Source organism: Marmota flaviventris, chromosome Y (genome assembly GCF_047511675.1).
Source record: "Marmota flaviventris isolate mMarFla1 chromosome Y, mMarFla1.hap1, whole genome shotgun sequence".
Lineage (NCBI taxonomy): Eukaryota > Metazoa > Chordata > Mammalia > Rodentia > Sciuridae > Marmota > Marmota flaviventris.
In genome coordinates, this window is record NC_092519.1 from 17,440,295 (window position 1) to 17,511,813 (window position 71,519).

General features: G+C 48.1%; 1 protein-coding gene, 1 long non-coding RNA gene and 1 pseudogene across 2 annotated transcripts; 2 read left to right on the forward strand and 1 right to left on the reverse strand.

Annotated features, from left to right (window-relative positions):
• Positions 1 to 13,264: 13,264 nt before the first annotated feature.
• On the forward strand, positions 13,265 to 45,781 carry LOC139703490 (arylsulfatase L-like). Its single transcript, XM_071606973.1, has 11 exons — positions 13,265 to 13,327; positions 21,120 to 21,164; positions 27,952 to 28,113; positions 29,106 to 29,227; positions 32,390 to 32,512; positions 35,489 to 35,909; positions 38,151 to 38,287; positions 38,583 to 38,717; positions 39,730 to 39,892; positions 41,633 to 41,760; positions 43,100 to 45,781. The coding sequence occupies exons 2-11, from the start codon at positions 21,142 to 21,144 to the stop codon at positions 43,456 to 43,458; spliced, it is 1,773 nt and encodes a 590-aa protein (XP_071463074.1). The 5' UTR covers positions 13,265 to 13,327; positions 21,120 to 21,141; the 3' UTR covers positions 43,459 to 45,781.
• A 5,573-nt stretch (positions 45,782 to 51,354) lies between these two features.
• On the forward strand, positions 51,355 to 55,058 carry LOC139703504 (uncharacterized). Its single transcript, XR_011705782.1, has 4 exons — positions 51,355 to 51,453; positions 53,395 to 53,542; positions 53,801 to 53,949; positions 54,798 to 55,058. It is a non-coding gene; the product is annotated as an uncharacterized lncRNA (long non-coding RNA).
• Positions 55,059 to 67,933: 12,875 nt separating this feature from the next.
• LOC139703498 (zinc finger protein 14-like) lies at positions 67,934 to 69,373 on the reverse strand (annotated as a pseudogene).
• Positions 69,374 to 71,519: the final 2,146 nt, after the last annotated feature.

A 71,519-nucleotide genomic window follows, 5' to 3' on the forward strand; every position in this document is an offset into this window, starting at 1 on the left:
TCAGAGAGAACAAAGTGTTGCCAATTTTTGACCCAAAGGCTGGGTCCTCTTTTCCTCTCCGCAACAGCGCAACAGAGGGCCACTGTGCCTTTAGGAAGAGCTCTGAGGCTTATTTTGAAAGGGTGCATTGTTTGTTTTTCCTCTTCTCCCTCTCCCCCCCCAAACCTAAGGGAGCAGGGTGACTTTGAGTTATCTGTGCCTAACCAAAGGAAGAAGTCTGCCGCAGCATCTAGGAAGTAAATAGCCCCCAAATTAACAAGTGAATTCTAACACAGCAAGGGGGCGCCCTGGGACCCCCAGTCAGGGCTCTCCTGCAATGCAGCCTTTGAATAGCTCCTTTAAAACCTCCCTGTTCCTCCTCCTGATGGGCAGAATCACAGCCTCTGGGACAGGAATTCCCTGTGTTTCTCCTTTGCTAGCAAAGCAAGAAAACATTTTTCCCCCCTTTCTCATAACTGTGTCCTCATTATGGAGTTGGCTCTGGGGACAAGAGCTGAGAGTTCAGTTGCAACAGAATCAAATGCCAATTGAGAAGCCAAGGAGAATTTGATTCTTGGCCAAGAACAGGAGAAGTAAAAGCTAGACTCCTAAGTGAACTTCCCACCCTTCAAATGGGGCAGCAATTAATGAAGGGGAAAAGGAATGAGGGAGAAGACTGGCTGCTGAGGGCAGGAATATTCAAGTGTGTCATTGGAGTGGAGTCAGAGGTGGTCTGGCGGGCACTCTGCCAGCATGTGAACTCCAGGTTCACCAGCCCCTGGACTTTAGGCAGCCTAGGGTGGGGTGCAAGTTCAGTGGGACCACCCAGGCTGGCCAGGACCAGGCAGGTAACAAATGTGATTTGCTTTACTCTAAGTATTCCAGCGCTGGGACCATCAGGGAAATTGGGACTTTGGGAAACCCCCTTCAAACTCTGATTTTTGTCATCAAGTGTGAAGGACTTCAGACAGGGCGCTCAGAGTAGGAGGCATGATTTTTTAATTTTTTTTTTTTATAAAGTAATGTGACCTTTTTATTATTTTATTTATTTATATGTGGTACTGAGAATCGAACTCAGTGATTCACACATGCTAGGCAAGTGCTCTGCCACTGAGCCACAGCCCTGGCCCGAGGCATGATTTTTATTAGAAGAGATGGGAAAGGAAAAAGGGACAGTCTTAAGGGAGAGAGAGGGTCCTCCCAGAAAGGACAGGCAAGCCCCTCCTGGTCTCCAGTTTTATTGGGGTCCCAGGGAAGTTTTCAGAGAGTACCACCCAGGTCCCCCCTCTGACTTAGGTCTGACAGCATAGGAAGTGCATGGACCTCCTCCAAGACATGGGTGGTGCTTTCTCAGGACATAGAGTCCCTGAATTTGCCCCAAATTCATACCTCCTTAATTGATTTTTTGCAATTTGAAATGCCCTCAGTGAGCTCCCTTTTTGTCCTGCGGACATTGAGGAGAACATAATTACAGACAACTCTTGGACACTAGCAATTAGCATCAGGTCTGTCATTTTAATTGGACATGCATTTTTATCTAGGGATTCCCAGATTTCCAATTAAGAGTCATTTAATCTGCAGACCCTGAGGCTATGCTGCTAAGCCTCCCTTAAGAACTTGTGCCTCCCCAGCCCATGACATAACCCCTCAGCATGCTGGTGACATTCCTCTTGCAGGCTATAAAGCTGCCCTGTGAGTGCCCACAGGCTGCTGCTCTCCTTGGAAGGACCGCCGTGTCACGTTGCTTCATGGTCTGGCAATAAATCTCTCCAGTGGGATTCAGGTGCATTGTGTGGTCCTTGGACTTTGTGAGAATGTCCTTTCACTAGTAGGGACAGAGGCTGTCCCCTGAGGGATGGAAATGCCTTCAGAGCCCTTCCCCCACCCTATCAAGATAACACAGGAAGGAGAGATGAGGGCGAGAGAGCAGGAGCACAAAGCAAGCCTAAGCCCTAAGAAACAGCAGGACACCCTCCTTCTTGGGACACCAGGATTCCAGCCCTGGCCCCTTCGCCCTCCTCGTGATACCGCTGTTTCCTGAGATGAGTTCTGCTTCCTCCTGTGTCCAAGTATAACATTAGCGAAGCTCGCCAAGGCAAGCAGGTAAAGCAGGGTTTATTTTAAAAGGGGAACATTTAGGCTTCTCCCGGGAGGGAGAAGGGGCCCTAACTGCTGGGGAGACCACCTCACTGATGTCAGCTCCACAAACCATTGTCCTCAGGGCCACTGAGGCCCTCTAGAGTCAAGTACGGAAAGGAAAACTCAAGGGTCCCCTTTCTCTTTCTCTCCCAGTGTCTCTGCTGCTGCATGGCACAGGAGAGACACTCACACTCACCAGCCTCAGGCTGGGCCTATTCTGGAGACAAGAGTGAGAGACAAATGGCCATCAGAAATTCCAGAGCAGAGTTCTTTGCTGGAGGTAGGCCACCCATCTTCCTGCTTCTACAACCAGCAAACTACAGCTTCCTTGGCAACATGACCTGCCACCAAGAATGGTGAGCAAGGTGTGTACTTGACCTTTCTTTTGATACATCACTTATTATTCTGAGGATTAGCATGGCAACAAACAGCCTTCCTTGAATGATCCACAGTGCGTGGTGATGCAAAAGAAAGATAAGCTTTGTTTATTGATTTTTATTTGCTCTTATATTTTTCTTTTTTTTTTTTAAGAGAGAGTGAGATGAGAGAGGGAGAGAATTTTTTAATACTTATTTTTTAGATTTTGAAGAGATCGTGACAAGTCCATCCAAGTGTGAGATCTCAGCTGCTTGGCACACAAGAGCTGAAAACAGTCACCCAGGAGTGTGTTCCCTATGTGATCTTCTAATGCCAGATTCCTGGGACCCCAATAGGCCTCCAGGAGCCGAATCTGATGCAATCACAAAAGAGTCTTTATTGCAAGCTCGAGCCTGGACTCACAACCATTTCCAAGGCAGCAGTCCTAGGGAAAGAGTCCCGGTCCTTTGTGGAGTGAGATTTTATAGGTTTTGGGGGGATACTGTATGCCTCACAACATCACACAGCAAATCATTCCACACCACAGGAAAATCAAACAACAACTCTTAACACTGATTAGCGCATTCACTGGCAGGGGTGAATTGCGTAGGGGTGATTGGTTAGTAAAAGAGGGGGATTCTTTTGAACTGATTGGATTAAGCCACGAGGGGTGTGCATGCTAAATTACATGGTTTCCCAACATGTTATCAACCACCATAAACTACTTGGGGGTCATCTGGCATCCTGGGTATTTTCCCTGTCTCATGCTGATTGGGGGTTACTAGGGGGTTGCTATGGGTCCCGCCTAGCCTGACTGAGTCAGGGACACCTGGCTCTGCAGATCTCTCCTGTTATTTGCAGACAAACAACTCAGCAGGGTGGGGTATGTGCCTAGGAGTGCTCTGTGGGTCTTTCCAAGGACAAGGGTCACGCTCCCTTCCTTAGGACAGGCTTTGCTCTGAGGTAGAGGCTGGTTTCTCAAAAGTGGAGTCACATCAGTTTCTCAGTGTCTTTCTGTCACCTACCAGTAACGGGGTGTTCTGCAGTCTTGGAGAGTAGAACAGAATGAAAGCAGTGTTCAGGAGGAAGATAGGCTTGTAGGCAGCCCTTATTATGATCAGCTTCCAGACAGCATTCAGTGCATGCACCCCATTGATGCCATTGACTCTGACCACCAGGAGAGCACTGTATATCTTCTGAGATCCCTAGCAAATTTCAGGTGGTTTTCCAAGAGCACCCTAGAGTGGCCTTTACTGTCCCCACCATTTCAGAAACCAAATAAGCATCTAACTGCCAGTGGTACAATCATAAACACGCTGAAAGTGTTGAGTGACTTCTGCCTTACAGAGTAAGGCTGCCTTCCCCATGATGTCTATTTCAGGAAGAGGTCCTCAGGAAATGGATGTTTGAAAGTGGGAATTGATTTCCTTATCCATTCAGACGAATGCACAGTGACTAGGTAGTTGCATGTGGAAAGCAAGCAGTCTTATTCCACAATCAGAAAAGATGAATGTCGGGGCTGGGGCTGGGGCTCAGTGGCAGAGTGCTTGCCTAGCATGTGTGAGGCACTGGGTTCGATCCTCAGCATTACACAAAAATTAATAAATAAAATAAACGTATTGTGTCCACCTACAACTAAAAAAATACTAAAAAAAAGATGAATGTCCCTGGTAATTTGGTGAAGGGGTTGGAGGAGATATTTACTCCACATGGGGAAGGTGGACAAGACAAGGCTCAGGTGCCACCTGCCCCTGCATGGGATCCCAGCAGGAGTCCCACTTCCCAGCAGGGTGACTGACGGAGAATATTTCCTGGAATTCAGCATTGGAAAGTAAAATAATCACAGACATGTATGAGATTAGAACATAGAACAGAATTTAACACATGAAGGATGAGCCAGTTTTTCTGGAGGTGAAGTGTGCTCCCACAGTTCCCTGCAGGCAGCAAGAGAGGACAACCCCGTCAATGAACTTGGCACCTGCAAACTTGTGGAAAAGGGGGAGGTGGATCCCAACCTACTTGAGACTGGTGGCAAGCTGGTGATGGAAACACTGAGCCTCGGGCTGAGGATTCCCAGGACTGAGGACACCCTTGGTTGGTGGCAGCCATGCAGGCGTGTGGGAAGAGAACAGAAAGTAGTCAGACCCCTGCGTCCGGACGCCAGGCCTGACCGTGAATAATGCACATCGAGGTGGAATTGAAGCCTGCACAGAGGTTGGGGTGGTCTCTATAACGTCTTTGCTTAGCATCTGGAGGACCATCTTAAGTGACAGCCTCCATTTTAAGGAAAGAGTTTCTCTTTCCCATCCAAGGGCCTTTCTGAGAAAGGCTCACCAGTCCCTCATACCAACCCTCAGTGGGACTGCCCAGCTCTGATTTCTCAGCCTCCCCCATAAAAGTCTCAGGACTCAAGCCTGCTTGGCCTCCCTCTCCTACAGAGAGATGGCCCTTTAAATGGATCAGCTCTGACAAACACAGTCTCGTGTGAGTCTCTGCCTGGGCTCCGTCTTCCATTTCTCGCTTACTCCTTTCCTGGTTCTTGGCTTTCCCTTCATTTTCATGCCAAAACCTGGGATCGGGTTCCCCGGGTGTACCCACTTGAGCCTTCGAGGGTCACTGAGCATCCCTGGGCCCCGGCCTGGATTCCGTCATGGGACCAGGTCCTCCATTCTGCCAAGCGCCCTCCTCACACCCACCATTGGACATTCCAGGTAAGACCCCTGTCTCCAGTGGAACTCAATGACTTGGGGTCATGGGAAGGGAACATCCGGCACTCCCAGGGTTCCTATGTGGTCGTGGTACCCCAGACTCAGCTTTCACAGTGCCGGCTGGTCCCTACTGCCGACCTATAGGTGGTTCTTTATTTGGGTCCAGGGTTTTGAGAAAAATCACCAAGGGTGATTGGGAGTTGTTCTTGGCGAGACCTCTTGACCTTGGGTTCATCTTTACAGGCTTCTGTCCCTTCTAATCCAGGCTGGGTGCCCAAGTGCCTCTATGGGCTGCGGCCCTGCTCCTCATCCATTCCCTCCCATAGCCCCCCAGGCCGCCCCCTGGCTAACCTAGGGTCTCTCTCTCACCCTGGACCTCAACACCCAAAACCTTCTCCACTTGTGCAATCACATCTGGCTCTAAATGGCGGCTTAATGGCACTCAAGATCCCTATATTATCATGGATCTTTTCAACTATTTCGATCATTTGAAAAATGAAAAGATAGGGCTGGGGATGTGGCTCAAGTGGTAGCGTGCTCGCCAGGCATGCGTGTGGCCCGGGTTCGATCCTCAGCACCACATACAAACAAAGATGCTGTGTCCGCCGAGAACTAAAAAATAAATATTAAAAATTCTCTCTCTCTCCCTCTCTCTCTCTCTCTCTCTTAAAAAAAAAAGAAAAATGAAAAGATATATTATACGTTCAGGCCTTCTCCTCTCTATTCTAAGCCCTCTCTGTGCAACTCCTGCTCTCCCGCACAAGTCCTCTTAGCTCGCACCTCCCCTGCGCCTGCTTCGAAGGGGCAGAAGACCCTACCCAGGACTCCTTCTCTTTCAACCCAGTGGATGAGCCATGCCACAACTCTCTTTCTAATGAAGCTGCCACAGCAACTGGCCCTGCTGTCCTTCTCTCCTACTGCCACGTGCTCACAGGGCTGCCACTGCCCAACCCACAACTCTGCATCCTCTACGCGAGGTGGCTGGGGTAGACAGTATCATTGGGGCTCATGCACCATTCTCTTTGTGAGACCTGGCACAGATAGAAAAGCAGCTTGGGTCCTATATTTCAAGCAGCTTGGGTCGGACATATCAAAGAGTTTCGATATCTGACTCAGTCATATAATTTGCCCTTCCACGATGTCCATATGACCTTGTCGACACCCTCCTGTCTGAGGAGCATGGGGGAGTTTGAGAGCAAGTGAGGAATTATGCTGATCAGGTACATCAGACCTCCCCTGCCCACCTGATTGGCACTGAAGCAGTCCCTGATTGGGACACCAGTTGGGATTACAATTTGTCTGGAAGAGTGACTAACAGAAACCAATTCATTACCTGCCTCATGGCAGGACTTAGAAAGGCAGCCCATAGGCTATCAATTATGAAAGGCTCCAGGAAGTCCTCCAAGACAGGAATGAAACCCCTTCAGCCTTTTCAGACGCCCTGGCCCAGGGCTTATTACAATACACTAATCTAGACCTTGAGGCTCCTACTAATGACCTACTTTTCCTCCCAGAGTTTCCCTGATATAGGCCAAACTAAGGTGCCGCAAGAGGGGGCCCCTAACTTCCCAAGCTGAGGTTCTGAGAGTGGCCTTTAAGGTGTGTAATGGGAGAGGGGAGAAGGTCCGAAAGCCAAAATATCAGATACTCACTCAAGCCATCCATCCTGCCACAGCCCCTGTCCCTGGTTCCACTGGCCCTGGGAAGGGTCCCTCAGGGCAGACTGAACCCTGCTTCAAATGTGGTCAGATGGGTCACTGGGCCTTGCAAGCCGCCAGACCCTTGTTCTAAATGCCATTGACTGTCCCCGAGCTCACAGCAGCTCACAGCCATCTGGCCCTTCTCGTTCCCCTTTCCAAGTCTTAGGACTGGCTGCAGGTGACTGACGAGGCCCAGCTCCCCGTCCCCCAACCACTACCATCGCTCCTCGGGAACCCAGGGTAACTCTGCATATTTCAGGTGGCCTGTCTCCTTCCCCCTAGACACAGGGGCCACATATTCAGTCCTCAAGGAGTTCTGGGGGTGCGCTACTCATTCTATGACCTCTATTGTGAGCTAGAGGTAAACCTACCAACCCTTACAGACACCCAGCCTTGTTTGCGCTTTTGACTCTCTAATTCTTACCTACTCCTTTTGGCCACGGTGCCCTGTTCCCCTTATGGGAAGGGACATCCTCCCAAAGTTGGGGGCCTGGCTTTCCTTCTCCCCTCATGTATGTGGCCATCTGACTGGCCTGCCTTTTCCCTGATCCTCACCCTGACCTTAGGGCCATCCCCCTTCCGCCTGCCAGTGCCTTCCCATTAGCCCTTCCCAGGTGGACCCTGCTGTCTGGGATGTTTCAAGTCCTGCCATGGCCTCACTCCACCAGTGCCCATTCACATCCATCTCAAAGACCCCCCCCCCCCCGCTATCTTCTGGCCCAATCACAATACTCGCTCTCCCTACAAAAACTCCTCCTGGGCTACAGCCTGTCATTCAGGACCTTTTGTGAAAGGGACTCCCTAGACCTGCTCATGCCCCTTGCTGTCCTTTCTCTGTGTAGAGCAGCCTGCCTGACTTCTGCTTTCCCAGGATGCGTGTGATTCGTCCTGCGCCACCTTTATTTCATTGGTATCCGTGGCCAGGTGCTCCCGTGGATCTTGCTGTCCCCTCTGGTTTTGAGCTGCTTCAGAGCCGGGGCCTGAGGGCCCAGGATAATCACCACACACCATCCTGCATTCGCCAAGCGCTCTTCTCCAACGCACCGGCCTCACTGGGGTAGGTGACTCCTCCCTTCCCCTCCCCTCCTTCCCACAAGTCCGCTCCCTGGAGATGGCAGTGACAAATCTCTAGTTCACTAGAGTTAACTTAGATCTTGGCCCAGCACCAGACTCCGACCTTCCCATCCCTACCCCTTGGCCACTCCCCACCCCCCCTCCTTGGTTCTCAGCTCCTCAGCAGAGCACGTGAAAGCCCTGGCCAGCCACCACGACTCTGGATGGCAAAGCCCGGGGACTATGCAAGTAGAGGGTAACGACCCCCTTCTTCAGTCCCCAAAAGGCTTCAGCCCCAGGGCCAGTGAATCAGGTGGTGTTGACCCCCTTTGGCTCCTGTGTCCTCTACTCTGGCTTGGCCTAGTCCTGGGGACACCTGCCTCTAGCCACTCCAGCACTCCAACTCACCATGGGGAAACTAAAGCCCACCTCCCGTCTCCGCCCACCTGTCCTCCTTCTGTGTAACACAAAGCTGGCCAGCATCTCTTTGAACACTTTCTTCCGGATTCGGCCTCGGCTGTTGCCTCCAGTGTGATGATGGTCCTGAATCTCCTTCCCAGGCTCGGCCTGTAGCTGAGGCCCTCCACAGCGCGGGCCTTCTCACATCCCTGGTGGGGCTCAGCCCTCTGCCACGGTGGAACCCACCAACCGGGCCCCGAGGGACACTCTCACTAAACTATCCCTTGAATTACATTTAGAGTGGACAAACTCCTTCCCTTGGCTCTTCATAGTTACGGCCCCCCCAAAAAAGCCTTCACCATCTCCCCTGCTGACCTCCTATTGGAGGCCCACCTCCCTGCCCAGCTCACCTCCCCTGAGTCTCCACTGCCCCTTGCTCCTCCTCTTTTCTGGAACCTTCTCTGGCAATACAGCAATGCTGTTCTGGCAAAGCCTAGCCCTGCCTCTTCCCCTTCTCCTCCTGTGTCTCCTGGGGACACCTTTATTCCCTCCAACAGCCCCCCCCCAATCCTATGCAAAATGGACTGGACCCTATCCCCCTATTCCACTCCTTCCGGCCCGCCTTGGTGGCATGCCATATTGGGTTCATAAGTCCCATTGAAAACCTTTTTCTCCACCCCTTTATACAGTGACCCCCACAGGCCCCCTCCAGCTGCGTTTCTCCCAAGCCGGGACCCCAGATCTTCCTTCAATCTCTGAGCACCCCCAGCACACTGCGGGACCCTGAGTGCCTCCTTCCTTTTATCGCTTTTCCTCCTCCCACCTCCTGCGGGGCAAACCATGCTAACCAGGCCATCCCCGTCCAAGGTCCAAGGGGCCTTGATCTTCTTAAGGCCCAAAAGGTGAACTTTGTCAGTATCTACAGGAGGAACGCTCGGGTTTTTTGAGTATTTATTGTTTTAGTTGCATTTGGACACAATGCCTTTATTTTATTTATTTTTATGTGGTGCTGAGGATCGAAACCAGGTCCTGGAACGCGCTAGGTGAGCGCTCTCTCCGCCTCAGCCCCAGCCCCAGCCCCAGCCCCCACCCACCAGGAATGCTGTTTTATGTCAATCAGTCCTCAATCCGGCATAGTAAAGGACAAGACAAAACAACTCCAACAGGACCTTGAACATCCCTCTGCTGAGGGATGGCAGCTAAGTCACCCCTTCTCCAGTGGGACACTTCCCTTCCTGACCCCTCCCCTGGTCATAGGCCTTCTGTAAATGCTTGTTCCCTGGGTCATTACATTGGCTCAAGACCAGATCCAAAAAATCTCGAACCAAACTCTAAAACAGCTTTTGTTACAGAAATACCAATCCGTCACCAGAATTTGGGGCACTGGGGACAGCATTCCACTATCACTCAACCTCTGTCATGGTTCCAATGACATCCTGGGCTCCTAAAGAAGGATTCAAAGGCTGCTCCTTCCCAGCAGGGTGCAGTTACACAAGATTGACCTATGACCCTCATCCCTACGGGGCCCAATAAAAAAAAAGGGGGAAGGGAGGATGTGAGGTCCTTGCTTAGCTTCTGGATGGCCATGTTAAGTGACAGTTTCTGAAAGTTTTGCGTTCCCACCCCAGGGTGTTTCTGAGAAAGGCTGGCCACTCCCTTGTACCAACCCAACCCTTCACCACCTGCATTAGGACCTGCCAGCTTTAATCCCTAAGCCTCCCCAGAAAAAAATCCCCAACACAAAGCCTGTACTGCCTGTCTGCCTCTGTGGACAGATGGCCTTTATTTATAAACTGTCATGTGTACCTCTGCCTAGTCTCTGTCTTTCACTTCTCACTCCCATTTCCTGCTTTCTCACTTTCCTTTCACTCGGCCCTTTTAATTAATTAATTAATTAATTTTGAGACAAGTCCTCATTAAGTTGCTTAGGGCCTCACTAAATTGCAGAGGCTGGCCTCGAACTCGTGGTCCTCCTGCCTCAACCTCCTGAGTTGCTGGGATGACAGGTGTGAGCCATCACCCCTGGGTTCTGTTTCCCTTTTCAATTTTTTGGACACAATACCTTTGTTCCATTTATTTAATCTTATGTGGTGCCGAGGATCAAACCCAGTGCCTGCCACTTGCTAGGCAAGCGCTCTGCCACTGAGCCCCAGCCCCAGCCCCAGCCCCAGACAGGTGTGTGTGTCAGGAAGCTGGGCTCCTCTCCACTGGCTTCCTGGACCTTCTAAAGCTGCCATTGACAGAGCTGAGGTGCTTCTCTCCTCTTAATGTCTAGGACACTCCAAACAGGGCAAGAAATTCACAGCGCTGAACCTGGAAGCACTGGGATTTGTGTAGCGCCGCTGAGATCCCACAGGATCCGATCAGGACAAGATAGAGCAGTCGGTGGGGTTTGCTGAGACATGCCCGGCCCTGCAGCAAGGAGGGAAGGGAAGGGGCCCCCACCCCTGATAGGTTATCTTGTTGATATGTGGCCCAGTAGGAGAGATTTTCTCATGAGAACAGGGCACCCGCCCCTGCGAGCCGGGTTGACACGGAGATGACAGATGTGAGTGGTATTAAGGTGAAACTTACTGGTTGTATCTTAATACCATCAGAGCTGCAGCAATCACCTAAGGAATGTGCATGTTGAGATTGCTGAGCTCGGGGTAACTGGTGGCTCCACCGTAGCCCTGGGGGGTTCCCAGGTTCATGGAGAAAAGGACAGGGACCACAGGGGCAGCGGGTGGGAAGGGGACTCTGTCCAGGAGGGGCTGCTACTTCTGTGCTCCAAGCTCCACTGGAGAGCAGTGTAATGAGATGGGAGGAGGAGGGGAGGAAGGGGGAGGAGGGAGAGGAGAGGGAGGGGGAGGGGAAGAGAGAGGGGGAGGGGAGGGGGGAAAGGGAAGAGGGGGAGAAGGCAGAGGGGAGGAGGGGAGGAGGAGGAGGGGAGGAGGGGGAGGGGAGGAGAGGGGAGGGAGAAAAAGAAAAGGATTTTTTTTTCATATATTTGTTATTCGATTGTATTTTTTCTTCTGAGAAGTGTCTTCAGCTCCTTGGCCCATTTATTGATGGGGTTATTTGTTTTCTTGGTGTTAAGTTTTTTGAGTTCTTTGTATATGCTGGAGCTCAGTGCGCTGTCTGTCTGATGTGCTGGTGGTGAAGATCCAGATCCCATTCCGAGGGCTCTCTTTTCAGCTCATTGATTCATTCTTTGCTGAGAAGAAGTTTTTCAGTTTGAACCCATCCCATTGATTGAGTCTTCATTTTATTTCTTGTGCTTTAGGAGTCTTGTTAAGGGAGTTGGAGCCTGATCTGATATCATGAAAATGTGGGCCCACTTTCTCCTTTCTTAGGTGTAGCATCTCTGAATCAATCAACAAATATATGAAAAAAATGTTCAACCTTCCTAGAAATTAGAGAAATGCAAATGAAAACTACACTGAGATTTCATCTCCCTCAGACAGAATGGAAATCATCAAGAACAGAAAGAATAATAAATCTTGGCATGGATGTGGGGAAAAGGTTCACTCACACATTGCTGGTGAGACTGAAAATTGGTGCAACCACTCTGGAAAGCAGTATGGAGATTCCTCAGAACACTTGGAATAGAAAAACCATTTGACCCAGTTATCCCACTCCTCAGTTTATACAGTACTACTACTGTTGTGTGCTGATTTTAAGTTTTGGGGGTATAAACTATAAATAATTCACAATAGGCAAGTTATGGACTTAACCTAGGTAGCCTCCAGCAGATGAATGGATAAAGAAAACATGGCACAAATATACAATGGAACGTTACTCTGCCATGAAGGAAAATGAAATTATGGCATTTGCAGGTAAATGGATGGAGTTGGAGAATATCTGCTAAGTGAAGTTAGCCAATTCCCCCCAATCCAAAGGCCAAATGTTTTCTCTGATGAGTGGATGCTGATCCAAAATGCGGGGGGTTGGGGTGATGGGCAGGATGGAGAAACTTGGGATGGGGCAAATGGTGGGTCTGGAGCATGGAGGTAGGAAAGATGGTGGAATGAGACCCTAGGTATATGTGTGAGGACACCAATGGTGTGACTCTTCTTTGTGTACAATCAGAAAAATGAAAAACTGTGCTCCATACGTGTGCTGTGAATGGAAAGACATTCTGCTGTCGTGTATAACTAATTAGAACAAATAAATCAATTATTATTATTATTTTTTTTTTTTAAGAAGGAGGAGGAGAGGAACAGGGAGAGGAGGAGAATGAGGAGAAGAGGAGGAGGAGGGGGGAAGAAGAGGGGGCAGGACATGAAGGAAGAGATTGGGCAGGAAGAAGATGAGCGTGAAGTAGGAAAGAGGAGGGGACCCAGGTTCTGTCTCAGGGCATTGAAGATACACCAATACGAATATTAAATATACAAATATGAATAGATAAATATATCTAATAGACCGTGTACATTACATAAGATATATAAAATCCATTTTACTATAACTACATATATGTTTATATAAAAATATGTGCCTATTTTAATTGCACTGCTGCGATGTGGGTGTCTGGCAAGCGTTTGACCGCTGAGCCTCATCCCCGACTGCTCCTGACTTTTTCTTATGTTTGAAGCAACATCTAGGGAGGAAATCATTAAATAATGACCAAAAGGAAGAAGTGAGGTGTGCAGCCATGCACGCAAGGAGGATCTTGGAGACCAGCCACCCACTGGCCTCTTCGGGAACAGCCAGCCAACGCCCCCCCCCCCCCCCCCCCCGGGGGTTGAACCGGAGGCCGGGGCTGGAGACCTGTGTATTCTGGAGGCTCCTCTTGCAAGAAAGAACCGGAAACCTGCTGCGCACGCGGGAGGGCGGGCAGCGCGCGGGGCCTGGCCGGGTCCGCGGGCTGCGCTGGGTGCGCGGCGCAGGGACAGCGTCCCCGGGGCGCGCGCAGCAGAGAGGACCTCGCAGCCGAGGCGACCCGGCAGCCGAGGTGCCGCAGGATCTGACGTCCCCGGAGCTGAGCTGGGCTCCCCCGAGACCCCTCTGCAGGTAAAGCCGTGTCCGCCGGGTCCCCGCCGCCGCAGGCCGCCCTGCCCCGCAGCCTGTCCCTCTCCCGGCGACTCTGGCAACTCTTCGAAGTTTTTCTGCCCGACTGAAAAGAATCCGCGGGGCCGTTGGGGGCTATTTATTTGGTGGGTTTGAAACTTCGTGCCCGTGGGGGCGGGGCAGGGGTGGCCAGGGGCAGCAGGGGCCAGCCGTCTCTGAGGTCCCGTCTCAGGGATGTCCACAGGCTGCCAGGACGTGGCCACCGAGCCCAGGCCTGGCGGGGACCCAGCACTGGGGGAAGAGCAAGGGCGCAGTTGCATTGTCGCGCAGGACACTCAGTGAGCTGAGTGACAGGGAGGGCGCGGGCTGCTTCCCTGCGTCCCCCTTGGGCAGCGGTGAACGTGGTGGCCACCGGCCAGCGTGGAGGGGAGGGCTGCCTCCCAGGGGCTGAGATGCAAACGTGTCCCGGGCAGAAACAGGCCTTTGAGCTGACAGTCAAGTCGCGTTATCTTGACTCACTCTCCAGCCAAGGCTTGAGCTTTGTCTCTGGTCTCCAATGCAAGGAGCCGAGTAAAACGAACACAGCCAGACTGTCCTCCAGAGGCGTGGGCAGAGGGCCTTGGTATATCTTCCTGCAAGAAAAAGGGGAAAAAAAGCACAAGTGTCTATTTGATAAAGAATAAAACCCGACTTTGTAATGCCTGTCATAGCCACTTGATATAAGAGAAGCTGCATGCAAAACGTGTAGGAGTATAGACTCATAGCTGTGCACTGGAAAGTGACAGTATCCAATAGGTGTCCGTCAAGGTCATAATAACATTAAAAAGTTCCATTTTTTAACCACACCGTTTGTATTCTAACCAAGCATCCTTACACAAGAATCCAAAGTTTAAAAAAAAAAAATGCAAGTTTATGAAGTGAAAAAATTACAGTGAACTCGGTTTAATGTATTATTGAAGAAAAAAATTATAAGTGTAGTGTAGTCTAAGGACATAGTGTTTTGTGTTTTTTTGGTAGCAGTGATTGAACCCAGGGGGTGCTTAACCACTGAGTCACATCCCCCAGCCCTTTTTATTTATTTATTTATTTTAATATTTTTTTTTAAAGGGCTGGGGATGTGGCTCAAGCGGTAGCATGCTTGCCTGGCATGCCTGCGGCCTGGGTTCGATCCTCAGCACCACATACAAACAAAGATGTTGTGTCCACCGAAAACTAAAAATAAATATCAAAAAAACTCTCTCTCTCTCTCTCACTCTCTCTCATATATATATATATATATATATATATATATATATATATATATATATATATATATTTTTTTTTTTTTTTGTTTGTTTGTTTGTTTGTTTTTTTAATTTGTTCTGATTAGTTCTCCATGACAGTAGAATGCACTTGGACACATCCTACATAAATAGAGTACAACTTCTCATTTTTCTGGTTGTACATGGTGTAGAATCACCCTGGTCCTGTGGTCATATAAGCACAGGGTCATAATGTCCCATTCATTCTTCCCACCCCATACCCCTCCCCTCCCTTCACTCCCCTCTGCCTAATCCAAAGTACCTCTATTCTTCCCCAGCCTCCCCTTATTATGAATTAGCATCGACATATCAGAGAAAACATTCAGCCTTTGGTGTTTGGGAAATTGGCCTATTTTACTTAGCATGATAGTCTCCAGCTCCATCCACTAACCAGCAGATGCCATCATTGCATTCTTCTTTAAGACTGAGTAATATTCCTCTGTGTATATAGAGTTACATTTTCTTTACTATCTCATCAGCTTTTTTTTTTTTTTTAAATGTAGAGACAGGATCTCACTAAGTAACTGAGGGCCTTGATAAGTTGCTGAGGGTGGCCTCCAATTTGCCATCCTCCTGCCTCAGCCTCTCAAGCCTCTGGATTAGAGGCCAGTGCCACTGTACCCGGCATGCCCACAGGATTTGTAAATACTAGAGCTGCCGGCATTTGTTGAACTTTTACATTCATTCAGCACTCATGGACTCAATAGGGGGACTTATCCTGCAAGCTTTGTGCATGGGAACAGCCCCAAACAGCAGCACCTTTCATAAACCTTTTAGTCGATGTTTCACAGAATCTTTTCTTTGCCTAGGCCATGTTTAGATATTATCAGGACATGTCACAGTGTTGCAGTTGCCTACAATACAGTAGCAGGCTAGGCAAATTTGCAGCCTAGACACTATAGGCTCTGCCACCCAGCCCCGGTGGGGACCGGGTGGTCCAGCCAACAGGTATCTAGCACAGGCTCCCATAGTTTGGCACAGCAATGAAAAGGCCTTAAGCCACTTCCTGTAAAGGCATCCCCTGGTTTGGTGATGTATGAGTGCCTTGAAATTCATATAAAAAATATTTCTATGCCCCCCCACTGCCCCACCTCATGGTAATGATTTCAGTTTGTAACCAAAAATCACAAAGTGTAGCAAACACTGGGTAGGCACCACACCTGTGCTAAAAAAAAAAAAAAAAAAAACCACATTTTGCTGCCAATATCCATTGCACCAGCAAAATCATCGGCTTGTATAAACAAGTCAGGCCCCAGGCATCCTCTATGTCCAAGTCCAGAAGGGAGGTATTTTCCATGTAATGGAGGAAGGGTGTCGGGGACTCAATGATTGTGATCGCCCCTGGATCTTTCCTGGACTCAGTGCCTGGGCTGCTGATGCACTTTGGGAAGAGGTATCAAGTGGAAAACTTGGAATCCTCCAACCTCGTAGATCAAAAACGATCGAGTAGGGTGCCTACAGCCCAGGGGTGAAAAAAATTAATAAAATTTATTATGTGTTTCAGGATAGCGAGGAGGGCCAGGTGAGGTGGCTCATTCCAGTAGTCCCAGCAGCTCAGGAGGCTGAGGCAGGAGGATTGCAAGTTGGAGGCCAGCCTTGGCGACTTAGACCTTGTTTCAAAATAAAATAAAGAGGGCTGGGAGTAGAGCTCAGTGTTAGAGCACTTGCCTAGCATGAGTGAGTGCCTGAGAATTCATCTCCAGCACAACAATAAAGAATAAACACACAAAAAATAATTAATTAGAAGAGACTTTCTTTTTCTTTCTTTCTTTTCTTTTCTTTTTTTTTTTTTGGTACCAGGGATTGAACCCAGGGGTGCTTAACCACTGAGCCACATCCCCAGCCCTATTTATTTTTTATTTGGAGACAGGGTCTTTCTGAGTTGCTTAGGTCCTTGCTAAGTTGCTGAGGCTGGCCTCCAACTTGCAGTCCTCCTGCCTCAGCCTCCTAAATTGCTGGGATTACAGGCATGTGCCACCATGCCTGGCTAGAAGAGAGGATTTTGAGTGTGCCCCAAACAAAGAAATCATAAACAGTTACAGCTGCTGAAGGAGACGGCTCATTACTCCACTGTGATCTTCCTCATCACAGTCTCCTACTGAATTAGCACCTAGTAGCCACATTGCTGTGTGCCAATTAAAACATGGTTGTGTGTGGTCGGCTTTGTAGGGTCCAGCTCCCCAGAAGAATTTGCAACAATGTTAAAGGTTGAATTTGTAAAGTATCCAGCGCCTTCCTGGTCTTTCTGAACATCTTTAAAATCCACATTGTCGGGCTGGGATTCTGGCTCAGCGATGGAGCGCTCGCCTAGCTAAGGCGGGACCCGGGTTCGATTCTCAACACCACATAAAAATAAAGGCATTATGTTGTGTCCATCTGCACCTAAAAATATTTTTAAAAATCCACATTGTCTGCATATGCTGGTGTTCTTGGCAGAAAGGCCTCTTGTGATAGCAAAGGCAGTAGTTTAGAAACTTCAGCCTGGCTGGGTGCGGTGCCCATGCCTGTCATCCCAGCAGCTCAGGAGGCTGAGGCAGGAGGATTGTGATTGGAGACCAGCCTCAGCCAAAGTGAGGCCCTAAGCAATTCAGTGAGACCCTGTCTCTAAATAAGATACAAAATAGGGCTGGGGATGGGGCTCAGGGGTCCAGTGCCCCTGAGTACCTCTAGTACCCAATGATGGCTTTGAGACTTTCAGGTCCGCATGGTGGGATATCAATGCCAACCTAGCTCCCTCCGTCTGTCCAGGTTCTCATCTCCACTGGACATGGGGACCAAGTGTGACGTGGCTAGTCGAAGCTCAAAGCATCTTATACACATTCTGCCTTCACTCTTGCTTCCTTGGGGAGGGAAACTCTGGTCACTTGATTAAGGAGCTCAGGGGGGAAACACAGGGGTCCAACCATTTTGTGCTTGTTCTTGAACCTTCTGTGTTGACTCTACCTCCCTGCCCAGGCCCCTTCTCTGTCCCCAGTCAAATGCCCAGTGAGCAGGAAACTCAAGATCACTTGGTAGACAATTCAGTCTCCTAAGAGGTTAGCAGCTCTTCACATCTCCATGGACAAACCACACTCCCCGCAGCACCTCTGTCTCCAAAATTAAACTCCTGCAATGCCTGCAGCTCCTCCTCCCCAAATCCACAGGAGGAGCATACTCCAGGTGCAGGGGAAAGAAGCCAGGAACAGCCCCTGCCCCCCCCCCCCCAGGCACAAACCATTCTGAGCCAGCGAGACTTCCAGAAGCTTCCAACAGCTTGGTGTTAGTTGTTCTCTTTGTGCTTAATTGTGCACTCTGTTTTTTTCCCCAAAAAAATCACAGTTTCCCAGACATTGGCAGACTGCCAACCTGCATGAGAAAAACAAAACCGAGCCTCTTACAATTCTCAGTGTGTCTGCTTCTCTCTGGTGCAGGGTTTTCAGTTGATTCCTGGGGCTGGGGGTGGAGCGCAGTGGCGAGTGCTTGCCTAGCATGCAGGGGATCCTGGGTTCTGTCCCCAGCACTGCAAAAAAAAAAAAAAAAATGCATTTCCTTAGTAACACAGAAATCAGTACACCATCAAGAATAACTATTGCATTTCTGGTGAAAATCTTGCAGTTCAGAGAAAAGACCCCAAACCTTATAACTTTATAACCTATCTACATTAACTTTCTTTCTTTCTTTTTTTTTTTTTTTTTTTTTTTTTGTGTGTACCAGGAATTAAACTCAGGGGCCCTCGACCAGAGAACCCCAACCCCAGTCCTCTTTCGTATTTTATTTACAGATAGGGTCTCACTGAGTTGCTGAGCGCCTCACTTTGGCGGAGGCTGGCTTTGAATTCACGATCCTCCTGCCTCAGCCTCCAGAGCTGCTGGGATGACAGGTGTGCACCACTGCACCTGGCTCATACCTGTGTTTTCTAAATAATAGATCCTAGGCGACACCTGGGACATTTTCTTCTACAGATAAAATATCATTGGAGGTGGTACAATTCAGTCTTTTTAAGACATCTTTTCCTTTATCAAAGTAGCTGAGGACTTTTTAATTTAACCTTTTACTACTAGAACTATTTCTATTTGTTTCATTTAACCTGTGAGGGGTTATCAGAGACATGTTCATTTCCTCTCCCTCCCTCCTTCTTTCATTAAATTTGTGTATTTAATAAAATGGTGGGGTGCACACCTCCAATCCCAGCAACTCTGGAGGCTGAGGCAGGAGGATCAAAGATTTGAAGCCGACCTCAGCAACTTGGTGAGGCCCAAAGCATCTCATCAAGATCTTGTCTCAAAATAAAAAAAAATGAAAAGGGCTGGGGATGTGCCTCAGTGGTTAAGCACCCCTGGATTTAATCCCCAGTACTATAAAGAAAAGATGCACATGCACTATACCAACACATTCCAACTGGAAATTTCCAACAGCATTTTTTTGTGTGTGCAATAAATAGTGTGGCAATACTTATTTCACACTGCCATAATAACGCCTTTCTGTTGAAGATCTTGCTGTCCGGAAAAAAGACCCCAAATCTCACTCCTCACTCCCCCACAGATACATCTCCTCACAGCCTGCTTGGTTTTCTGGTGGTCTTGGCATCTAACCTAAAGCCACACACAGTGCGCTGCTTCTGGGCTCACTAATAACTTCATGTATAATTAGCATTCTTCTTTGTTCCTAATGTCCATTGTCTTTTGCAGGAATCTGCTTTTGTCCCCTGAATGCGCACACTAGTTGAGCATCCCTCATACCAACTTCAGCATGGGCAGGACTTTGGCCAAAGGCAATTCCCCACCAGACCTCAAGGCAATGCAGACCCCAAGTAGTCCAACACTTACCATGGGGCTGGGTACATGGCGTGCATGAGACAAATGATCTCATGTTTAGACTTGGGTCCCCAAGATGTCTTCAAATGCAAATACTCCAAAATTTAAAAAAAAAAAAAAATCTGCAATCTGAGCCAGTTCCGGTCCCAAGCCTTTTGGACAAGGGATGCTCACCCTGTAGCTCTTTGGCATTCAGGTGAGGGGAATTGAAAGAGTCCCCCCTCAATCTGCTTCCTCTCCCCTCCCAGGTCTGTGGACCTGCTGGCCACAGGACTTTGAAAGTCGTCTCTCCTAAACTCCCACCGGCTGGTGTGACCTTGGTGGATTCTCTCCTGGCTCATTTCTGAGCTCCGGGTCCCTCCTTGCTCTGACTGGCCCCTACATTGCTGCAAATTTGATCTTTTTTAAAAAGGGCATTTGTCCAGATCACACCATTGCACATGCAGAGGTAAACATCCAGATGTCACCCCGCTCAGCATGTCACCTCGCTCAGCACATCACCCTGCTTCCTCCCCATGTCCCAAAGCCCAGAGCCCACAAGTCAACACCAAGCTTTTTCTCTGTGGCAGACAGACCAGCTCTGCTGTCCCCACTGCCTGTGAGACACCCAATGCTCTGAGATAATGGGTCCCTCGTGCATCTGTGCACAATTTAAGACAAATGGAGAGGAAGCTTCAGACAGGGAGACAGGACTTGGAAGCAGAGCTCCTGGGTCAGGTGCTCTGGTCTGTCAGCTCCAGGCCCCTTGGGGACAGTCAAAAACCCTCATCCCTGTGTGCTGGGAAATGTGTTGACAAAACGCTCAGAGCCTGGTGTCCAGAGAACATCTGGTCTCTGGCCAACGATTGCACCATGATCAGGGAGGAAAGCTCAGGATTTCAGAGCGTTGCACACCCAAGGGGCACACTGTCTTGTCAGGACCCACCTGGTTTGTGGGATACGTGTCCCTCTGCATTGCACAGATACTAGGTCTCATAAAAGCATAGTATGACTCACAGGTGTAAGCCCTCCTGTCCTGCAGCAGGCGGGTGGATAAGCAAACAGAGAACAGAAGAATGAAGAGAACTGCAAACTCACTCTTCCAGCACTGCCAGGGCTCAGTGAGCAAGCCCAGCTCTCTCTCTCTCTTGCTCAGCAAGGTTTTGCTGACAGGAGAGTCCATTCATTCTTGAATTTTCTACTCCCACATTCTCCCTACAATAGGCAAATGGGCTGGTTGCAACAGGAACTATCTGCATTGCAAAGCCCCAAATGCTCTTTCTCTGGACCCACACAGCTACTTCTTGCTAATGAGGATCAAACCCAGGAGTGCTTCACCACTGAGCCACATCCTCAGCCCTTTGTATTTTACTTTTTAAATTTTCCGACAGGGTCTCGCTAACTTGCTTAGGATCTTACTAAGTGGCCGAGGCTGGCCTCTGACTTCGAATCCTCCAGCCTCAGCCTCCCACATTGCAGAGATGACAGCCATTCACCACCATGTTGGGCTTGTCCACCTCTTTGATAGAGCGTGCCAGTGTGTCTAGACCCCGTGCTTGAGCATCGATCGCCTCATGAGAGTTTGCCGTGGTTTTAAGGTTCTTCTGGAGCTGATATCGTGAGAGCCAAGCTTCTCCACGTACCTCCATCCCGATCTTTCACCTCTAGGAAGGATGTGCTTCCTGCTGCCCAGTTCTTCTCTAACCCTTCGTTTCTCTACAGGAAACACGACAGGAGCGAGACCATGCGGCGGATGGGATATTCATGGTAAGACAGGATGGTGTGGTCCCCGGGCCCCTGCCTGCATTTCCTCCTGGCTCTCCCCAGATCCACAGATAAGCAAGGTGTCCCGTCCGGCAGGACACATCAACGTGGGCAGCGAACCTAGATGGGGAGGAATGAAGGGACAAGAGACACGAAAGGTGACAGCAAGACAAAAATTCTGATCAAGCTGCAAACTTTTATTGTTCACACAGGGGTATTTATATGGTGGGGATGGGGAAGCTCTCTTATCGGCAGTTGCTGGATGTCTGCACAAGGTGAGATAACCGCAGGATGTTTCAGGAAGATAGGTTTCAGGAAGATAGGTGGCCGCAGGATGTCTCAGGTGAGATAAGTAGCTGCAGGATGCCTCCCAGGCAGGATGTCTCCCAGGGGGCTGTCAGGCTAATCTTTGAAGGAGAATTTCCTTCTAGTCCCTGACATCTTCCCCCTTTCTTATATAAAATATTTGACCATACCTTATTGGCCATGTTTTTAGGGGGTGATAGAGGCTCTGTTCGTCTAGAAGGCCTTAGAATATCTCCTGATCCGAGCGAGCGTCTTCACTAGGAGATTTCGTGGTGGCCTTGGCATGTTTTTGGAGGAGACGGCTTTGAGGGGGGAGCATGCCAACCGCCATGCACCAGAGCGTGTCACTCAGAGGTCTTGGGTTTTGGGATCCGTGGATCCATCCTCCTGCAGTCCTTCCTGCACCCTCCGTCATTATGGCCTAACGTCCTCACTCCATGGGTGCGTCCTCCCCCAAGCGGAGGGGCCCATGGAGGAGCGAACCCTTATGGCAAGGGCAGAAGATGGTTGGTCAGAGCTGTTACTTATACTTTTATATAAGAAAGAGAGATCTGTGGGGATGTAAACTTAAGAAATAAGCCTGAAAGAAGGGTAGAACATCCTTTTAAATGTTGGCAGCGCGGTCTTCCATCTCCAAACGGTGATAGTGGACCTGTATGGGCTTAGAGGCCAAAATATTAATCTGTTCTTTAATAAATTGTACCAGCCTGTTTATAATGCAGGGTCCTATGGACACCATTAAAAGCAAACCCAACAAAGGGCCTAATAAGGGAAGAAGGTAGGGTAAAAATCCATTAAGCCCAGTCCAGAGGGGATTTTCAAATAGTTCCCTTCTTCTCTTTTCTAGATCTTCTTGAAGCTGCTTAATTTTAGTGCGTACTATGCCTGATTTATTGGCATAAAAGCAGCATCTTTCCCCTAAGGCCAAGCAAATACCTCCCTGGTTAGCTGTCAGCAAATCTAAGCCTCGTCTGTTTTGAAGGACCACTTCTGCCAGGGAGTCTATTTGGTCCTGTAAATCTTTAATAGTTCCTGATAGAGTTTGTACATCATCTATAAGTTGTTGAGATAGGCGACGGTAAGAGTGTATAGCCGTGCCTAAGCCAGCTGTACCTGTGCCCACAGCAGCTGTTATTCCAAGGCTGGCAAGGAGTGGTAAGGCCTGTATTGCCCCCCTGTGTCTTTTGACTAAGGTGTCTAGGCTAGGAATGGGTAGAGGTTCATCTCCTGGGACAATAGTTATATCAGGGAGTAATAAGGCAAGAACACAGCCACTGGTCCAATTTGCTGGAAGTCTGGGGAAGGCTGAATTCCCTCCACACATAAAAACTGTGCCATTGGGGGGACAAAGAGATGGGGTGGGTGAGGAATAATTTTTTACTGTTGATCAATTTCCAAAGGAAGTAACTCCAACATCAATATCATAGGTATTATTCTGCATCGTGCCTAAAAGACATGATGTAAAAGTGCCTATAGGCTGTACTTTAAAAGGAAATCCAGGTTGGCATGTATTATCATTGTCTATGATAGAATTAATAGGAACTGCCATAGGCATGATTGCCCCTGTTGTCATGCAAAGCCAGCAATCACCAGCAAGGGTGGGGTTGGAATTATTAAGCAAGGAGAAGGTAGTTTCCAAAATATCTAATGTATTGGTATCTAAATCTGGGAGCTGGGATTTAGGCAGCACTAAGGGATGATATGTGAGCTCAGGGATTTGGGGTTTCAAAAGTTTGATTATCTGAAGATGCTTGAGAGCATCAGTGGGTCCTCCACCATCAGAGAGCCCTGTAGGGGCCTTAATGGGCCAGCAGGAGGGTTTACCAACAGTGCCTTGGCACCCAGCTGACTGTAACTTGGTATATATGCCTTCTCCTCCCCGATCAAAGAGGAGGGGGGTATAATGAATAGTGGTCCCCTCTGCTGCATGAGTTTTAGTTAGGGTGGCTTCAAAAAATTGTTCTCCCTGCTTGTTAACACAGATTGAGGCTGACGCATAACAAGAAACATGCATCGCCTGGGTATGCATATAAGTTGCAGAACAATTTTGGAGAGCTTTGAGAGATATCAATGAAAATATAGTTAAAATCCTTAGATATTTTGTAGACATAATTATAATTATTTATCATCTTATGAGTTTGAACAGTAACTTTGAGAATTAGAAACTACTTGAAGATTGTATTTTCACTTAAAAGCAAATTTATAGTAAACACATTTATCTCAAATATCTGTAACTGAAAAGGCAGAGTATCTGATAAATGTAAATACAAAACATAAATAATGGGTTTTCTGTTGAAGAAAAACAATTAGGCAAATATATATTAACTAATCAATTAGGCATGTGCTAATTATTTTATAGATTAACAAATATAGGTTATCTAAATATCTTAAAAATATATATATTAAGAATAAGAACATAACTTATAATTGTATTAATTTTATGTAACCACGTGGTCTTAAAATATTTGGATCCATTTTAATTTATTTTTAACTAGGAGTGCACTCTTCTATGTGACGTCACTTGATGTAACTGAAATAAAATCCTTGTTGAGTATACATATTTATTTTTTATAGTTAGGAATGAGAATAAGGATTTTTTGGTCATCACAGGAACATTGCCGGCTTTGTTCCTGTGGCGAGCAAATGCATCCTCATAACCTCCAAAATTAAAAGTAAAATATAAAGAAGCATGTTTGATCTCTCATCAATAGAACATTATTTAGTAACACAACTATAGAGAAAAGTCAGGTTATTTAACTCAGAACTAACTTAAATTTAGGGCTGCAACATAGAAAGCTGTGGAATTAAATTTTGTCTGAAAAAGATATCTTTCATTAGCATTTACAGGTAGGCATTCTTAAAAATACAGGCTCTGAACAGCTCCGGTAGAAATCTGAAACACAGTAGTACAGGTTAGTGGCTGGAAGGCGGGACTAGAAGTCCCGTCTGAGTGACTGTGGAAGAACCAATCGGAAGCCCGCGAAAGTGTGGGAGGGGGGACCAGGAAGCCCGCTCTTATGGCCAGGCACCCCATGGTTACCATGGTGATGCAAACAACATGGAGTCCGCGGAAGCCCGCTCTTCTGGCCAGGCACCCCATGGTTACCATGGTGATGCAAACAACATGGAGTCCGCTGCCCATTTTCGGGGCAAAAGTTCCCCAAGTTTTCCTAGCCGATTGCATTTTGTTTGATTTTGTCTGCATTTTCCCCCTCCTGGCCAAGATCCTACTGTGGTAGCAGCTTGTTCTGTCTCTGCGACCTGCGGTTGCAGCTCGTGTACATCCTGCACTTTTTTCTGTGGCACGTGGGTGCTCCAAAGGTTTTTTAGCAGCAAACGCTAGCATTACCATCAGATCTTAAGTTAGTCTGTGTTTGGCATTTAGGTCAAGTAATTCAAGGGTTAAAAGCACTGTTGGCCGCAGGGGCTAGGACCCCATAGCGAGCAGCAGCGGCTAAAGTCTCCCCAGCGGCTGAGTTACAGCCATTCTGATTCATAGGACAATCATGTAGTAAAAAGGTCCGTACATACTTTCTGAGTATTGACAAAAACAATAGAAAATTGAAACTTATTTCTCTCCAGGTAAACATCACATTTTCTCTATCTTTTTTTTTTTTTAAATTAATTAGGTTCCAGTAAGAAAAGGTGGGAACAGGCACCTTTTGTGGGCCAAAGGATTCATAATAGTCTTAATAATAATAATAATAATAATAATAATAATAATAATAATAATCTTCATAATAATCAGTCTCCTACTCTAAGCCATCTTTTACCATCAATGGTCCCTTCAAGGGGAAACCATGGACACAATTCTCCTATGTATGAAAAGAATAATTTTAAGTCCTTTTTCTTAACACGTGCCCCCCGTGTCTTGAGGGCCTCCTTGAGGCCTGACAAAAACAACTCATGTGACGAAACTGCTTGTCCCATGGTGGGTCACTCACCTTGCGTCATCCTCACTCTCCTCCTGGATCTGTCTCTCGGTCGTGTCTGCCGAGGCGATCTCGCGCTCCTGCTTGGCCAAGTCTTCCAGGAGGACGGCGTTCCCCCTCAGTCAAAGGCTCGAGCCCCACACTGGGCGCCAAATGTCCCGTCCGGCAGGACACATCAACATGGGCAGCGAACCTAGATGGGGAGGAATGAAGGGACAAGAGACACGAAAGGTGACAGCAAGACAAAAATTCTGATCAAGCTGCAAACTTTTATTGTTCACACAGGGGTATTTATATGGTGGGGATGGGGAAGCTCTCTTATCGGCAGTTGCTGGATGTCTGCACAAGGTGAGATAACCGCAGGATGTTTCAGGAAGATAGGTTTCAGGAAGATAGGTGGCCGCAGGATGTCTCAGGTGAGATAAGTAGCTGCAGGATGCCTCCCAGGCAGGATGTCTCCCAGGGGGCTGTCAGGCTAATCTTTGAAGGAGAATTTCCTTCTAGTCCCTGACAGCAAGGGGCCTCTGCTCAGTGAGGAACCCAGGAGACCTTGGAGCCCCGGGCACGGGGATCAGGATCAGTCTGAGGGCTCCAAGCCCCCGTACCTTGGGAGAGTTCCAGTCAGCTGCAGGAGAGATTAGTCCCAAACCTGGTGGGAAGCGCTAAGGGCATCCGATGGCCAGGCGCCTGGCTCTCCGCAGCCCCTATGGCAAACCTCCTTGGAGACTCAGGGTGATCTCTGCTCTGCCACACTACGGAGGGGACCTGTTGCTTTACTATCTCTCTGAACTGGGACTTCCATCATCCCAAAGCCCACCTGCGCATCACGGTATCGTGGGATAAAAGATTCAGGGTTTTCCTCTTCTTCCTGGCTTCACGTTACCAGCTTCCCCGATGTGATGCCAGATTCCTGGGACCCCATAGACCTCCAGGAGCCGAATCCAATGCAACCACTTAACAGTCTTTACTGCAAGCTCGAGCCTGGACTCACAACCGTTCCCTATGCAGTGGTCCCAGGGAGTGATCCCCGTCCTTTGTCCAGTGAGATTTTATAGGTTTTTGGGGGATACTCTGTCACAACTTCACAGCAAATCATTCCACACCACAGGAAAAGCAAACAACAACTCTTAACATTGATTAGCACATTCACTGTTGGGAACAAGTTGGGTAGGGTGATAGGTTACTACAAGAGGGGGATTCCTTTGAACTGATTGGTTTAGGCCACGAGGGGTGTATGTGCTAAACTACATGGTTTCCCAACACGTTATCAACCACCATAAACTACTGGGGGGTCATCTGGCATCCCAGGTATTTCCCTGTCTTACACTGATTGGTGGTTGCTAGGGGGTTGCTATGGGTCCTCACCTAGCCTGACTGAGTCAGGGACACCTGGCAACACATATCTCTCCTGTTATTTACAGACAAACAACTCAGCAGGGTGGGTATGTGCTTAGGAGTGCTCTGTGGGTTTTTCGAAGGACAAGGGTCATGCCCCCTTCCCTGGATGGGCTTTGAGGTAGAAGCTGGTTTCTCAAAAATTGAGTCACATCAGTTTCTCACTCCCCTCTTTGTCTGGAAACTTGCCTCAGTTGGGGGTCTATATAGGGTCTATATGGGCAGGCCCTACATCTTCTTCGGGGTCTAGGGCTTGATAGTGGGTATACGGAACCATCATCTGAACTGTGTTTACCCTGTCCTTGATGAAAGCCACTAGCTTATTCACAAGTGGTCCTACTAAGGTTGACATTGGGGTAATTTTCGAGTAAACAGTAACCCTCAGGGGACAGTCTTCAACTTTCCAGACTCACTCAAAATTGGCCTCCTGACTCGATTTACCTATCTACTCTATCTATTTCTGGCTTCACCGGGACTGGCGACTGCCCAGAGCTTGTGTCTACTCAGTGTTCCAACTTGTAGCAAGGTACCCCCAACACACAAGTCCAAGACAGTTTTGCCATTTAAGAAAGAAGAACAAGAGTCAGGCGTGGTGGCACACACCTGTCATCCCAGTGGCTGAGGAGGCTGAGGCAGGAGGATCTTGAGTTCAAAGCCAGCCTCAGACAAAGACAGGCCCTAAGCAACTCAGGGAGACCCTGTCTCTAAATAAAATACAAAATAGGGCTGGGAATGGGACTCATTGGTTGAGGGACCCTGAGTTCAATCCCTGGTAACATCCCTCTCCCCCCACCCCCAGAGAGAGAGAGAAAGAGAGAGAGAAGGAAGAGGAAGAAAAGCCAGTTGGAGAAGGGGAGGGTGCAGTAGCTGTTCTTGAAAACAGATCCATACATTTTAAGGAAGCTTATATAAGGCTTTTTAAGTTGCTATTGCCATAACCATTCAACAACACTCTAGAGCCTCCGAAATTACTTTGAAAGTCCAAATAAGACCATCAAGTGCATGAGCAATTTTAAATGAAAAAAAAAAATCAAAGGCCTGGGGCATAGGTTCAAAGCTAAACCCTAAGCCCATCAAACCCTTAAACACTGACGCCGTGTCCCCCTGCAAATGTCTGACCGATGGCGCGTGCTACAGGGCTGAGCATGCTTGTGTAGCCTGTGTTTCAGGAGCTGTCTGGCCGTGGCCCTGGGTCTGTGGCTGGGAGGGACGCCATCCACCTGCAGGGATACGGCTGACTCGAGGCCCAACATCCTACTGATGATGGCGGATGACCTTGGCATTGGAGACCTCGGCTGCTATGGCAACAAGACCCTAAGGCAAGGAATGGGAAATGGGTTCTTGGGGACCAGAGGAAAGAGCAGGTCCTAGATCTGGTGATTCCTATAGGAATAGAGGGTCCTGCAGCCCCCAAATCTGGAGGCAGGGTCATCCAAGAGCAGGTGACCACTCCTCCTCAGGGTGGGCTCAGTTCTCCTTTTGCTTCCTGGTGGTGGAGGGCACCCCGGGGAGACAGAGCTGGCATTATAGCAGTTACCCCCCACTCTGAGCATCTGTTAACCCACCCTGAGGGCACAACCCCCAGGACCCAGTCACCATCCAGAGGTCTTGCTCTCAAGTACCACGGATGTGGTTTTGGGGGTGACGTTTCCCACACAGGTAATTTGAGGATGCATTCAACCCTAGGAGTGGCCAATGGGGACATTCACAGAAGCCTGCACATGCAAACATAAATCCAGCTCCAATCCACCCAGCAGACGATCTACTCCTTGGATTGAAAATAGGATTCTTACCCACCCACTACAGATGGAGGGTGTCTTGGAAATCAGTTTTATTGCTTGTGAGCCCAAAGCCATGCTGAACTGCCCCTCACTCCCAGCCCCTCTTCCATCCAGCCAAGCTCACCCACTCGGGACTGATTTCAATTCTTCTAATGTCCCCTGAGACCCAGCATGGAGCTGAATCTGCGGGCCCTGCTGGGTGTGTCTGGCCCGGTTCCCTCACGGGTGTCCGTGACCTTGGACCTGCCCATGCAGTCCCTGACCACCCAGTGAGAAGCAGCCTCCCGCTTCTGAACTGCCCATCTGTCTGTCTGTCAGGACTAGCAGCGCCTGGTGGACACGGGGTCCACCATAATTCATCAAGATGCTGTTTCTTTGAAGGTCCTGAGGACACTTAAGGTTCTGGATCATTCTTGAGCACATCTTGATGCACTCACTGATGACCAGCAGCTTACCCTACGCTAATGAGAATCCAGGTTTCTGAGGAGAACACAGCAGAACACAGCACTCTTATTTTTTTCTCTCGGCAGGACTCCAAACATCGACCGGCTTGCAGAAGACGGGGTGGTCCTGACCCAGCACATCGCCGCGGCATCTGTGTGCACCCCGAGCAGGGCTGCTTTCCTGACGGGCAGATACCCCATTCGCTCAGGTCAGTCCTACTGTGAAACCCACCTGGGGAGGAACAGGAGCGTGTCCACCCGCAGCCTTCTCTCATTGACACCCAGATGGGGAAAGATGGGTCCCAGCCCACAGAGTTCTGCCATGACACTGCAGCCAGCCCTGGTGCTCTAGCCCCTCAGGGAACAAGGTGACCCAGGCTGGGATTTAACTGTATGAACATAACCTTTTCTGTAGCAGGCAAGGTAGCGAATATTTTCATTTTTGCAAGGCACACAGTCTTGGGTACAGCTGCTCAACGGCATTTTTGAAGTCCTCTATGGGCAGTGCACTCAAAAATGGTTGTGGCAGTGTCCTAATAAAACTTTATCCATATGTATTGCATTTTGTGCCCCAAAAGTTCATGTGTGAAGCAATGCAAGACACTTCAGAGGTGACATGGTTAGAGGAGGAGAGGTGTGATCTGATCAGTGGATTGATCCACTTGAAAGGATTAAGTGGGTGGTGACTGTAGCAGGTGCGGTGTGGCTGGAGGAGGGGTCCCTGGGCTGTGCCTTTGGGGTCTCTGTCCTGTCCCTGGTGAGCAGAGCTCTCTCTGCTCCCTGGTGCCCTGTCCTGAGCTGCTCTCCTCCTCCAGGCCCTGCCGCCATTTTGTTCTGCTCCCCTTGGGCCAGAGCCATGGAGTTGGCCCACCAGGGACTGAACTTCGGAAACCGTGAACCAAATTCAACTTTTCCTCCTCTAAATTTGTTCTTGTCAGGTCTTTTTTTTTTCTTCTCTCCCACAGTAGTGAAAAGAACCAACTGAAACAACAGGTTATGAAATCTTCTCTACTTTTTCCCAATTATCTGCAAAGGCCCTGGATGAGTCAGCTTTGTGACAGAAATAAGCTCATTGAGATCCAAATGTCTCTGTTGGGCTCAAGGTGTGGAAGGGCTCTCCTCCTGGTCCTTGGCTCCTTGGCTGTGGTCCTGTGGTGAGCCAGCACATGGTCACAGGAGAACATGGAGGATCCTTGAAGCAGAAGGAGGGGTGGAGCTCCACTCTCCCCTTCCAGGCCACGCCTCCATGACCTCACTTCCACCCAGTAGACTCCACCTCTTAAAGGCTCCCTAACGTCCTAATAGACCATCAGCTGGGAACCAGGCCTTTCACCCACAGCTTATTGGGGGGACACACCAAATCCAAACCACAGCAGCACCAATCCATTTCTCACTGGCTGGGAGTACAAAAGTAGGCAGGAGGCCATTTGCTGACCCTCCTATCACAGACATCAGGTATACATTAGGCAATGTGCAAAAAAAAAAAAAGAACTAAACAAATATGTTTAATGAGAGCAAAAATATGAATGTGTTTCTGAAACTCGTTCGTAAATTTTTGCCCTCTTAATGGAAAGAGAATGATCTTTGTTTTCTGTGGTCCATGGGGGGATGTCCTTTGGCAAGATATTTTTCTCTTTCCAAGGCAGGGATTTCTCAATCATCTCAGGGGCCCTTCATGTCTTATAGATTATTTTTGGGCATGATATATATGTTATTGTTTAGCTTAAAATCTGCCATTTGCAAGGGAGTTGGGTAGGAAGTAGATCAAAAATTCAGAACTCTGTGTATTGTCCTCACCATTTCTCTGCTCTTGGACCCTGAGGCTGAAGAATCTGCCCCAGACTCCAGGGGACACTCACACCCAGGACTAGTTAAGGATTTCCCAGGAAAAAGAAGCAACTGGATCTATCATCTGTATCATGTCCCCATTCGTCACCTGTCTCTGCATCCATCCGTCCATCTCTCTCTGGGCTGCAGTATTAAGCATGGATTCAACATATATCTTTATTTTTTGCATTCGGATGCTTTGATATCATGGCCCTCACTGGCCCTCGGGGAGCTGACCTCTGGGTGCTGGCCGGTTCCTAGAGACAACAGCAATGTGCATGTCAGCTTGTTCTCCATGTGGAACCTTCAGATCCTCTGCCCATGTCCTCTGGGTGAATATCCCCTGCTCCCCTCACCTTAATGCTGTCAGATTTGAAAACATCTTGCTCTGCCTTACTTGTTTCTTTCCATTTAAAATAAAAATTTTAAAATGGAGGCATCTCCCTAAATTTCTTGCTCACTCCTCTGGCTACCCCAGTGCCTCCCTGACGGAACCCCATGCCTGGCATATTCCCTCTTCTCGCAAATGGTCGCAAACTCTACTTTCAGTGGTACTCATCCCCTGATCTGGTGACCCTGCTACACCTAAATAGCAAGAAAACCTTCCTTTTCCTCTGCATAGCTCGGTAGGGTGGTGCACTCCTGAAATTCCAGCAATTCCGGAGGCTGAGGCAGGAGGACTGCAAATTTGAGGTCAGCCTCAGCAATTTAGCAAAACACTCAAAATAAAAAAGGGTTAGGACTGTGGCTCATGGTAGAGCAACCGTGGGTGCAATACCCAGCACCCCCCCCCACACACACACACACACCTGTGTTGAAGTCAAGAGCTCAATGGTTTGCCAGTATATTAGAACTATCCAGGAAATCTTCATTTGTTTATTTACTTATTTTTGATACCAGGGATTGAACCCAGGGTCATTTAACCACTGAGCCGCATTCCCAGCCCTTTCTATTTTTTATTTTGAGACAGGGTCTCTCTAAGTTGCTTAGTTCCTCGCTAAGTGGCTGAGGCTGGCCTCCAACTTGCTATCCTCCTGCCTCAGCCTCCCAAGCCACTGGGATTACATGTGGGCACTACCATACTTGACGCAATGAATCTTTCAATCATTCCAAAATCCACACCAGGCCAACTCCCTCTGCACTCTCTGGAGTGATAACCATCCGTTAGCGTACCCAGAAGCTCTGCACATCATTTCATAGATAACTGTGAAAACTCTTTGGTGATAGCAAGAATTTGGAGAAATCAAAAATGCATTTTAAATTCTCATCCCTTTTCCATTAAATTCTTTTTCTTTTTTCCTTTTAGTGACCTAACTTGCACAAGACCAGACACCTTCTCTCCAGCATTGACATTTCATTATGACCTTCCCTGCCAAATATGTAGTTCTGTGAGGCAGGTCTTTGCAGGAAGGAACTTTTCAATGTAATTTTCAATAATGGAGAGTTCTACAGAATATTCTAAATTTAAAAGAGTGGACATCATCATCATCAACTAAAAGCAAATACATAATAGTAACTTATTTCTTTTTGTTGGCTGGTCGAAGGCATGGTTTCCAGCAATGCTTTCCGTGTTCTCCAGTGGACAGCAGCATCCGGGGGCCTGCCCACCAATGAGATAACTTTTGCAAAAATATTGAGAGACCAAGGCTACGCCACCGGACTAATAGGTAGGTACCTTTCTTTCAACTCTGGAGCTCACTACTTTTCTTTTAAGGGTCTATTGAGCTCCAAATGTTTGGAAAGGCAACCAGTGAGGTCCCAGGTAATTTCCCAGATGACAGAGATGATGTGGTCTCCCAGGATGCACAGGGACCACAAGTTATTCAACAAATGTCAACTGGTCAAGTGTGGTGGCACACACCTATAATCAGAAACTTGGGAGGCTGAGGCAGGAGGATTGCATATTGGAGGCTAGCCTCAGCAACTTAGCAAGACCCTGTCTCAAAATTTAAAAAAAAATAATATAAAAAGGGATGGGGAGGTAGCACAGTAATAGAGCACCCCTGGATTCAATCCCTGGTACAAAATGAAAACTCAACACATTCAAAAATAATAGTCATATGGCCAGGCATGGTGTAGTTCCAGCTACTCCAGAGGCAGGGGCAGGAGGATCATTTGAGGCCAGAAGTTGGAGGCCATCCTAGGGAACATACCGAGACCCCCATCACACACACACAGAAAAATAAATATCAAAACAACATAAACTAGATGCTCATTGACCAAATGTTTGCATATAACTTACCTCGCTCTGTGCTTCCACAATAAACATGTGTTTTTCTATATGCCAAGAAACCACATTAGATATTGAACAAAAAGTAAGTAAATGAAACTTCAAGACAACAGACAGGGAGAAGGGAAAGGGGACCACAATGCCATGATCCTCACTTGTAGTGATAATTTTTTTTTTTTTTTTGGTAGCATGGATTGAACCCAGGGACACTCAACCACTGAGCCTCATCGCCAGCTGTATTTTGTATTTTATTTAGAGACAGGGTCTCACTCAGTTGCTTAGGGCCTCACTTTTGCTGAGGCTGATTTGAACTCACAATCCTCCTGCCTCAGCCTCCCAAGCTGCTGGGATTATCAGCGTGCGCCATGGTGCCCAACTCTGTAGTAATAATTTTTATCAGCAATTACATCAGTTGATCATGGAGGACATGTCTAGCTGGTATGTGGGACAGAAAATCAATAGACCATTATGTCTTAAGGTAGACTGGTCTATCAATGCCTGGGAAATCTCATGGAGTTTCCGAATGTCAAATACCCCATGGCACAAGAAGACACGCAATGTGGTTTTTATCAATACCCTCACAGTGGCTGCGTAGAAGACAAAAATCTTTCTTTACTGGAGTTGAAAGTTGAGCTCTGAAAGAGTCTCCCACTTTGAACTTGGCCTCTATTATGGGCCTCCCACTCCCAAAGCCCAGAACTCTTTGTTCTATGTTCATTCTGGAAGATTGAGCTTTCAGAAACAGCCTGATCACTGTGAATACATCCTTCTTTTGTTATAGAGCACCGTGACCAGCTGAAGACTGAACAAGGTTCCCAAGGAGCTAAATGCTACATGAACCCCTAGATACCCAAATGTTTGGAGGTTCCACTCCTTTATATAACATGGTACAGTGTTGGCATAGAGCGTGGACACATCCCCCGTAGACTTTAAATCACCTTCATAGGACTTAAAATACCCAAAACAATGTCGATGCTGCCTGAATCGTTGCTACGCTCTGTTGTTTGTTGAGTACCAAGGAAAACAATTTGCCTGTGCTCAGAGAAGATGCAAATTTCCCCCCTAACATTTTCTATCCATGATTGATGGACAGCAGGAATGCCAACAGACAATCAAGGGCTGCCTGTGGGACCTTATGTGGAAACACAGCCTGTAGAGGACCTTGAGTGGATTGTCCAGATGTGACAGAGAACCATCCCCGGATGTTTTAAGCAAGCAGATTTATGGCAATCTGTCACACCTCTCACGAGAAATTAATACTCAGGGAAATGCTTCCTCTCGGGGCCCTTTTTCCCACAAGGATAAGGTCAGGTGGTGTTGTCATTAATGTCACAGCCTACACTCCCCCAGCTCCTGGGAGAGAGCTCGAGTAGAGCAAGCATGCTGTCGTAGCCACCTTTCTGTGAAAAATATGCAGGAAACAACAATTTAAAGAAAGAAAGGTTTATTTGAGGCTCATGTTTTCCAAGGTTCAGTCCATGGTGGGTTGATTCCATGGCTCTGGCCCAAGGGGAGGCAGAACAAGATGGCGGCAGGGCCTGGAGGAGGAGAGCAGCTCAGGACAGGGCACCAGGGAGCAGAGAGAGCTCTGCTCACCAGGGACAGGACAGAGACCCCAAAGGCACAGCCCAGGGACCCCCTCCTCCAGCATCCACCTGCTGCAGTCACCACCCAGTGAGTCCATCCAAGTGGATTAATCCACTGAGCAGGTTACCCCTCTCCTATCCCAATCATCTCACCTCTGAAGGTTCTTGTAGTGTCTCACACATGAGCTTTTAGAAGAAGAGAAGTCTACTTGGGGGCTCATGATTTCAGAGGTTCAGTCCATAGTGGCCGACTCCATGGCTCTGGCCCAAGGGGAGGCAGAACAAAATGGCGGCAGGGCCTGGAGGAGGAGAGCAGCTCAGGACAGGGCACCAGGGAGCAGAGAGGCATAGATAGAGGGAGAGAGAGAGAGAGAGGAGCCAAGGACAAGATAGAGTCCCCAAGGACGTGTGTCCAGTGCCTTACCTCCTCCAACTGTGCCCCACATCTCCATGGCTCTGGGTTGGGGTGACGCAGAACATCATGGCCGAAGGGCATGGTATAGGAAGGCAGCTCAGTTCATGGCAGATGGAAAGCCGAGGGAAATAAAGAAAGGGGCCAGGGACATGGTGTGTGCTTCCAACCAACTTCCTCCAATCACGGTCTCCTACAGCCCCCCCTCCCAGGGTCTATGTGACTGTCTTATATCTTTCAATGGATGAATCCATCCATGAGGCCAGAGCTGACCTAAACCAACTCCGTCCCTAAACCTCACCTGTGACATTGCTGCATTGGGGTCTAAGGCTGCAGTGCAGGAAGATTTGAGGCAACCCGGCAGACCCAAACCATAATATATGTGATACCTACTGTTTGCATCTCCTACCCCCAGGAAAATGGCACCTGGGACTGAACTGTGAGTCTTCCCGCGATCACTGCCACCACCCGCAGGCCCACGGGTTCGACAGCTTCCTTGGAATGCCCTTCACCATGATGGCCGACTGCGCTCGGTGGGAGCTGTCGGAGAAGCGCGTGGGCCTGGAGCGCTCCCTGGGCCTCTGGTTCCAGGTCCTGGCCGTGGCCTCGCTCACGCTCACGGTGGGCCGCCTCACCCAGCTGACCAGCTCCTGGGTGCCCGCCATCGGGGCCGCCTTGGCTGCTGCTGTCCTCCTCATAGCCTCGCGCCTCGTGGGCCACCTGATCGTGCACGCAGACTGCTTCCTGATGAGGAACCACACTGTCACCCAGCAGCCCCTGGACTTTGACAGGGCCACGCCCCTCCTTCTGCAGGAAGTCTCCTCCTTCCTGCAAAGGTGAGCCCAGGGGGGCCCGCGCCCTCCCAGCCCCTGACCACGTGCAATGTCCAGCACCTTCTTCTGTCATGTGTGTCTGAGGCCTGGCCCATCCCGGGCTCAGAAAGACCTTTCTTGGGGACATGGGACCCGGGAGATGGCCTGCCAAGTTGCGTACCTTGCACTATGTCCATAGAAACACGGTGGCCGTCCAGTTGGAATTTGCTGACTCAGGGCTCAGTTGACCACCCCCCCCAGTCCCCCAGGGAGTCTGTGGTAGGATCGCCTGGTGCAGCTCGGGTCTGGCTCCTGTAGTGAACTTGCAAATGAAACTGAGGGAGAAGGATGTGCTCCCTTTAGGGCTAAGACTTCTCCTTCACTTGGAGACGCCGAGCCATGAATAGGAGACCATGTGAGCCTTCCCAGGGCAACAGGAGGGCCTTGCAGGTCCCATCCAAACTAATAACCTAGCGCGCCCCATTTTGCCTTTTTCTTGGTTCTTTTTAGTTATACATAACATTAGGATTCATTCTGACTTAATTTAAAAAGCATGGAACATACCCTGTCCTAATCCAGTTCTCAGTGCCACAGTCTGGCTGGGCACAATTCAGGAGCCACTTGTCAAGCAAAAACGAACTTTATTTTTAGAACCACACACGCCACACCACACAGCTCCTCAGGAAAACCCTCAGAGCCCAACTGCCACCACCGGCTTCCCACAAGCCTCTCCACCTCCCCCACTCCTCCTGCTCTTGAGGCCGATTGGCTGGTTCGTGTGGGCGGAGCCAAAGAAAGTTCCCCAATGAGCAGCTCCGGGGTCTGAAAGGGTGGGGGAAACAGCCCAAAGAGCATCACCGCAGAGGAGCCAATCAGCTGGCAGCTGGAAGTTTGCTGGGGCCCCTTCGGCTTTGGCTTTCAACATCTCAGTCCTTCCTTTTACCTTATAGCCTTTATTGGCTATTTACTTATGGTGATTTTTTTTTCTTTTAAATTAGCATCTAGTGGATGTGCATGACGGTGAGATCACTGTGGTTCCTTCATGGATGTACACAGTAAAATGAGGTTGGATTCATTCTAACCCCATCCTCCTCCCTCACCCTCAGGGCCCTTCCTCCACTCCATGGATCTCTCTTCTATTTTGATCATATTCCATCTTCTTTTCTTTTTCTTCCCCCTTATTTTTAATCTGGCTTCTGCATAGCACAGAAAACATTTGACCCTTGATTTTGTAGGTCTGGCTGATTCACTTAGCCTGATGCTCTCCAGTTCCATCCATTTACCTGCAAAGTCATTCTTCTTCCTAGCTATGTAATACTCCACTGCATATATTCACCATATTTTCTTTCTCGATTCATCCATGGGTGGACACCTCAGTTGATTCAGTAGCTTGGGTTTTGTGAATTGGCCTGCCATAAACATGAATGTGGCATGCCTCGTTTTTAAAGCATGTTTTTTTCATGATTACTTCCTATCGTAAATATTCATTATATAGCTGATTTCGTATTAACCAAATTCTACTGTTAGCTTGTGTGCATGTACAAATATGTAACAACAGAACCCACCATTATGTATAATTATACTGCATCAACAAAAAGGAGAAAGAACTCATGACCTGACAGCGTTTATAAAGAAAATTTCATGTACAATATCGCTTCTTCTATAACCCACGTTTATAAGCAGAGGCAGCTTCTGAATAACTTAACAAAATGCTTGTGCAGACAGATGGCAGTGTGACGTCCTTTATTCCTGGACTGTTAAGTATGTAGAGTTTGAAACTTACAGCATTCAGATGGAAAAGTGTGATGTGGACTTTTAAGTGTAGTTTAAAAGGCAAAATCATCACTAGATAAAGGCGTAAGTTTATTTTATTTTATTTTGTACTAGGGATTGAACCCAGAGGTCCTTCGCCACTGAGCCCCAGTCCCCCAGCTCTATTGATTGATTCATTGATTATTTTGAGACAGGGTTTTGCTGAATTGCTCAGGGCGTCACTAAGTTGCTGAGGCTGTCCTCCATCTTGCAATCCTCCTGCCTCAACCTCCCCAGTTGCTGTGGTTACAGGCATGTGTCACCATGCCCTACCCTTTAAGATTCTTAAACATGAGATCCTCCTCCTGCCGAAGAGAAGTTTTGTGGGGACAAAAGCAAAGACCCTTGAAAACACCGTGGCAGGTTAGACCCGTGTTCAGGGTCCCCTGGCCTTCAGTATGGATTTTGTCACAATAACAAGGACAACCCTCCTCGCCTCTCATTCACTTTTAGGAATAAGCACGGGCCATTCCTCCTCTTCGTCTCCTTTCTGCACGTCCATGTTCCTCTCGTCACCACCAAAGGCTTCCTAGGCAGGAGTCGTCACGGGTTATACGGGGACAACGTGGAGGAGATGGATTGGATGGTGGGTGAGTGTCCTCCCCCAGAGAAGACCCGGTGACAGATGCCCACGCCCTGGTCCTGCATGTAGACCAAACGATGCCCCAGAGATGCCCTCGGACCAATCCCACTGGGAGACAGGATAATGCCCCAGATCACCAATGCCCAGGCTGTCCCCATCATGCCCCCGCGGGCTCCCGTTAGACACGGACACGACCCACTGACTTGAGCAGCTTTTTCAAAAAATGCATGAGACAGCACACCCAGTAGCTGGCTCTGGGCGCGACTCTGTAGCCAGCAGCCCCAACGCTGTGCCCTCTGCAGGACACATCCTTGACACGTTAGACCAGGAAGGTTTGGCTGATCGGACCCTCGTCTACTTCACCTCGGACCACGGGGGATCCTTGGAGTCTCGCCTGGGAACCAACCAATATGGAGGCTGGAATGGAGTCTACAAGGGTGAGGCTCACAAAGGGCCCCAATCCGCTCTGGCCAATGGCCTCTCCCCAGCCCTTCCCAACCCTGGCATTGAAAAGGCACCACCTGCCCCCCAAATTTGCAAACACGGGTGCATATGGACTTGAATTTCTTTCCAGCCCAAAGCACCGTAGAAACTATAATTGCCATGCTCAGATTTTTTTTTTTTTTTAATTTTTTTTGCACACGTGGCTTTTGGGATATTGACAGAGCTCTGCGGCCATTACCACTGTAGAATTTCAAAATATTTTCATTGTCTTAGAAAAAAAAAAAATCCCCGTGCTTTCAGCAGTCACTCCTTGATCCACCGGTGCCCGGCCTCCCCAACCACCAGCTCCTCTTCTCTCCCTCCATCTCTTCCTGCTCCAGATACAAGGTTCCCCGTGGTGTGGCCCTTGGTGGCAGGCTTCTTTGATGGAAGAACCATATTTTCAAAGTTGATCCTGTTGCACGATATGCCAGGGCTTGGTCCCTTTTTATAGAAATGATCTGCCCTCCAGTGGATCCTCCACACCAAGGGTACCGGGTTCAGATTTTAGGAGGGATGCATTCAAGGTGGTGGGTACCTGGCAGCCTCATTGTGTTCCATCCAGGGCTCCACGGATCGTGAGCATTATCTGAGGCATCCAGAAGAACACGGCTGGACAGTGCTGGCCTTTGACTTTTCCCGTAGGAGCCTTAATTTATTATTTAATAAAAGAGTTGTTTAGAGGAGGGTTTCCTGGAGGTTGGGACTTGTCAAGTACGAACCTAAGACGAAAGGGGGGCACAGGATCAAGCCAGGCTCCAAATCTGTTTCCATCTCTGCCGATGTTCCATCTCTGTCCCCTGGAGGGTCAGTGACCTGGCCCTTTCCAAACCCTTTGCTTCTGTCTTCCCCATTCTGCCAATTTGAACGGACCTGAGCAGACAAAGGTAGCTCCATCCTGCATCCACTCAGAGTCACCTGGGTCAACGCCTGCTGATCTCATATCACATCATTTTCTCTTCACAGGAGGCAAAGGCATGGGCGGCTGGGAAGGGGGCATCCGTGTCCCCGGGATCTTCCGGTGGCCCGGGGTGCTACCTGCTGGCCAAGTGATCCAGGAGCCCACCAGCCTGATGGACGTGTTCCCCACCGTGGTCCAGCTGGGGGGCGGCCAGGTGCCCCAGGACAGGTACAGAAGGGACCAAAGAAAGCAGTTCCACCTTGTGGACAGAAAATACATGTGTGTGGAGATGTATTTGCAGATCTCAAGTTGCACATTCAATTGCATGAGATATACCTCTGTGTGTGTGTGGAGGTATATATGTGTATTCACAGCTATATCTGAATATATGCACCTACCTCATGCAATTTAATTACAGTGTTGTGTGCAATGCAGTTTACATAGTCTAATTGATATACTCAAATATATACCCTATCATGTATTTGCATATCTCCAATGACACATCCAATTGCAAGAGCTGTATAAGTATATACATGAATTTATGCATATATTTCATGCAATTTAATCACATGTCCATGAATTTTAATATACTGCAGCAGAATCTAATTTATACACTAGAAACACCTAGCACATGTATTCATACAGCTCACATTTCAGATCCATTCATGATATATATGAAAATATGAATCAAAGCTGTACCATTTAATTATGTTCATACATTCTAATATATACACTAGAAATCTACTTCTAATATTTATTAGGAAAATGTGTGGACAACAATTTTAAAGGCTTCATGATGTTTTCTTTTAACAACCCCATTAGCCTTATTATTATTATTATTATTATTATTATTATTATTAAAATACTGTCATTGCTGGGCACAGTGGTACATGCCTGTAATCTCAGTGGCTCAGGAGGCTGAGGCAGGAGTATCACAAGCTGGAGGCCAGCCTCAGCAATTTAGCAAGGCTCTAGCAAATCAATGAGACCCTGCCTCGAAAATGAATAAATAAATAAAAAGGGCTGTGGTTGTGGCTCTGTGGTTAGGCACCCCTGTGTTCCATCCCTGGAGCCAAATTAAAAAAAAATAAATAAATAAGTAAAATTGCATCTGTCCTGAATAACTATTTAGACAGCATTCACACCGTATTCAGCATTCTGAGGCATTTGCATTTGATTGAAAGTATGTAGGAGTGTGGACATGGGTTATTAGCAAATACTACACCTATCATTTAAATGAGTGTCCTAGGTGTCCTCCGATTGCAGGACTGGGGTCCAGGGTGGTCCTGCGCTCTGTCCCCCCTGGAGGACAGTGATGGGCAGTGCACTATGCAAAGTTGTGACTGCCAATCAGAAGAGGTAGACGCAGCCTTTGGTGACACAAGCCTGCAGACAAGGACCCTGGTACACTAAGCCGACCTCCTCCCACACAGAACAGGGCGGGTGCGGTCAGATGAGCTGTATTTGCAGAGAGAGGAAGACAGGGCAGACAGATAAGGAGATGCCAGTCCCTGTGACCATCCCCAAGAGCCAGGGCTGCCCGGCCTTGTTTAAGGACATGGCATGTTCCACGGGACTCAAGGTCGATGGCGTGTAAAATAGACAGGCCTTTCCTCAATGCTTGGCTTTGTTTTCCCCATTCAAGGCAAGTTGGGGGACACCAAATCCAACCAGGTGAGAGGGTTACATTGTATCCAAAGGTGCCACCCATCAAAGCAAGCAACCTGCTTACATTGTATCCAAAGGTGCCATCCATCAAGACAAGCGAGCTGGGTACATTGTATCTAAAAGTGATGCCAATCAAACCAACAAGCTGGTTACATTGTATCCAAGGCCATGTCCCCAGGCTTCCTGGGCCCCCAGGCCCCCCAGCCCTTCCACACCTGCACAACTCTCCTTCTCTCCTGGGATACGCTCAGCAGGGCCCCTTGGCGCCCCCTGGTGCTGAGTGTCATGTGCTTCCTGCAGAGTGATTGATGGCCGAGACCTGCTGCCCTTGCTCCTGGGGACCACTCAGCACTCGGACCACGAGGTCCTGCTGCATTACTGCCAGAGGTTTCTGCACGCAGCCCGGTGGCAACAACGGGACCAGGACCGTGAGTACAAACAGGTCCCCTACAGACACACACACCCAGCACCCTGTGACGAGGCCTCTGGTGGCTCTAGACAGTGCAAGATCGCTCCTGAGGTCACATTTACTCAGTGACACTTGACCACATTTTCACTGTCCCCTCCACATGGCCATGTTCACCCTCTCTACCTCACCTACTTGCCAGCAGCAGAACGGATTCTTCTTTTAAAAAATCCAGTGCTTGACCAGGTGCAGGGGTGCATCCCTATAATCCTGGCCACTCAGGAGACTGAGGCAGGAGGATCGAAAGGTGAAGGCCAGCCTCAGCCTCTTAGTTAGAATCTGACTCAAAATTAAAAAAAAAATAAATGAAAGGGCTGGGGAATGTGGCTCAGTGGTAAGGCACCCCTGGGTTCAATTGCCAGGACTAAATAATAATAACAACAACAACAACAATAATAATAATATCAATCCAGGTCTCAGAATTTCATAATCAGGTAATTGTTCCATTTAGCGATACTTGTTTTCTGCCCCCCCCCCCCCCTCATGTGTCTTTCCCTCTCTATCCCTTTGCCTTCCTGTCTCTTTGCTACTGTGGATTTGCTTTCTGGACCACAATTCAGTCACGTCCAACTCTTTTGCATCAAGAAAGCAAGCAATTCAGTTAAAAAAATATATATTGAAATAAAGCACATCATAAAACTGAATTCTTTCAAATGTTCAATTGAGGGGCAGTTGATGCATTCAGTGTAGTACAACACCACCCCAATCTAGTTCCTGAACATTTTCCTCACCCTAAAGGGAGCCCTCCTACTGAGTATTTACTCCTCCTCCTCAGACTCCCCAGCCACTGGGCCCACTGAACCATTCTTTTTTTCTGTGGATTTGCTCATTCTGCCTGTTTCATACAAAGAGTCCTGCACAGACTCTGCATCAGCTTTTTTTTTTCCCTGAGCATAGTGTTTTCCAGGTTCACATATGGTATAGCCAATGTCAGAGGTTCCTTCTTTTTCAGGGCTGTGTAATATTCCACAAAGTGGCTGCATTAAATTATACCTATTCGGGTCGTTTTTGGGAGAGACAGGTAACTATGGATAGAGCCCAGGGGCATTCAACCCCTGGGCAATGTCTCCAGCCCTAGTTTGTATTTTATTTAGAGACAGGGTCTCTCTCTTAGTTGCTTAGGGCTTTGCTTTGGCTGAGGCTGGCTTTGAACTCTCGATCCTTCTGCCTCAGCCTCCTGAGCCACTGGGATCACAGGCATGGGCCACCTCACCTGGTGCTATTCACCTCTTGATGGACACGTGGGGGAGTCCTGCTGTTGTCCTGACGTCATCTCTCTGTGATTCTCGTCCCTCCACCAGGAGCAACCCTGTGGAAAGTGCACTTTATGACGCCGATCTTCCAGCCAGAGGGTGCTGGAGCCTGCTACGGGAAGGTGGTCTGCCCCTGCATTGGGGAAGGAGTGGTCCAGCATGACCCGCCTTTGCTCTTTGACCTCTCCAGAGACCCCTCTGAGTCTCATGTCCTCACGCCCGACTCGGAGCCCCGGTTCCACCAAGTGGTGGGCCGAGTCCGGCAGGCCGTGGAGGAGCATCAGCGGTCACTGGGCACTGTTCCCCAGCAGCTGGGCACCCTGCACAACGTGTGGCGGCCGTGGCTGCAGCCCTGCTGTGGCCCCTTCCCCCTGTGCTCGTGCGACACAGAGGACCAAGGGCAGTGACCATCTACGTGGGAAGAGCCAGAGCCCGGTCCAAACAGCTCCTCACGCTGACCTCAGGCATCCGTTGGGTGGTCACCAGTGACTCCCCACATCAACATGAAGTCACAATGCACAATCCAACTGACTGAAATGCACCCTCCGGGGCCACTCTGGGCTCCCAGCAAAGAGCCCAGGACCTCCTGCAATTAGAGGCTGGGACAGAGGACCCTGGTACAGCCCAGAGGAGGCCACTATGCAAACAGAAGGTGCTTCCAAATTGCACAGACTTCAGGTGCAGAGGGGGGAAGCCCCAAGGAACAAACCTGATTCAATAAGACATGGCATGTGCCGAGGGATCAAGTCTCTGCTTATCTCTCTCAGTAGCAAGGAAAGCTCCACCCTCAGGACCCCCCTCCCCTCCCCAAAGCCCTTTCTTCCGAACAGCATCACCTGGGGGGGGGGGGGTAAAGATTTCCATATAAGACTTTTGGGGGGACACCCACACTCAGGTCATTGCACTGGTCAGAGGGCTCATGGTCACTGTATTAGTCTCCCTGGGCTGCTGTAACAAGACACCCCAGCCCTGGGGATTAGAGACCCCCAGACCCTGACTGCTCATGGATGACCTCAGGCCACCACCCAAGCCAACTCCTCCTCTGCCTGATGGCCAAAGCCATCTCCAGCCCAGTGGACCTTGAGATGAGGAAAGAGATGGCAGCTGGCCATCGCTAGGAGCCCTGCTTCCTCCCCACCACCCATGCTGTGTGGAACAGAAAGCCAGCACATTGGGCCAGCTGTGTCCCCAGTCACCAGCCCCCCTTGACACCTCTGAGTTCTTCAGCATCCTCTGGGCTGGGTCACCTTCTTCAGACTCAGCCACACCCTTGACTCTGTTGACTTTGAGGCCCAAGTCCCCACAGAGGCTCCAAGTTCTTAACCCATTAAGTGCCAAGTTTTCAATTCTGCAAAGGTATCAAGAAAATTATTATTTTAACTGTTATTATTCTATTTTGAGTCAGACTCTAAGTTGCTTAGGGCCTTGCTAAGTTGCTGAGGCTGACCCCCAAGTTGCAATCCTCTTGCCTCAGCCTCCTGAGTCACTAGAATTATCAGTGTGCACCACTACAGCTGACTTCAACATGACTATTGACATCGTGCATTAAAATAGGCAGAAAATCATAATGTGAAACTTATGTTTTATTGCATTTTGATATGACATCTCTGCTCCCAGGACCCAAGGTCTCCTTAATAAACACAGTCTTGTCTGCCACGGTGGTGCACGCCTGCAATCCCAACTGCTTGGGAGGCTGAGGCAGGAGGACCATGAATGCAAAGTCAGCCTCAGCCATGGTGAGGCCCTAAGAACTATGTGAAGCCCTGTCTGTAAATACAATAGAAAATATGATGGGGGTCGTGGCTCAGTGGTGGAGTGCCCTTGAGTTGGGTCCTCTGAGGAAGCATGAGAAGGCTGTGCTACAGCATCTTTACTAAAATTAGGCAAAATGTTTCAAAACCAAAAATTTAGTGACAGATAACAGCTGTGGGGGGTGGAAACATGAGGTTAAGGAGTTACTGAAAGCTCCATCATTGTCCCCAGTGCCAATCCAATAATGAGGACACAGCTTTGGTGGGGGCAGAGTATATTGCTTTGTTAGCAAAGGAGAGGCACAGGAGCTATTGTCCCAGAGGCCACGATTCTGCCCATCAGCAGGAACAGGGGGCTTTTTTTTTTTTTGGAGGGGTGGGGTGAAAAACCAGCCTCTACCTCAGAGCAAAGCCTGTCCAAGGAAGGGACATGAACTTTGTCCTTGGAAAGACCCACGGAGCACTCCTAGGCACATGCCCACCCTGCTGAGTTGTTTATCTACAAATAACAGGAGAGATCTGCTGCCCCAGGTGTCCCTGACTCAGTCAGGCTAGGTGGGGACCCATAGCAACCCCCTAGCAGCCACCAATCAGCATGAGACAAGGAAATACCTGGGATGCCAGATGACCCTCCCAGTACTTTATGGTGTTGGGAAACCATGAAGTTCAGCACGAACACCCATCTTGGCTTAAGCCAATCAGTTCAAACGAATCCCCCTCTTGAGCTCACCAATCACCCCTACCCAACTTGTTCCCACCAGTGAATGTGCTAATCATGTTTCAGGGTTGTTTTATGATTTTCCCGCGGTGTGTGATGATTTGCTAAGAGATGCTATGATGCATGTGAAGTCCCTGCCTTCCCCAAAGAGTGTATAAAACTGCTGCCAACCCTGGGCTCGGGGCCTCTCAGCGTCACCAGTTGCTGTGTGTGCGCGCGGAGGACCGAGCTAGCTCGCAATAAACACCTCTTTGCTGCTTACTTCGATCTTGGTCTCTGGTGGTCTTTTGGGGGTCCCGAATTTGAGCATAACACTGGGGAACCAGGGATTGAACTCAGGGACACTCAACCCCTGAGCCCCATCCAGAGCCCTATTTTGTATTTTATTTAGAGACAGGGTCTCCCTGAGCTGCTCAGGGCCTCATCTTTAAATGGGCTGGAACAGAGCTGCTGGGCTGGGAGTTCCCTGGAGCATGGAGCTCCCACAGCATGTGACATTGAAGGTACCCTGGGAGCCAGGGAGAGAAGTGCAATTCCTCCCGAGACCCGGGGCACGGGGAGGCACTGCACCTGGCCTGGGGCTCATGAGCAGAATGGGACCTGGGTGTGCCCAGGGCTTGATGGAGAGGGTCTAGCACTCACGGGCATGGGTGAGGCACTGGGTTAGACTCCCAGCACCACATGTAAATAAATAAAGGTTCATTGACAACTAAAAAAAAAAAAGTCTCACTTTTTTGCAGACAGTCTCACTTCCTGCAGGCCTAGCTGGATCAGGAAACCACAGCTAAGGCCGGAATGTTTAGTGTGTATGTAGGTGTAGGTATATAGATGGACAAATGGACAGACAGACACACTGATATGTTAATGAGTGGATGGATGGCTGAATGGGTTGGTGGATGAGGGCATGGATGCGTGGATGCATGGGTGGACAGAAGGTTGGATGGGTGGATGGATGAGTCAATGGATGGATGGATGGGTGGATGGAGGGGTGGATGGTGGATGGGTGGATGGGTGGATGGGTGGGTGGGCAGATGGATGGATGAGTCAATGGATGGGTGGATGGATTGGTGGGTGGGTGGATGGAGGAGTGGATGGTTCCATGGGTGGATGGGTAGATGGAAGGATAGATGGGTGGATGGATGGGTGGATGGATGGATGGACAGGTGGATGGATGAATGGGTGGATGGTTGGATGAAGGAGTGGATGGCTGGAAGAATGATGGATGGGTGATGGAGAGGAGGATGGGTGGATGGAAGATGAATTTGTGGATGGGTAAATGAGTGAATGGATGGGTGGAGGAATATATGGGTAGATGTGTGGTTCGATGGCTGAATGGTGTATGGCTGGATGGTTGGATGGATAGGTGGATGGGTAGATGGAGGGAAGGATGCATGGATGGAAGATGGATTAGTGATGGGTGGATGGAGGGGTGGATAAGAGGATGGATGGATGGGTGAGTAGACATTTGGATGGATGGATGAATGGGTGGATGGTGGATAGGTGGATGAGTAGATGGTGGATGGACAGATTGGTTGATGTGTGAATGGAGAGGCAGAGGAGTGGATAGGTGTGGATGGATGGGTGGATTGGTGGGTGGGCGGGTGAGTGGATGGGTCGATGGGCTGGTGGATAGGTGGATGAATGGATGCATGGGTGGATGGGTAGATGACTGTATAGATTGGTGGATGGGTAGATGGGTGGATGGGTGGATGGATGGATAAATGGATTGGTAATGGGTAGATGGGTGAATGAGTTGGAGGTGGATGCATGAATGGGTGAAAAAGGATGGGTGAGTGGGTGGAAGGATGAATGGACAGATGTGAAGATGTATGTATGTCTGAATGGATGATTAGATGAATGGGTAGATGGGTGGGTAGATAGACCAAAACATCATGCATGTGTGAGAAAACGGGCAGATGGGTGGAAGGAGGGATGGCTGGTACATAGACAGATGGATAGATATATAGACAGATGCATGCTGATGGATTTGCGGTAAAATTCTTGTGACTTGCTAACCCTGAGAATACAGGGCTTAAAACAGAGTACAATTTTACAAGGCTTTATGAAATCATATACACAGTTTAGGCAAAATAAGAAAACTCCCCACACTTTCTAAGATCCTCTGGCCTCCATAAGCCCCTATTTTGGCCCTATCTCCCCAACACCCCACAAAGACATGCTTTTTGCCCTAGTCCCCAGTCATACTGGGGATCAGGGTTCTGTGAACACAGGATATGCAAGTGTCTTTTGGACTCACTGCTTTCAAATCCTTTGGGTCTGAACCGAGCGGTGGCATTGCTGGGTCACATTGTGATTCAGTCTTAAGCTTTTGAGGGGTCACCATATTGTTCTTCCAAGGGCCACCTGGAACCCCAGGAGCTGAGAGAGGCAGGAGGAGCCTCCCTGGAGCCTGTGGAGGGAGCTGGACACCATTGTAAGAGGCAGGTCCTGTCCACACCTTGACCCCAGGACCTGTGAGTGGGACCTTATATGGAAACAGGCTCTCTGCAGAGGTCGTTAGTGAAGGGTCTGAGATGGGCTCCCCCTGGGTCAGGTGGCCCTCATGCAATGGCCGTGTCCTCCCAAGAGACAGAAGAGGGGACACAGACACAGAGGGAAAGCCATGTGGAGATGGAGGCAGAGACTAAAGTGATGGGGCCACCAGCCAAGGGCCATCTGGAGCGCCAGGAGCTGGGAGAGGCAGGAAGATACCCTCCTGGATCCTTGCAGCTGTGTGACCCCTGGTCTCAGCCCTCTGCCCTCCAGGGATGGGGGAGGGGGTGGTGGTCATAGGTTGCTTTTGATTGAAGTCTCTTTGTTTAAGTCTCTTATTACAGCAGCCCCAGGAAACCCCTCACAAACTCAGCCTGGCCTCAAGTTGTTTGAGAGGGCTAAGACCCTGTTTTTACTCTTGGGAAAGAATCATGTGTGGTGCTGAGTTCCGCAGCACTAAGAAATTTCATTTGCACTGGTCGATTTTCAGCGAATCATTCCACTAACTGCACACACACAGCACCACCCCACCACCCAAACCACACTGTTCCCCAGCGTATGGTTCCCATAGCAACCGATATCCCTGATGCCCAGAACATCTGCCAAGAGCAGATGGCTTGGAGTGTTGGAAAAACTTTCAGTTCACAACTACTAGCTACGAGCAGCTCAGAGTGCTAGGAAAACCTACGATCGATGATCGATTGATGGATCATACAGGCCTGACAGGAACACCTGTAGGACGGGGCACTCTGCTCTAGCGAGTGTGAAACCACAGCCTCAGCACTTGTGGTCAGCGTTGTCAAGCTACCAGACTACCAGGCCGAAAAACCAAGAGTCAAATGTTTCAGGGCATGTAACCCCCCAAGTCATAACCCCCCTCCCTCAGGGACAAAGACCCTTCCAGACTGCCTTCCCTCACAGCAGCAATATTTAGTGCTTCCTCATAGTGCGGTTACAGTAGGCAGAAGATGACTGGCTTATAGATGTTAAGGTGCTTATGTCTGACTGGCAGACACGCCCCACTCGAACCCTATAATAGTGGTGTGCATTCCAACAATAAACCGAGCTACTGGAAGGTGGTCTGAGGTGGGTCTCCAGCCAGTTCTGTCACCACTTCCCGGAGTCTGTGTGTTGATTCCGTGTCTCTCCCCCCTGCGAAAAGGTAGCCTAGTGACCATGGACCACGAAGAGACATAGGAACACATAGGTTGGAGGTGTTCGGTGATTTTGGCTCACAGGTCTGCAGAGGCATACAAAAAGAAGACGAGAAGCAGCGTGGAGTCCCTGCAGGGAAAAACAAAAGGCAGAAAATAAATGGATTTGGCGTGCAAAGTAGAAGTTGCAGAGCAGTTTCCTAAAGTTAGGTGTGAACAGCACGCACATCTAGACGGCAGAGGTCTGGGGAGGGCTTGATCCTGGCATCCAGCCAGTGGAAAGCAAGGAGGCTACCCAACTCCTGTGATGCCTACTGAGCCCTGAGAGAATTATCCAGCGGTGGGAAGCCTCTGGTTTTGCACGGGGTCCAACAGCCCAAAGCAAACCAGGGAGGAGTAGCAGTTACTGCCACACAATCAAGATGAACTGTGAGAGGCCCATTTCCTCTTTGCACCCAAATTGGAGATTCCCAGCAACCAACCCGATCCTGAGCCCTCGAAATAAGAAAGTTCCCTCCACTTTAACCCCATGAAAACAGCGCAGAGGTCCACTCCTTATCCGCACGGGACACATTGCTAAACTCTCAGAGGAGGTAGAAAGTTCAGCTAGTACCTAACTCTATATAGACTCTACTTGTCCAGCATATATAGATGCCTGTCATAACGTATGATTCAAATCATAATAAAACACAACATTTATTACAATGTGCTGTGACAAATGCCTCACTTACAAGTTCTTCACTTCTGGTTTTTTTCCATTTATTTTTGGACATCGGGGAACTGAATCCTGGGAGATTTCTGACCACTGAAATTTGTGTATTTGTGGAGACCTTTTGTCGCTACTGCAAGCCTCACCAAAAGCACCCCGGTGACACTTCGGTCTCTTTAAGTTTGTTTTGTCACCAGACCTGTCTGCGCTCCTCCCTTGTTAAGGTCTTTTGAGCTCAACTCTCAGTAAAGCGCGGGCGAACTTGGGGTTCAGAGCCCGGGGCCTGCCGTGTGGGGTCCTTGGTGGGTCAGGAGGTGGCTGATGCTTGGCAGGCGCCTTGGCCCACAGTGCGCGGAGCCAAGGCTGCGCTAAGGGGCAGGCAGGACACTGGGAGGACCGGACGAGCAGGGACACTAGGATTTTAAACCACAGATGGGGGAATCACAGCAACCCCAGAGACCAGGGCAGCCGGCAGAGAAGAGAGTCCCTGAGCCTCTCAACAGGGGGCCAGGCGCCCCACCGCGCTAGCGGCAACCGGGAGGGTACCAGAGCAGGTCCTGGGCTCCACCCGCCCCAGGACCAGAGGGACTGGCTGTCCCAGACGCGCTGGGGGTGGGGCAACCGGGAGGGAAGGCGGGCGGACGTCACTGTGTGTGTGTGGGGGGGGGGGGGACGGGGACCAAGCCCTGCTGGGGGAGGGTAGCCAGAAGGAAGGGGCGGGGGCTGCCGTAGACCGTGTGCGCGGGGAGAGAGGATGAGGCACCGTGGGGGTGGGGGACCTGAGGTGGGGGACCTCACTGCTGGAGGGACGGGGGTACCTTGGGCAACTTAGAGGACCCGCGTGACCTAGCCATGGTGGGGGGCGGGGATGGGGGAAAGTCAAGGGTCCGCAGTCCCTGTTTTTTAGTAGAGGGTCCAGAGGGGGCGAGGGGGCACAGGTACCCTGGGGCGGGATGGGGGACTTAGGGATCTCAGAGCAGGACGGGGCGTGGCCTAGAGTGAGGGGCCCTAGACTTGCTGGGGGCGGGACAGGGGCGGGCCTTTGGTTTGGGCACCGCGGAGCTGCGCCAGGGTGGGCTGATGGGCCCAGGAGAGAACTGGGGAGTGACTTAGGAGGGAAAGGGGCGGCGCCGGGGTCCAGTGGCGGCCCCAGTGTTGGAAGGAGGGGTCAGTGCTGGGGGGAGGGGAGAGAGGCCCGGGAGCGGGACAGCAGTGGCTTAGACTGTTCCTGGGGGCTCCCCAGCAGCATCAGGGAGGGGGCGCGGGGCGTGCGGGGGGTTGGGGGGGGGGGGCTCCAGGTGGGCCCGGGTGGGGACCAGGTGCTTTTCAGGTAGTGAGCTGACGAGAGGGCCATATGGGGGGGAGGGGACTGGACAGGAGTCTCAGCAGGGAGGAGTCTCAGCGGGAGTGACGGCCATGTTGGGGGAGGGGCAAGATTGTGTTTTACTGAATGTGTGTGACAGGCTGTGGCTGGGGAGGGAACCCAAGCCCGTGGCGGGGGAGACAGACCCGGACGGGACATAGAGGGCTTCGGTTTCATCGGGGAGACACTGGCATCGCGCTGCGTGTCTTAAAATGTGCGTGCGTGGCTGGGGGGGGGGGGGTCGACCCTGGAGCGGCCCCGCGGCCGTCGCAGGCACAGTTTCCGCGGCTCCATCCGGGCCTCCCCTCCTGCTCGGCCTGTGCCCCCTCCTCCCTGCTCGGCCCCCCTCCACCTCCCTCTGCGCCCCACCCCAGCCCTGCGCAGAGAAGGCGTCAGGGGCTGGGTTTCGGGGACCCGCTGTCTCTCGGGGCACCTCTGCTTCCTTCCCTCGCCGGGCCTGAGTGGGACCGAGTCCTGGGGTCCGCGAACCTGGCGGTGTCCGAAGCGCGTCCCTTGGCCCTGCGTGCGCCCCTCTGCGGGGATCCCAAGGCTGCGCGCTGGCGCTGCTGCTGGACCTTGACCCCAGACCTGGGCGCTCGATCCCACCTGCGCGGGCATGGCGTCTCGTCCCATCGGGTGGGCCTTGGGTGTTGGCACCTGGAAACAGCCTGGCATTGGGAGCTGTTTAACCCGGGTGGGGCCCGAGCAAGGTGCCTCCAGGCAGCCAGGGAGGCGCAGGGGACTCTATTTCTTCATCCCACCCAGGGTCTTGGACAGCCCCAAAGCGATCATAGAATTGGTGCGAGTTCAGCTCCATCAGGCTCCGCGTTTGGAACCTGTAGGGTGCTGGACTGGAGCTCCATGGTTGCCCACAGGGCCTGGGGTGTCTGCGTGCTAAGATAAAGGGACCCTGGGCCAAGGGACTTGGAACGCAGAACCTGCATGATGGCCTTGGCCCTGGTTCTTCCATAGAGGCAGGTAATCTTTGTTTTCACTGTTCCAAGCCAGTTTTGGTTTTACCAAACCAAACCAGAGCCTCCCAAAGGTCAGGGCTGCCCTAAACCCTTGGGGATGGGGCATTTGTTGAAAATACAGGAGTCTCACCCCTCTCAACTCAAGAGTTGGAATCCCCAGAGGTGGTACTGGGATTGGAGAAACAGTCTCTGTTTTTTGTTTTTTTTTTTTAATTTGCAAATTTAAATTATTTGCTTTTCCATATGTGCTCGGATTTACAGATGGGGTTATATCCAGAAACCCCAAATACAGTACCTTGGGAATGCATTTGCCAAATCTCACCTTCGAATATCCTAGATTAGCCGCTCAGTATGTTGTATGGATTGTTTCCTCATAATTTTTGTTTGTTTGTTTTTGGAAATTGAACCCAGTGTGCTTAACCACTGAGCCACATCCCCAGACTTTTTAAATATCTTATAGAGAGACAGGGTATTACTGAGGTGCTCAGGGCCTCACGAAGTTGCTGACACTGGCCTCCACATTGCAATCCTCCAGCCTCAGCCTCCCAAGTCATTGGGATTACCACCGATGCAGACAAGACTATGTTCTTTGAGGAGACCTGGGTCCTGGCAGCAGAGATCTCTAAGAATCACAGAAAGCAAGCTCATCGGGTGCTGCTAGGCAGACTGTCCAACATACTGAGCGTGATCTCTTGGGTTATAAATGGTCTAGGTGCCATGGGAGCTGGTTCCCTGGGGAGCGGGATTTAAGGGAGTTTTTGGAGATAGGGGCAGATGAGTGGGTCCTGATTCTACTGTCTCATTGTTCCAGATGGGGAATACCCATAGAAAGTTGACTACAGTATATATAAAATAGGATCTCATTGTATAATAATAAAATTATGATACATACATGAGCTCTACATTAAGATTTTCTACCTATTTTAATGCACCCGTGTCAATAATCGTGTTGAAGTGGCACACACCTGTAATCCTGGTCACTTCGGAGGTTGAGGCAGGAGGATTGCAAGTTGGAAGCCAGCCTCAGCAACTTAGGAAAGTCCTAAGCAACTTAGAGTCTGTGTCAAAATAAAACATAAAAAAAAAGGGGTGGAGATGTGGCTCAGTGGTTAAGCACACCAGGTTCAATCCCTGGTAATAATAATTAAGATAATACAATAATTTTGTTGATACATTTGCAGAATTGAAAGCTTGACACTTAATGGGTTAAGAACAAGGAGCCTCTGTGGGGACTTGGGCTATAAAGTCAACAGAGTCAAGGTGGTCACTGTATTAGTCTGAAGAAGGTGACCCAGCCCAGAGGATGCTGAAGAACTCAGAGGTGTCAAGGTGGGCTGGTGACTGGGGACACAGCTGGCCCAATGAGCTGGCTTTCTGTTCCACACAGCATGGGTGGTGGGGAGGAAGCAGGGCTCCTAGCGATGGCCAGCTGCCATCTCTTTCCTCATCTCAAGGTCCACTGGGCTGGAGATGGCTTTGGCCATCAGGCAGAGGTGGAGATGTCTTCGGGTTGTGGCCTGAGGTCATCCATGAGTAGTCAGGGTCTGGGGGTCTCTAATCCCCCGGGGCTGGGGTCTTTTGTTACAGCATCCCAGGAAGACTAATACAGTGACCAGCAGTCCTCTGACCAGTGCGATGACCTCAGAGTGCCTGGAGCTGCCACACAGGAACAGAGCGATGAGAATGTGGAGAGTGGATGGACTGAACCGGGTTGCCCCTCTGTCTGGGCCGGTGATGTAGGTGGCCTTTCCCTTGCTCTGCCTATGATGCCCACACAGAAAATGAGATGGGCGTGGCCTTTGAGCTGTCAGTCAATCTGCTGACAGCAAGATATCAGGAAGCTAGACTCCACCCCCTGAAACCTGACCCCTTTGCACTTCTTGGGATAGAATATTCTGTGGAACCTCCCTTTGTGTGTCCCCTCTATCAGAATAACGAGTTCCAGCGGCTGTCCCTCTTTCCACGGACCCCTAGGGTGGGAGGGCCATTTCCAGAATTTGAAAAGGTACTTCTGTGAGCTCGTCTGCTGTCTTCACTATTTCATTAACTTATTGGAATAGTCAGGTTTGTGAACCCAGCATAAATTGCCAGCTAGGATAGATGGCGACTTGAGTGTGGGAGACCCCAGGTTCCTGCGTTGAATCCAAACCCAGGGGCTGGGGTTGGAGGTGAGACTCTAGGAGGGGCTGAGGTCTTGAGGTGCAGCCATGAATGGAAGGAGGGTCCTTATCAAAGAGACCCAGAGAGCTTGCTGCCCTTCCACATGTGAGGAACCAGGAGAAGGAGCCATCTGTGAGCAGGAAGCAGCCCTCAGAGGCCCAGGGGGTCTGCCACACCTGGATCTCTGAAGTCTTATATGAAAATCTTTACCCTCCCCCCCAGGTGATGGTGTTAGATAGTAAGGGCTTTGGGGAGGAGAGAGGCTTGCACAGCACACTGTAGCTCCTCAGTCCAAATGTCTTCCTGCGATCTCCAAATAAGAGCAATAAAAGGGAAGCCATCTAAACCACCCGAATTTTATGTTGGCATAGAAGCAGTTTTGCAAAAACCACATTTGAACGTTCACATGGACTTCATCTTCCAGGTCTGGAGATGACCCTGGAACTGAATGTGAGTCAGAAGACAAAGAGCACTGTGGGTGGCCTTGCAGAGTGGGCACCTTATAGCTGCCCTTTCAAAAGAAGACCCAGCAGTGGGGGAGGACTGGGGTGAGGTCTGCGACCTGTGCTGGACACCTCGGCTGCAGGGAAGAGCGAACACAAGGCTTATATGTCATGAATATGTGTTGTATGGTGTAAATGTACGCTGTAAAGCATAAATAAATAATACTATGAAAAAACTGACCAAAAGCCCCCCCCCCCAAAGAAACCCTAGACACAGAGAAAACCTAGCGTAGCCCACAAGCAAAAGTGATGGCGTGTGACACCCCCTCTTCTGCGGGTGGGAAGTGATTGCTGTGGCAGAAGCTGACCTCACGCCCTGAGCATCTCCCCTCCTCCACGCCCTTCCACCAAGGTGATGCTCTGCCCCCCAAAGACCCACCCAGGGCAGTGGCCTTGGCTGGCCCTGGACTAAGTCTCTGAAACCATGAGAACAAATTTACGTTTTCCCTCTCAGTGGTTCTCACCAGGTACCATCACCACAGCATCCAAAAGGGATCGCAGTAGACTCAGGCGGCCTCCAGAGTGGGGTGACATGATGTACCCAGAACACGGATGAGGGTGCTACATGCTGCAGTGAGGGACGGTGGCTGTGTGAGGACCGCACAAGGGGAACAGAACTGGGCCCATGGGCTGTGCCAGAGGAGGCCTTCAGGAGCCATGACGTTGGCCGACCCTTCCCACGTGGGTCCCTTGGAGAGAAAGAGGAATCAACCCAACCTGAGGCTCACCACAGGCCACCCTGAATTGTGACTCTGGGAGACCAAAGCAGACCCCCAATATGCCCGATGGTTCCAAGGTTGTTCTTTTGAGCAACTGTGGGCACAGGAGTGGCTCTGAAGACCCCGTGTGTGAGGGAACCTGTGCTAGTGAAGGAGTCTCAGGAAGAGGGCTGCTCCCACCAGCTCGGACACCCCGAGACCTGTCTGCACAGCAAGGCCCCCTCCTCCCCCACCCATCTCCCTTCCCTGCTGTCACCATTCTGACACCCACTGGTTCCATTCTGTACTCCATTCTGTACTCCAGAGGCTCCAAGGTCTTCAGCAACCTGGGCCTTTTCTGGGTCTCTACTTGAGGGAGACACCCCTGCACATGCAAGGGACTGAGTAGCTTCTCTCCCTGAATCTCTCTTAATGCCAACTTAATCCCTAGCTGGCCTAGAGGTCTCTAGATTGAAAGAGTTTCCTTGCCAACACCTCCTGAGACCTCTCTTTCACGTCTCTGCAGTCACTCTCTGCTCTCTGGGCTGTGCTCCTGTGCAGTAGGCTTCATCCAGTTTCCTGAGTTTACAATCCTCTCCTTGATGCAGGGGGCCTGTTTTCAACACTTCGCCGTGAGCAGAGTGCCCCCTGCTGGCCGTCCTGCGTTATGACGGCTGGTTTTACAAGCCTCCTCCGTGGTGTTCAATCTTCAATCCCCACGTGCTTGTGATAGGTCGTCCTCATTTGGTGCACTCTTCCATGTCTGTGTCGCTGCGTCTGCTGCTGTGCATTGCTTCCAGGGAAAATGAGTTTTTGTGTTGAGATCCCTTTACTAGTTAGTGCACTTATCTTCCTTTACCCAATGATCATTGTTAAAATTTTTCTGTAAACGATTTCTCCATAAACTTTAAAAATGTTAATAAATAATAAAGGGCCACTTTGAAGAGATACTGCCTTTTTCCTCCTTCTAGCTGTGTTATCATTGAATTTGGGACCCCCAAAAGACCACCAGAGACCAAGATCGATGTAAGCTGCAAAGAGGTGTTCATTGCAAGCTAGCTGGGTCCTCCAGACACACACCTCAGCTGGTGACGCTGAGAGGTCCTGAGCCCAGGGTTTGCAGCAGTTTTATATACTCTATGGGGAAGTCAGGGACTCCACTGCCTTCCCCATAGAGTGATTTATTTAGGCCATGAGGGGAGTATGTGCTGAACTACATGGTTTCCCAACATGTTATCAACCACCATAAACTACTGGGAGGGTCATCTGACATCACAGGTATTTCCGAGTGTCATGCTGATTGGTGGCGGCTAGGGGGTTGCTATGGCTCCCTACCTAGCCTGAATGAGTCAGGGACACCTGGCACTGCAGATCTTTCCTGTTATTTGTAGATAAACAACTCAGCAGTGTGGGTATGAGCCTAGGAGTGCTCTGTGGGTCTTTCCAAGGACAAGGGTCACTCCCCCTTCCTTGGACAGGATTTGCGCTGAGGTAGAGGCTGGTTTCTCAATAGTTAAACCAGAAAGAAATAATAACCCTGCTCAGCTCAGCCCATAAAGCCTGCATATGAAACCCCGCTTGGGGCACATATGGCCTGTGGTGTTGATACCGCTGGTTACTGGGGAGGAGTTCTGCCCCCTCACATGTTGAAGTTTGAACATTAGAGAAGCAAGCCCAGGCAAGCATACAAAGCAGGGTTTATTTTTAAAGGAGTAACATAGACTTCTCCTCAGGAGGGAGAAGGGGCCATAGCTGGTATCCTGGTATTCCCAGAAGCAAGGTGTTCAGCCTTTCTATGAGTACTAGGCTTCCTGTGTTCTCCATTCCTTTCCCATTGTCTTTCTCCTTCCTGCCTTGGTGACTAGGCCCAGGAATGCTTGGTGAGATGGCACAAAGGTGACAAACAAGGGAGATGAAGGGGGAAGGGCAGGAAGCAGCAGCTAAGGACACATTAACACCTTAAAAGCTGCCTGTAGGGAGGGGCAATTCCTGGGACAGTCTACCTTAGCAACAGGAAGGAGCAAGGGCAGGTCCTTGATGAGGGTGGAGCAAGGGCTCTGGAGGAATTAATATTTCTATCCCTCAGGGGACAGTCTCCAACTTGCCAGACTCACTCAACATTGGCCTCTTTCATCAGACCTGACTCTATTTACCTATCTGTAAGGACTGCCTGTCTCATTCTGGCTTCAGTATCTACCCCTTCCTGGAAAGTAAATTCAATTGTATTCTTTTCTCTTAACTTGGATTTGGTGAAGTCTTTCACATCCTGCACACTGGCCCAAAGTCATTCTACCTAGGAATATCACCCATTGACAATGGCGGGGGCTGGGAGAGAATAACAAATACACAGTCACATTTTCACAAATGTGGAATAGTGGCCATGTAAGGAGGAAGAGACCACCAAGAGACCGCAGCTCATGCAACAGCAAAAGGGGTTTATTGGATCCAATCCAGCGCCCTGGGGCTCCGTGCTCACTCAAGAAAGGAGACCAGCCCAGAGCCCAGAGCAGGGGTTGTACAATGCTTAAGTACACTTCTTGGGGAGGGCGGGGACTTTACATACATCACAGTCTCCTTTAACAAATCATCATACACTGCGGGAAAATCAAACAACAATTCCTAAACATGATTAGTTCATTCATTGGTAGGAACAGGACGGGCGGGGGTGATAGGTCAGTTCTAAAGCGGGGTACACATTCAAACTGATTGGTTTAGGCCCTGCGATGCCTACATGCAAGATCGCACAGGGCCCTAAGTTATTAAACAACCAGGCGGTCAGGGGGAATATTTACTGGGCAGTTCGAGTATTGTCTTAACAGCTACAGGAATTTCAGGTTTTGTGTGTAGCATAGGAACTTAACAATACCTGGTCCTTTACATTTTAACTCAGGCCTTGCAGCTTAGAAACTTTACAACACCAGGTCTTTTACACTTTAATTTTTACACTTTAACTTCAATTTCTTTTACCCTTACAGCCATATACCCTTTGAAGGCTGAGGATTCAACCCCAGGTGCTTTTTTCCCCCCTCATGATAGATCCAACCTGATCTTTTATTAAAATTGGGAGCCATCTTGCCACAAAGCCATGAAAAGATAATTTCGGCTTTACTACAAATTACTGTAAATTCTGAACCTGCTTGGAATGCCTGCCCCTGCCTTGAACTCACCCATGCCTGGCTCTCTGACCAGATAGCAGCCCTCTCTGAAACTGTAGTGACACCTCATAAATATTGGCCTTCCCTGCCCAGACAACAACCCTCTCTGAGGCTCTAATTGTCCTCATAAATTCTGATGTTGGGGCCAGCAAAAAAAAAAAAAAAATATATATAAACTACCATTAGTGTGATGCTTGTCAGAGTTCTGTTATCTGTAACCCCCCTTTTGTGTAACTTTCTGGGCTATAAAGCTGGGCTGTAGGAAAGGTGGGGTGGCTGTCTTGTTCCCACTGTTTTGGGAGGGGGAGGCAGCCCGGCCAGTCGAAATAATAAGCTTGCTTTAATTTGATTTTAATTGGAGTCAGTGGTCTTTTCTTGCATCCTGGTCTAACACTCAGTGTTGGGCATTGAATCCATGGCAGGAGCATTGTAACCCTGAGGAACACTCCCAGCCCCCTTATTATTGTGGTACAAAGAAGGTGGGTGGGAGCATAAATGTAATGAATTTGAGAATGAAACTCTGATGAACCCAGCCTAATTCCATTTTAAGATTAGGAGCCATCTCATTATCAAGTCAGGAAAAGTTAATTTCTGTTTTACTATAAATTACTGCAATTTCTAAACTTGTTTGCAATCCCTGCCCAGGGCTTCTACTCACCTATGCCTGGCTTTCCCTGACCAGATAACAATCTTCTCCAGAACCTTTGTGGTTCTTCATAAATCCTGCCTCCCACTGACCAAATAACAACCCTCTGTGGAACCTCAGTGGCACCTCATAAATTCTGAGGTTGGGATCTGAATTTATTCCCTACCTTGAAATGTTAAGCCACGAAGATTATTAAGTTAGTATCTGCCTTTGTATTAGGCTTGTCCAATCCTGTGGTCTGTAAGTTCTCAAGACATCCCATTTTACAACTTTTGTGCTATAAAATTGTGTTCCTAGAGAGCTGGGGTATCTTTAGCCTGGGGTTGGGGGGAGACAGACATGGCCAGCTCCTGGGAACATAAATATAAGTTTGCTTTAATTTCATATAAAATTGGAGTCTGTGGTCTTTTCCTTGTGTTGTGGTTTTACAGTGTCAGGTCTCTAACAAGGCCATCTTTGGGTTTGGCCAAGGGAGAAAATTTCTCAGACTTAACCATATCTCTAGGCCAATACATTAAAAAACTGAAAAAAAAAATTACTGAATACATTCTTTCTTAGAAAACAACAACAACAACAAAACTAGAACAGTATCTTGGAATGGTGGTGCACACCATGCCAGGAGGGTAAAAAATACTAGGCCAGCCTCTGAAACGTAGCCTCACCTCAAAAAAAAAAACCCTCTCGCCCCAACTTAAAAGGGGCAGGGCATGTAGCTCAGTGTTACAGCACCACTGGGCTCAATGGCCACGTTTAAAAAAAATAACACCCTGAAGAGGAACACAGGGGGAAAAAAAAGACATAAGAAAATAAAAGAGCGTAAAAGGGCAGACATAAATCAAACTACATCAACAGTGACATTATATGGCAATTGACTGAACAATCCTATCCTAAGGTAGAGATCAGCAGACAGAATGAAAACAAGGTCCAATTCTGTGCTATGTGCAGGGGTCACTGCTGGGATACAAATGGATAAAGAGTCTGAAAATAAGAGGATGTGAGTCCTACACCATGAAAACAGATACCATCTGTCAGCTCTCCTGTACTACCTCCCCAACATCAGGCAAAATGTTTCAAAACTAAAATTTATTGAGAGATAACAGCTGTGAGACATGGACACATGAGGTTAAGGTGTTACTGAATGCTCCATCCTCTTTCCCAATGCCAATCCAATAATGAGGACACAGCTGTGTTTACAGGGGAAAAAAGAAACTTGTTTGCTAGCAAAGGAGCAGCACATGACTACTGTCCCAGAGGCTGGGATTCTGCCAATCAGAAGAAACAGTTGGCCTTTCTTTTTGGGGAGATGGGGATGCCAGAGATTGAACTCAGGTGCACTCAATCAGTGAGCCACATCCCCAGCCTCATTTTGTATTTTATCTAGAGCCAGGGTCTCTCTGAATTGCTTAGCATCTTGACTTTGCTGGGGCTGGCTGTACACTTTTGATCCTCCTGCCTCAGCCTGCCTAGAGGCTGGGATTAAGGCATCACCACTATACCTAGCACAAAGCAAAATATTTCATTAATGAGATGGAAAGTCCTTAGAGTGATGTCAATCAGAGTGTAGAATTCAGTTATTCTGTGTTTGTTTGGGTTTGCTATTGCAGAAACTCCAAGGACACTCCTGGAGACATAAAAGCCTGTAGAGTCCACATAATGTTAGGTGATCCAACCTTGTGGCCTCCCTGGGACATAAAGGCAACCTGTCAGCTCCTTTCATGTTCTTACCAATATGAACCATTTCAGGGTCAGCTGAGAATGCAAGCTGACTTTGGCACCTGAAAGAGGACCTCATGTTTAACAGAAGAGTCATGTGCCACGAGGACAATGAGTGGGGAAGCAATGACAGAATGACAGACATGCCATTTTGCTCCCATGTGAAGGCTGAGTTCTGGAGGCTGCTCCTGCCAAGGCCAGATCTTAAAGTGGGGATCAGGTCCCAGGCTACGTGGGTTGCCGATGTGATCTGGGGTTCTGCACAGGCCTCTCAAAGACCCATTTCCAGGACAGTGACAATCCCAGGCCTGCCTAAGTCCCTCATCCCCATGTTTCATCAGCCCTTGGGACCCAGAACAAGAAATATGGTGAGAATTGGACCCAACTCTGCCCCAGATCTCAGTTCTGGCTACTTGGGTGCATACAGCCTTGAGCTCTGGGCAATTCAAAGAATCGAGTAGGAACATGAGACCCAGAGATGTGTCAAACAGCCCTGAGGGATGACCAGCTTTCCCATGGTCAGGACAGCCACAAAGGGCTTGGGGGTTGAGGTGGGGCTGTCCTCTGGCAGCAGGGCAGCACAACAGCCTAGACACAAGGGTTTCCCTGGAGAGGGATTTGGAGTGGGGGGAGAGGACTGAGACTCTGCTGCCCACCCCAGTGCCAGCCCATCCATACTAGATGCCTGGCCAGAAAGGCACCCCGATGAATCCTCTCAGCCCCCTTTTTCTAGTTTTAAAGGGAAAATTAAAGATACTGGGTGTAGGAGTTCTGCCTTCTTCTGGGGAAGCTCAGGCTACACGTGGGTTCCAGGAGTCACACAGCTGGACAGGGGTCCAGGCTCTATCCCTGCTCCCTGTGATAGGTGTGTCTCACCAGAGGCTTGGTTTCCTTCTGGTGAAGGGGGGTCAGAGGAGGAGGTGGCCACACATGTGTTGATATGCTGCTCTGGCTGAGGACACCAAAACTATGCTCTGCCCAGGGTTGTCTCCTACCTTGGCTTGGTCAGAGAGGCTTGGATGGCTTCAGTCTCAAGCCTCCTGGTTTCCTAAGTTAAATGATTTGTGGCCTCTTCCACTTGCATGTTGGTGATGCTTGGGACATTCTTCCACATGACAGGGTCACATGTGGTCACTGTTGAATGATGACAGCTGGAGCACAATGAGGCGTGGGGGTGAAGAGACTGGCCCATGGTTCTGAGGAAGGCCCTTTGAACACCCAGCCTCCCTTGCAGTCTCCTGGCCTGCAGGTCAAAGTCCTGTCAGTGGAAAAAGCTCCTCACACAAGGTCAGGTACACCCTCTTCCTCAGCAGCAGGTGAAGCTGGGGCCTAAGGAGCTCCAATGAGTCCCTCCAGCTGTGATGAGATGAGAAAACTGGGAGCCTCTTCCTGGGATCAAATGAAGGTTACGAAAAGAGCACATGTCCCCCATCCCTCATCCCTGACAGCCCTTTCCCAGATCCTCTCATTCTGATGAGCCAGGGAAACCTTTAATTTTCATAACTAGTTGATGCTGTAGTTGGACATGATACTAAAATGTGTCCTCTTGAGCGTTGGAGTTGTTCTGTAACCTCACTTGCAGTGGAAGCATAAATGGGAGTCAGACTCTATCATTCCTCCTGCATTAAGAAATCCTGCAGGAGGAGTGGGAAGTGTGTGGGAAGGGCGCCCCCTGCCTGGCTCCTGACATGTTAAAACAAGGTATATGTAAACTAAAAATTCCTATAAAACCTGATGTGCTTCTCAGAATATTTAACTTTAATTTAATATTTTCTAATTCATTAAATATGGAAAAAAATCATAGTTATATCTGGGCATCCTGAAATGTTTAAACACAGTCACTGATAATCACAGAGAAAAAATGAAATGCCAACTACAGAAACACAGATATTCTCTATTTCAACTTTTGCCTTGGGTAGATTACTGCTAATTTGATGATCTGGTCCCATCTGTAAGTATCCATACCCAATATCAAATATAATGAAAATAACTAATACTATCTAATCAACAACTAGTATATATTTTGGCCTCCTATTTGGCTAACATTTCCTGTTTTCTCTATTTCAATAGCATTCTAATGCAAATTGTCCTTATCACTAACAGAACCAAATAAATTTTCAGACTATTCATCAGCTTTTTACAAATGACCTGAGCAGAGACTCACAGCTTCACGTTTTTGTGGAAGCACATCCTAAATTGCTGACTTCTTCCTCCAAGGGTCCTTGACACACTCCTTAAAGATAAGAAAGTATGACACCTTTTAGGCTGCAACTGGACCAGATGGTAACATGTTCTTCATTTATCTTTTTCACTTGAGCTCCCCAATGACATCATCTATAAATCAGAGACCTCCATATGGAATTCCTCCACCAAAAGGCTCTGAAAAGACAGGCACTTTTAGCACCATCAGAGACTCCTGCAAAACAGAAGCTTCCACAAACTCTTTATAAGGACATTATGGCAATTTGTGATGACTACCAATTACTGAGGATTCCCAGAGCAGGAAGCTGCCCCTCATGGACCTTGCTATATTATTATTTTTTAAAACCATACACTTGCTCTTTATTTAATTGGTTAAATTTACAGAGTTCCTGAATTGGTAAACCATGCCTGAGATCGAAAAAAGAAAACAGTATAATGGACAAGCCCATCCACCCATCATACAGTGTATTAAAACTTGGTTCCAAATGTATTTTTCTTGGGGGTACTGGGAATTGAACTCAGGGTTACTCAACCAATGAGGCACCTCCCAGCATTCTTTTTTATTTATTAATTGAGTTAGTTTTTTAGAGACAGGGTCTCACTGAGTTCTTTACTCCTTGTCTTCCAGGGAGGCCAGCTTACAAATCACAACCCTTGGGCTATGGTTCTGGCTCAGTGGTTCAGCATGTGCCTAGCATGTATGAGGTACTGGGTTTGATTCTCAGCACCACATATAAATAAATAAATATCCACCAATAACTAAAAAATACTTTTAAAAAAAATGAAAAGAAATCACAATGCTCCTGCCTCAGAATCTTGAGCAACTGGGATTTCAGGTGTATGCCACAGCACCTGGGGATTCACAAGAATTTTGAGAATTTTATAGTCTTTCATAAAATTTTAATAAGAGTGGAATTTAAGTCTGCTGTAAGTCTTTGAAACTTCTAGAACACTGTACCATTAAATAAACCTCTCCATATTCATCTCAGTTTGTTCCACATAAGCAAGAAGTTTGTGACAAAATGCATACATGAAGAAAAATATTTGATTCAAGGTCTAAGAGGTTACTTGTTATGGAGTTTGCCCCCAAATCATGTCTTCAGTATGACAAAGAATATTTAAATTCTCACTTAATCATTGTACATTGTCCCTACTTGCTCAGCTACACACCCAAATCCATGAGAAGGTGGCCATCCACATGCCAGCCCACATGCCAACACCAGTGCCCAGAATAGGTAGGCAGGTCACGTCAGGAGATTCTGTAGCCCTCCTAGGAGTCTGATTCCTGCACTGATGTATTCACCAGGACTGAACTCCTACAAAGAATACCCACACCACAGGACAGTTGCATTCACTCAAATTCTTCACACTGTCCAGGAGCAAGCCTTTGGCAAATGGATTTATTAGAAAGAAGTCCAGACTGCATCAAGAGCTCACACACCACTATGCAATATTTCTTGTGAATCAAAGATGTAAAACTAGGAAATTGCCACACTGTCTCATTAGGTGGAAAGAAAGTTTTCAGTAATCCTGGGGAGCATTCAAAACTATCTCTTAAAGATGAAGTGCTACAGGATGGCTTAAGCTGTATTTATTAAAAACAGAAGTGCCACAGCACGCTCTTTTGGCCTTCCTTTCCAAGTGAACACTGAGACACAGAAAAAGTCTGGAACAGAGACAACAGTGACAACCATCCCATCTTTGGCATGTTGGCTGCCTTAATATTCAGACACAAGAATGTAAGGAACTCTGATCAATGACCAAACAAAATCCATGACACCTGAATAGGTTTTGGGTGAGCTTTTCCTCAGGATGCTTTGATTCCTTAGGATGGGTCATTGAATCCTTTAGCCTGAGCAGAATCAGCCCTCTCCACAGCATGTACTGCAGAATGTCACCTGATTGGAGGCTGTAGCTCCATTAGTGATGTAGGGCACATGAGGCTAGACACCCAAGGAATGTTCCAGGAGCAGATTTATTAGCTGCAGGGTTCTGAGGTATATCACCTAAAATTTCTTGGATCACTGCTTGGAATTTCATTGATCTTTTTTTACACCCAGTGGGACAGGGATAGAGGTTTATATTTTCTGTAGGTGTATACGTAAAGGGTTTTTTTTTTTTTTAGTTCACAGAAAGTGCTTTGTGTACCAATTGTAAGATTAGTCAGAGGTCTTCCAAGTTTTACCACAAAAGCAGAAGTCTGTGTTATAACCCACACTGAGATCTTTGCAAAATCTTTTCCTGACATTCTGTTGAAAGAAAATTATGGTGAAGGTCTCTCGAGAAGCTTATTTAAGATTCTTTGGTGGAGAAGGGAGTGCCGCTATATTAGGACATCAGATTGGGACACTATTTACCAAGCCTTTGGTCATGTAGTGTGTATTAAAAAGGTTTTCTTAACTTTAAAACTTAAACCATCACATAATTTTCCCAGGGATACTGAGGAACTCTAACACAGAAAGAAATCAAGCCTGGGCTTTCTGGCATATTCCACCTAAGTATTAATCATGGGGATAAAAGCTAAGTTGGATGTAGTTTTTTTTTTTTTTTTTTTTTTTAATTCACTGGTATAAAAGACCTTTAAGAAGGAAGAGATCAGCTGCAAATGTGGAGGAGACACCTGTAGAGCTGCATCTGCTGTTGTGGTCATCAGTGGGGTCCACACACAGCAGCAGCAGCAAACTCACCACCTGAGCTATGAGAGTGCTCGGTGCTAGAATGCCTGCCTAGCATGCACAAGGCAGGATTGGGTCCCCAGAACTGGGAAAAGAAAAGAGAAAGCAACTCAGGTATAGGGCAAAATATATTTTGAGAAAGTGCCTTCCAACCAATATACCCAAATGACATTATTTTATAATGCTCTTTAATGTGCCTACATACAACAGAACACATGAGACTTAGAACAAGCACAAGTGACAAGAGTGGTGGTCCCAGAGTCATCAACAGCTCAAAAAGGAATCAAGGAAAAGAAAGAGGCCAGCTTCAGGTTACACAGACACATCCCTATGGTCCCAGCTGCCAGCCTCACCCCATCTCAAAAAATAACAATTAAAAGGACTGTGGAGAAACTCAGTGGTGGAGCACTCCTGGGTGAAATCTGAACAAAGAAAGAGAACAAAGGAGTTCAGAAGAGCCATTTCACCAGCCTGTACAGAAGGCTGGAGTGGAGAGGCCTAAACTAACATACACAATATGTAATGAAACATTAGACACAAGACTTAAAATTTCAGGAAAATGGAATCTAACAATAAGAGAGATTTAACCCAGAAAAACATGTGGCTTTCAAATCTTCATGCTGATGTAGTGCTCCTCTCCAACCCAGGGTGCATTTTTTTTTTTTTTTTGAGAGAGAGAGAGAGAATTTTTTTACTATTTATTTTTTAGTTTTCAGCAGACACAACATCGTTGTTTGTAGGTGGTGCTGAGGATCGAACCTGGATGGCACACATGCCAGGCGAGCACGCTACTACTTGAGAAACATCCCCAGCCCCCAGGGTATATTTTTATTACCTCTGAATAGACAAAAAAAAAAAAAAAAAAAAAAAAAAGAAAGAAAAAAGAAAAAGAAATGAAGGCAAACACCCTTTTCACACACCTACAGTGGTTTTCTCAAAATAAATAAATAAAATAAAAATTTCCTCAAGTCTGAACAAGTTCAAATGGATCTGAAACAAGCAAAGGTCTCACCACATTTATGCATACAGGGCATTTCTCCAGTGTGATTTTTTAAAATGCTGTTCAAAGGGACCTGGAAAGTTGAAAGTCTTACTACAATTTTTAAAGAGAGAAAAAGAATCTTCCCAGATGTGAATTCTTTATGTCTTTGAAGAAAACTGTGAAAGGTGAATACTGCCCCACATGTATGAGTCCTTTCATACAATGGAACAAAACTAGAACAGCTGAACCCTTAATATTTCTTACTTGCATAGGATTTATTATTTTTATTCCAAAAGAATCTTCCCAGTCCTTAGAAAAATACTGAGAAAACTAGAAGATTCCCCACATTTCTCACACTCACAGGGCTTCTCTCCATGAGTGTTTTCATATATGAGAAGGAAAACAGGGCTGGGATGGGAAGTTGACAGGATGTAGCAAATCTCCCACATTCACAGGGTTTGTTTTTTAATGTGAGTGAAATGGCTTTGAAGGCAACAGGGAAAAAGAAATGACTTGTGATATTTTTCACATTTAAAGAGTTATTCAATCAGATGTGGTGGTGTATGCCTTTAATCCCTGAGACTTGAGAGGCTGATTCTGAAGGATCAACATTGGAGGCTAGCCTGATCACCTCAAGAAGACCCTAAGAAATGCAGCAAGTCCCTGTCTCAAAATAAAAAGTAAAAAGGAACTGGAATGTAGCTCAGTGGTAGAGCACCACCAGCGTAAATCCCCAGTATCTCTCTCTCTCTCTCTCTCTCTCTCTCTCTCTCTCTCTCTCTCTCTCTCTCTCACACACACACACACACACACACACACACACACACACACACACACACGTTTTCAGCAGTGAGATCACTTTCTTGTCTTTGAGGATGACATGAAATATTGATTTACCATATTTCACATTCAAAGGACTTTTCTCCAGTAACTTCCTACATGTATATGAGTGAAACAGTAATAACAGAAAAGTTTACCAATTGTTTTCATGCATACGATTTCTCTGCAGTATGTATTCTTTCACGTGTGTAAAGCAGACAGGATGTAGCAAAGTCTTTTCCACATTGTTGACATTCATAGGGCTTCTCTCCAGTATGCATTCTTCCATGAAAGGTTACTGAATCTAGCAAAGCCTTTGCCACAGTGCTTACATGCATAGGGCTTCTGTCCAGTATGTTTGTTTATGTGAGTGAAGGTGAGAGGACTGGGTGAAGGCTTTCCCACACTGCTTACATGCATAGGGCTTTTCGTATGAGTTCGTTCATGTACCTTAAGGCAAGAGGCAGTCGTGAAGGCTTTTCCACATTGTTGACATTCATAGGGCTTTTCCCCAGTATGCATTCTTCCATGTATGTGAATATGACGGGATGAAGAAAATGTTTTTCCACATTGTTGACATCCAAAGGGTTTCTTTCTAGTATGTGTTCTTCCATGAATCTGAAGGTGACTAGATGTAGCAAAGGCTTTTCCACACTGCTTACACTCATAGGGCTTCTCCCCAGAATGTTTTTTCATGTAACTGAAGGTAACTGAATCTAACAAACACTTTGCCACATTGTTTACATTCATAGGGCTTCTCTCCAGTATGTGTTCATCCATATCTGTGAAGGCCACAGGATTTAGCAAAAACTTTGTCACACTGTTTACACTCATAGGGCTTCTCTCCAGGTGAGTTTGTTCATGTATCTGAAGGCAAGAGGCAGTAGTGAAGGCTTTTCCACATTGTTGACATTCATAGGGCTTTTCTCTGGTATGAATTCTTCCATGTTTATAAAGCTGATGGGATGTAGCAAAGGCTTTGCCACACTGCTTACATTCATACAGCTTCTCTCCAGTATGAGTTTGTTCATGTGAGTGAAGGTGACTGGATCTAGAAAAGGCTTTGCCACACTGCTTACATTCATACAGCTTCTCTCCAGTATGTGTTCTTCCATGTCTGTGAAGGGAACAGGATCTAGCAAAGGCTTTGCCACACTGCTTACATTAGTAGGGCTTCTCCCCAGTATGCATTTTCTGATGTATTCTAAGTAAACTCAGAAGCAACTTAGAAGCAAAGTCTTTCCCACATACCTTACATTTGAAATGTGCATTCCCTGTGTGTGTGATCCTATGCCTTTGAAGATTTGTGAGTGAAATAAAAGTTTGACCACCTTGTTTACATTCATAAAATTTCTCAGCAGAATGAGTTCTTTCATGTCTTCTAAATAAAGAGGAGAAATGAAAGGCTTTTCTACATACCTCACATTGAAAATGTTTACCTCCACTCTGTGTTCTTGTGTGTCTTTGAACACCTGGGAGAGAAGAAGAGGCTTCACCACATTGTTGACATTCATCAGGTTGCCACCCAGTATGAGTTTTTTCATGTCTTTGAATGCCACTGGAACAACTGATGACTTTCCCACATACTGTACTTTCATAAGGTCCATCTCCAGTTTGTATTAACATTTGTGTGAGAATACTTTTGAGAGAAACCAGAGATATCCTGTATTGTTTAAATTTACATGGCTTCTCTGCACATTCCTCATGCTTGTAGTATTTGTGTCCAGAGTGAGATGTGATGTGCCTATGAAGGAATGAAGGACATATGAAGTCTTTTGCACACATAATGAAGTCACATGGATTTACTCTATTAAAATTTTTCTTTGTTCGATTAAGAATTGGAATTGATTTGAAGGTTTACCCACACTATTTTGGTCCTTTGAAGTTTACCATATGATTTCTTTGAAGAAGTGACCAGCACATAAGCAATGCTTGATTAATTCACAATGTTCTATTTATTTATAGGTCCTTACATTACTACCAACATCAGGTAAAGACTAGGTTTTCTGACTTCTTCAACTTGACTAAAAATAAAGAGATTGAAAGGAAACAATCCTTTGCAACACAGCTTCTCTATGACTATTATCCAAATATTGATATTCACATATGTAATTTCATGGGTACCATGTGAAATCTTTTGCCATTTGAGGCTCTATCAGTGATGTGGGGCTGATGAGGCTGGATACCTGAGGAAGATTCAGGGAGCTGACTTAGTGGAGGTTTATTTTATTTTATTTTTGTAGGAGTCTACATAAATTTTTTTTTTGGTTGTTTAAAGAAATTGAATTTTTAATCATTTTTGAGATTATTCAGAAATCTTCCAAACTTTACTAAAAAAAAAAAGTAACATCATCACATCTTCATTCTAACACATATTGATATCTTTGCAAAACATTTTCCTGATATCTGTTTTAAAGAAAATTATGGTGAGGGTCTCTGGAGAACCTTATTTAAGATTCTTAGGTGCAGAAGGGGGCACCAATACATTAGGACATCCGACTGGGTCCCTCCTTACCTAGTTTTGATCACAGGCTGTGTTTGAAGAAAATCATCACATGATGTTCCCAGGGCTACTGAGGTACCCTGAACACAGAGAGAAGTCCAGCCTGGGTTTTCTGGCATATTTCACCTAAGTATTAGTCATAGGGAGAAAAGCTAAGGTGGATATCAGTGGTTAAAATTCCCTGCTGTTAAAGATGTTTAAGAAAGGAACCAGATGAAAACATGGAGGAAAACCTGCAGAGCTGCATATACCAAAGTGGTCATCAGTGGGGTCCATACACACAGCAGCAGGAAACTCACCACCTGAGCTAGGGGAGTGCTCAGTGCTAGAGTGCCTGTCTAGCAGGCACAAGGCAAGATTGGGTCCCTGGCACCAGGGAAAGAAAAGAAATAGAAAGCCACTCAATTAAGTACACAGCAAAGTATATTTTGAGATGGTGCCTCTCCAAACAATACATACAAATTACAACTTTTATAATGCCTTTTAATGTGCCTACATACAACACAACACATGAAACTTAGAAGAAACACGAGTGACAGAGTGGTGGCCCCAGAGTCATCAACAGGCCAATAAGGCACCAAGGAAAAGGAAGAGGCCATTTGCAGGGCACAAAAGGGCACATCTCTATGGTCCCAGCTGCTAGGAGGCTGAGGCAGGGTCACCATAAGTTTGAGGCCAGCGTCACCCCATCTCAAAAAATAACAATAAAAGGGCTAGGGGGAAGCTCAGTAGTGGAGCACTCCTGGGTGAAATCTGAAGGAAAGAAGGGAGCAAAGGAGGAAATAAGAGACATTTAGCCAATCTGCACAGAATGCTGGAGTGCACAGGCCTCAACTCACATACACAATGTGTAACCAAACTTTAAAAAGACACAAACTAAATTGAGAATTCATGAAGTAATAATTAATTTTTGAGAAAAAGTAGTGGGCTGTAACGTTGTGAGAAAAGTCAAAGAAATCAATAGTTGCATTACACAATGAGGATGAGAGAACTGCACTAGGGAGGGTATGTAGATAAAAGGGTGATTTGATCCTGTACGTGGGTGTGAGTGTCCATGTGTGGGTGGCACAACTCACCTCTCCAAGGTGATTGCTTTTGTAGTTTAACTTGGTGCTCTAGAGAACACTCACATGAGCACCAGGCCACGTTCCATACTCTCTGACACTCTGAGAGTTGATTAGCTGGTGTCTGGTGCACAGACAGAAAAATAAAATTGTTTGTTAAAAAAAAAATTCTGTAATACTCAGTGG

Excerpts from the sequence above, each read along its gene's own strand:
- LOC139703490 (XM_071606973.1), top strand. The coding sequence starts at position 21,142 with ATGCGGCGGATGGGATATTCATG. Across the intron at positions 32,513-35,488 it reads CTACGCCACCGGACTAATAG|GAAAATGGCACCTGGGACTG; the intron begins GTAGGTACCTTT and ends TCCTACCCCCAG. Across the intron at positions 41,761-43,099 it reads GCAACAACGGGACCAGGACC|GAGCAACCCTGTGGAAAGTG; the intron begins GTGAGTACAAAC and ends TCCCTCCACCAG.